The following is a 72,089-nucleotide window of genomic DNA, read 5'->3' as shown; positions in this document are numbered from 1 at the left end:
GACAAAATTTTGTACGACGTCAACAAAAGTGATATTCCTCGAAAGTTACCACAGTTGGTTTTGTCCCCCTTCTTAAAAATAGGTACAATTATGGACTCCTTCCATTGTTTTGGTACAATTTCCTTTTCTCAAATAGCAAGTACAAGTTTATAAATTTCGCTATATAATGCACTTCCACCCTCTTGTATTAATTCTGCTGGAATTTGATCGATACCTGGAGACTTGTACTTTTTCAGATTTTCTATCGCAATTTCGACTTCTGAAAGCGTGGGTTCGGGTATAAGTGGCTCAGCAGTTTGTATTTCAATTTCGTCCCGATCATTTCTATTTGGCCTATGTACGTACATTTAGTAGTTGCGCAAAATAGTTTTTCCATCTGCATAGAATTGATGTAGAATCTACAAGCAAGTCACCATTCTCATCCTTGATCACGTTTACCCTTGGCTGATATCCGTTCTTAAATTCCTTTATATCCTTATATAAATCTCGAATGTTTTTATTTTTACTATTTTTTTCTACCTCATTCAGTTTTTCCTTCAAGTAACCTCTCTTTTTATTCCTAAGTGTACGACTTGCTTCCAGTCTTTCATTGAAATAATTATCTCTTTTCTCCTCAACTATCTTAGTTTATTGCTCTTAAGGCGAGATATTTGAGCCTTAGTTCCTTTAATGATATATAATTACAAAAAATAAGGCACTGTTTTGTATGATGTGACATGACATGGAGTAACAGATCTGACAGGTAACAGACATGACAAAGCAAACATAAGCAAGTACTAACTTAACTACTGCACACGTGTACTATTATGTCTTCTTGATCTTGAACTTATATGTTGTTATTTTGTGGAAAACACAACACAAACAGATCTGACAGAGTAAAAATGTATGCTTAGACTAAAACACAAAACGAGAGCAGGATACTCAAACTCGCTAAGTCAAAATGGGTGAACATAACAGTACAATCAAGGTGGCTTTTTGTACATTATCTTGGCTTGTGCTGTCATTATGGAAATTTGTTTCAACTGTGTATCCATAGTAACAGAATGGTGTAATAATACATTGTATTGTTTTTGTATTTTCATTGAATCTTTGTTATGTTTCATTTAGTACAAAATATTTATAGGAAACCGCCCCCGAACACGAGTTTGCTCAAACGGGTGTGCGCTACATCCATAATATGTATTTATTTTCTATTGTATGTAGCAATAAATACTAAATAATGGTAAATAATATGATTGTGTGCATTTTGAAACCTGAAGAAACCAAAAATTTAGAAATAAGTACATGGCGCCGTTAGAAACTCATTGGTACACGTTATAAAAAGCTTGTATTATTTTAACATGTTCAAAAATGTATACTTTTCACCCGCTATAACTATTGCATAAAGAGTTTCTTCATTAAATTAAAAATAGGAAATATACAATGGTGTTCCATTTTTTTTTCCTTACCTTGCGTTAGCCTATATCATAACACCTTGAAGTTTTAAGGATCACCCACAAGCTGCCTTCACGAAAAGTAAGTGGGTGCACAGGGCGGAAGTGACTTGACTTCAACTGATATAAACTGTTTATTCGCCATCGGTCCGATAAACATATTACATATTTAATATTTTAGCTGTCGCATAAAAATTCCTACTCTAAAGTATAAATAGGTGTCGAAATTCCGTTTAAAAGCTGCAATAACATAAACACTATATTATAATTTAACATTGTACTCATTCTCTTTGACTGCCAGACGGGAAAAAAACTTCCATTACGTAACTGTAACCTTAAAAATTAGATTCATTGTCACTTCTTTCCGTACTCTCATTTAATTGTATTGCATTTAGAGAGGGAGCATTACAGCCCAACACTGCGATCTATAAAATCTATTGCGCTACCTCCAAGTTAGGCACATTACCAACTCACACCGCCCGGCTATAATGAGATTCAACATATTGGCTGTCCGGTATCACCGAAATTCATGTAGCCCACTACCCTCTAACAACACACATATGAGCTATTTCATGTCAAATCACAAAATTGTGCAAATTTTGACCTACACATTTCTGATTGCGTTTATATTTTTTACCAACTCTATGGGTCTAATTAACTAACAAATGTACTGTTATTTTCACTAAGTTCACATGTTTTTAAATATTGCATGTTAAAATTCGTTAAAAATGTCGCACAATGTAACATTTCAAGCGTCATATTTCTGAGAATATTGATGTTAAAATGTTTTGAAAAATGCATTTAAAAGCTTGAAATATTGTCTTTTGTTAAATATTTACTGATTTTAATATAATTATTACAAATATTTTTTATGATTCATTTTTTAAAAGTTTGATATCAATGTGAAATAGCCGTATTAAAAGTGTAAAAAAATGCCTACTAAGTGCACTGAAACATTCTTAATAATTCCAGAAAAAACCACAATGAGATCTTTAATAGTTTAATGGAAATTTAATTATTTACAAAGCAATGTGTAGCAGACCGATGCAGCAGCAGTGGACGGGAAACGTTGACTGCGCGCTGGGAGATTTATCGGCACCGTGTGATCCAATGAAAATGCAACATCACACCCACAGTATGGATCAAGTCACTCGAGAAAACACTACTAACTTACACTTGTATTCACCTATTATGACATCTTCAAATATTTATATATTTTGCATTTTAAACGTCTGTTTTCATTCACACTACACTTTAAATTTTCACTCACCTACCTTCTTTCTGGAAACAAAATTGACAACGGAATTAAAGAATGTAATTTTAATATACCAGTTATTGGTTTTAGATTGTGATACCTGGCCTGCAAATTTTTTGCTTATTCAGATGACAAAATATAAATGACACGTTAGAAATAGTTTTTTTTGTCCAATCAAACAGTTTTTTTTTTCTTTTTTTTTTTTTTTGGTATTGTTTATATAGGATCTTGATCGGGTTGTAGACTGGCTCTCTTAGCAAGTCTTTTAACAGTTCGGCTGGTATTAGACTATCAAAGTTCTTTGACAGAGATCTGTTATAAAATATGTGACAGTGTAATGGGTTTTCTTTTATTAAAGCTTCTTTGATAAAAGATCTTTTATAAAATGTAAGTACGTCTTTTTACATTTAATAGACGATTTCTATACCTTGAAACATATATGGCGGAGCTCAAATATAACTGGACTGTTGCTACCACAAAAATTATGATAACGAAGTGTGAAGGAAATTAAATGTTGTAAATAAATAATTTGTATAATATAATAATAATAATAATAATAATAATAATAATAATAATAATAATAATATTTTACAATAATTTGTATGACTTTCCAAGTCCTCGCATTGTAGTTCTTTCAATGAGTTCTGATGGATACCACTCTTATCATGTTTTGCATTCCACGGTTTAATCCACAGGCATTTCTTTTTCTGTTTCTTTTTCAGTAAAATGCTTATGTAATAATTGAACTAATTGTAGCTAAACAGTCAAATACTATTCTTCATTTATGGTGTTATAAACTTAATGCGTAAATATTAGTATCAACAAATCATAAACTTAACGCGTAAATATTAGTATCAACAAATCATAAATTTAACGCGTAAATATTAGTATCAACAAATCCTCCGAACACGTGTTAACTGTTGTGGAACAAGTGTTAGGTGAGCTTTTGTTCCTAATTTTAGGTTATCTTTGAAAAATATTTTATAAAAGATTTTATGTAGTGTAATATACCCCAAATCTATCTTTTATCAAAGATCGTTGATAAAATATTTTATCATATTCTTTGTCAAAAAGCTTTGATACCAGCCTTCCTCCAATGCCATAACATGGACCTTTACCATGCAACATTGCAAAGAAGTGCCATTCAGCGCTAGTTCCATAATCGTCTTCATGTAACCTGATACTTTTTAAATTCTTTTTGTTTTTGTATTGTGAACTTGATCCATTGGAAAAGTAGATAATCGTTGAATTCTTGCTTTAAGAAATTGATTGCTTCGGATTGAAAAAAGTGAAAGGAATCGGTGTCATTTTGCATGCTTTCTGAGATGACAACAATACTTTTGTGACCAATTTCTCTACCTTCTTTGAAATATACTAGAAAAGGATGTATTGTGGCCAGGCAGTTTTTCCAATGCACACCTTGTACTGAATCTTGCATTACGAAAGAATAACTTTCAGAAAAATCTGCAATAACTATGTAATTTTCAGGTTGTACATTTTCTTTGCATTTCGTAAAACTTTCCGCGCGCAGCATTCTGGCATACGTTTAGGCCTACGGCTGCAAACGGTTCATTAGCTGGGGATCGCGAGCGCGTCCATGTCTCCGGAAAATAAATTGTTGCAAATGCATATGCAGATCCCACATTTTAATGCAGTAGTTCACAGATAATACATCAGGGAACAAGTCTATATTTTTTCAGATTTTTAACTCGGCTATTTAATGTAGTAATGTTGCTTGGAAAAATAAATTATTAAAAAATTAGGCCAAATTTTAAATTTATTTGTGATAGGCCTAAAGTAATAAAAAGTATTGCATTTAGTCTTTCAAATTTGCCAAACCTCAAATCGCAACTATATGTAGACACAGAGTTCCAAATAACAGTGTGCACATAATTTGCATAATTTTAAATAGTCATAACTACACAAATAATTAATAATTGTTAAAATAAAACAATACGTGTCTCCTTATTTAATTTATGTCTGAAATTCATAAGAAAAATTCTACCATTTACGAGAAGATCGTGTTTCGTTGTGCGATTTGACGTGGAATGACTCATACAGTATATACAGTATGTACACGCGTACATGTAAATGAAATTGAACATTTCACGTACGAACTATAAGCTGATATTTTGTCGGAAAATTTTGTTAAACAATTATGTCACTCACTGCCTATATTTTCATTATGATCCTTTACCCATTTAATACAAATGTGTTTCGGGAATCAAGATATGCTGTTCTCAATACCCAATCTACAGCCTTCTTTATAGCAATTAGCTCATTAAGTCGCTAACACATTTCAACCATTTCATTACTTCACCAGTTCGTTGCATAGCAGTTGCATTTTCTTAGTCGTTCAGTAACAACTGGCTACGTCTTTCCTCAAAGATTTTCACGTTATGCTGAATGTGATTATCTGAACATGTGACTCCTTATCAGTTACTATCTTATAGTGCTTACTTACTTACTTACTTACAAATGGCTTTTAAGGAACCCGAAGGTTCATTGCCGCCCTCACATAAGCCCGCCATCGGTCCCTATCCTGTGCAAGATTAAGCCAGTCTCTATCATCATATCCCACCTCCCTCAAATCCATTTTAATATTATCCTCCCATCTACTTCTCGGCCTCCCTAAAGGTCTTTTTCCCTCCGGTCTCCCAACTAACACTCTATATGCATTTCTGGATTCGCCCATACGTGCTACATGCCCTGCCCATCTCAAACGTCTGGATTTCAAGTTCCTAATTATGTCAGGTGAAGAATACAATGTGTGCAGTTCTGTGTTGTGTAACTTTCTCCATTCTCCTGTAACTTCATCCCGCTTAGCCCCAAATATTTTCCTAAGCACCTTATTCTCAAACACCCTTAACCAATGTTCCTCTCTCAGAGTGAGAGTCCAAGTTTCACAGCCATATAGAAGAACCGGTAATATAACTGTTTTATAAATTCTAACTTTCAGATTTTTGGAGAGCAGACTGGATGATAAGAGCTTCTCAACCGAATAATAACACGCATTTCCCATATTTATTCTGCGTTTAATTTCCTCCCGAGTGTCATTTATATTTGTTACTGTTGCTCCAAGATATTTGAATTTTTCCACCTCTTCGAAGGATAAATCTCCAATATTTATATTTCCATTTCGTACAATATTCCCGTCACGAGACATAATCATATACTTTGTCTTTTCGGGATTTACTTCCAAACCGATCGCTTTACTTGCTTCAAGTAAAATTTCCGTGTTTTCCCTAATCGTTTGTGTATTTTCTCCTAACATATTCACGTCATCCGCATAGACAAGAAGCTGATGTAGCCCGTTCAATTCCAAACCCTGCCTGTTATCCTGAACTTTCCTAATGGCATATTCTATAGCGAAGTTAAAAAGTAAAGGTGATAGTGCATCTCCTTGCTTTAGCCCGCAGTGAATTGGAAAAGGATCAGATAGAAACTGACCTATACGGACTCTGCTGTATGTTTCACTGAGACACATTTTAATTAATCGAACTAGTTTCTTGGGAATACCAAATTCAATAAGAATATCATATAATACTTCCCTCTTAACCGAGTCATATGCCTTTTTGAAATCTATGAATAACTGATGTACTGTACCCTTATACTCCCATTTTTTCTCCATTATCTGCCGAATACAAAAAATCTGATCAATAGTCGATCTATTACGCCGAAAACCGCACTGATGATCCCCAATAATTTCATCTACGTACGGAGTTAGTCTCCTCAAAAGAATATTGGACAAAATTTTGTACGACGTCAACAGAAGTGATATTCCTCGAAAGTTACCACAGTTGGTTTTGTCCCCCTTTTTAAAAATAGGTACAATTATGGACTCCTTCCATTGATCTGGTACAATTTCCTTTTCCCAAATAGCAAGTACAAGTTTATAAATTTCGCTATATAATGCACTTCCACCCTCTTGTATTAATTCTGCTGGAATCTGATCGATACCTGGAGACTTGTACTTTTTCAGATTTTCTATCGCAATTTCGACTTCTGAAAGCGTGGGTTCGGGTATAAATGGCTCAGCAGTTTGTATTTCAATTTCGTCCCGATCATTTCTATTTGGCCTATGTACATTTAGTAGTTGCGCAAAATAGTTTTTCCATCTGTTTAGGATTGATGGAGAGTCTGCAAGCAAGTCACCATTCTCATCCTTGATCACGTTTACCCTTGGCTGATATCCGTTCTTAAATTCCTTTATACCCTTATATAAATCTCGAATGTTTAATATTGACAATTCTTTTTCCGTTTTTAAAGTTATCTGAAGATTTAATCACGTTATTCTGTTTAAGCCTTTTCTTAATATGTAACATGTTATACTGGATCCGGGCTAGAAGTATAAAAAGATAGGCTACACATAACTTAACATCTATGAAGTTTATTAAATTTATTTTTTCCCATATTGTACAGAGTAACTCAAAAAGTGTTTGTGTACGTTGGTATACTTAAATGTGGGCACCATCTTTTGTAAATAAATATATATCAAAACGATACGTACGTACATACATACATACATACATAGATACATACATACATACATACATACATACATACATACATACATACATACATACATACATACATACATAAGTGTTCTGCCCATGGGCAGGTATTTCACTGCAATCCCAGCTTTCTCCAATCTTTCCTTTTTTCTGTCTTCCCCTTAGTCTCCGCATATGATCCACATATCTTAATGTCGTCTAACATCGGATATATTCTTCTGCCACTAACTCTTCTCCCGTTCATCATTCCTTCCAGTGCATCCTTCAGTAAGCAGTTTCTTCTCAGCCAGTAACCCAACCAATTCCTTTTTCTCTTTCTGATCAGTTTCTTCACCCATTCTTTCCAACACTGCTTCATATCTTATTCTGTCTATCCACTTCACACGCTCCATTCTTCTCCATTTCACATTTCAAATTCTTCTATTCGTCTCTCTTCATTTCGTCGTAATGTCCATGTTTCTGCCCAATATAATGCCACACTCCACACAATGCACTTCACTGGTCTCTTCCTTAGTTCTTTTTCCAGAGGTCCGCAGAAGATGCTTCTTTTCTATTAAAAGCTACTTTTGCCTTGCTGTCCTCCTTTGACTTCCTTGCTGCAGCTCATGTTACTGTTTGAAGCTGTTCACTTGCTGTACTGTCTCATTTAGAATTCGCAAATTTACCTTCTTTATTTTTTTTTTGCGACAACCGTGGTCTTCGTCTTGTTTGCATTTATCTTCATCTCATACTGCTCACAGCTGTCATTTAGCTCCTGTAGTATATCCCTTAGTATCGTCTCTTCTGCTAACAACGCCAAATCATCATAGGTTTGGTTACCGTCCATTTTTTCAAATAAGTTAACCATACTTACTATTCTGCAGCGATGCCGTGCAAAGGAGCGAGATAATATCGTTTATACCACAATTTGCTTACATGCCTCCCCTCCCTCAGAGCTAATGAACTCGCCCTTCCCCCTCCATGTCCGTTCACAGTGACAACAATAAGACGAGCAGCTGTGAGCAAGCGGTCACAGAATACAGTCGCAATGTTTTCGAAGGAGGAACAGAGAAACTGGTTAAAAATGCCATGTGCTAGAGGTCGGCAGAACGTTAATGCGGCGTAGATGACATACCAGAGAAATAAATTGTGGTTTGTTTAACGACGCTTGAAACTGCAGTCGTGTGCAGGAATTTTGTCCCGAAGGATTTTTTTTACATGCCAGTAGATCTACTGAAATGAGCCTGTCGCATTTAAACACACTTAAATGCCATCGACTTGGGCCGGGATCGAATCCACAACCCCGAGCATAGAAGGCCAGCGCTATACCAACTCGTTACCGAGGCCGACCATACCAGAGATGGTCGATAAAATCGAATATACGTCTGTTTATATCTTACCAGTTCATTGTTTATTCTCAAGTCTTTTTTTCTCTCAAGCTATGCTCTGTACAAATAATTATAAAGTGAATAATGTTAAAATGAACCGACATTATTTATTCTTGATCCTGTTAGAAGCAGAAGTGAATTTATTCTTGATTTTGAAAAGAAAAACGTTTTGGAACAGTTTATCAACGTGATGTATTTATAGATAATTCAAGAAACAATGCCACAGATAATTAATTCCTTTCTTATTTTTCTTTCCCATGTCATTGTGGTGTAAAATTGCATGAATTTTACTGTCCATTTAAAGAGAAAAATGTTATATAAATTAATATATTCTAAAAAGGAAGAAAGTTCTGTCTTTCCTGATTAAAATGTAAATTAAATGGAATAAAATTAAAAGTGCCACTGTCTTGAAAACATATTTCATTGGTTTGTTGTCATAACATTATGTACGTTACTACAACATTGTATCTCATTCTGCGCTTCTTATTTACAATTATGCCACATGTTTATATGAAAATTGTTGTTGAAATTTAATGCGATCCCTATTTCTCCGGAAAGATGCGCACACAAAAACTGCATTGTGTATTGTCCGTGTTATTGCGAATAAACATAGCCTATTACTCCCTTTGTCAGTATTGATTTATTTTCTTTGCATTATACTTGCTACTTTTACAATTGATATTTACGTTTCCTACCAAATTTTCCGTATCATTTCCTGGACAAGCACTGTCAGTAAAATTAGAGAAAAGCAAGTTTCATGGCAGTCTCACGTTGCAGCAGTAGACAGAATTAAACAGTGAAAATGTTATATAGGTTTTAATGAAGGGATACGTTTGTGACAAAGTTCCGCTATCTGTGGCAGGTAACCTCACTGCCACTGACAAGATTAAGTAGCTATGTAAAGATTAATGTTTTGGTCCTACAGAATACGTTTGTTACGGTAATAATTAATATTAGAGGAGAAAAATTCCCTCCGGCTTGGGGGATCGAACCCGAGTCCTTAGTTTTAAGTACTAAGCGCTCTAACCATTGAGCTACGCCGAAGTTCAATCCACAGCACAGGATCGAATCCTTCTCCTTCAGTGTATTAAAGATTAAGTAGGTTTCGATGGGTCGGTAGTTGCCACGGACTATTACCTTTATTTTAATTCTCATATCTGGAATGGACACATTACTTATGGAAATGTGCCATTTCTATCGGAAATTGAAAGTATTGCTGTTACATGCAATAAAGGCGTGCTGCTTCACCCTAACCGAGAGTGGTAAAATTATTAAAACATGAAATAAAATATGTATTCCTTATTTCATTGCACATGCATTGGTATTCTTCAATTAAAATTCTTTCAGAAGAAGTGATGTGGAAAATTCCTCTTGCAAGAATTCAAGCGTAGATTTACGATATGGCCTGTCGGTACAATCGAAGAAACAAATGATGTAAGAAAAAGATTATTTGATGCAGGAACAACCAAATCCTGATCCCCGCTAGTTTATTACTCGTATTATTAGGGGCGGATTACAGCATTTTCGCATGTTTTATTCCTTAGTTGCAAATCATATGCCACAATTATATAAATGCATTTCAAGTTATTTGAAACCATATGTCAACATTTTATAGTGTATATAAGCATATTGAAGAGGTAAATGCATATTTCAGCTTTTGTTGCATATAAAAGCATATTTTGTTAATTTTTAATCAATCTGGTGCTTAAACCAAAGTTAAGATTACGGAAAATCGAAAAATTGGATTATAGAAGAAACATACACAATTGAAACATATTAGGGCCTACATTAGTTATATAGGCCTATTATTATTTATCGCACTGACAACATGCAGACATGCACTTTAGTCGGCGAATCATTCTGGACAATTCCGCGACAATCAACAAAGCACTCCACAACTAAATGCAATTCTGACTCTGTGCAAATGTATAATATTAGGACTTTATGATGAATGAAAGATGAGATTAAAGTAACAGATAATCAAAACAAGAAGACACCTTATCTTCTACTTCACACATGCATTAGATTTTGACAGTTGTCACAAGAACGCTACAATAGGCTATAATCGGCGGGAAAATTAGCCTATAGGAAGTGTTTGTAGAATTCTTTTCGCTCGCTGAATTCGAATTTCACCGTCTGTCAGCAACAGGCCTAATTTAGACACGATAATACAATTTTCTGATTTCTACTTGTCGACGTGGCAAATGATATATACAGTGCTATTTATCGAGAAGTCTCTCCACAGTGCTTGTGTAGCCACAGTGCAGCCGAGAATCCACTAGGAACAAAATTCAAGTGGCAGAACTGGCCGCTAAGCGAATGATGGACTGGGAATGCGAGGTTGTCAAACCGGAAAGAATGGGGAAGTGCCAACTTTCTACAGGATTACGTGCCAGCTTTCTACAGTATTACTAGAACTAATGGAGCTGCGGAGGAACTTTTCGATCGTTTAATATTCAATTTTAATAGTGGATAAATCATTGAGAAATACTTCACAACAAGACAAATTAGTTCACTTACAATATGAGAGCGGCATCAAACGCTGGGGTGAAGACATAACTGATAGATCTTTTGGAAACACGTGTTTAAAAAATACGGGGCATAATTTCAGGTATCTATTTCCCACATGTAGACAATCAAAATAGTTCATTACAACATGTGTCCGGAAATGCTTTATTTCCGAGTTATGGCCTTCACAACATTGAAATTCACCGGAACGTTTTTCTTTCCGCAGGTCGTTGCCGTCAAAGGAGACATTAAGAGGGCACTCTGACAGTTCATTCCGAGGCGATGGTTACATTCAATGTTGTGTAGGCGTAAGACTGTGCGACATGTATTCAAATCAAGAGCTGGCAGAGATACACTTCATGTACGGTAAGGCGGACGGCAGTGCTGCGCTGGCTCGTCGTTTGTACCAGGAGAGGTACCCACAGCGACAATGTCCAGATCGGAAGACATTTGTACGTCTCCATTACCGTCTGTGCGAGTATGGAAAATTTAACTCTCCTGGTTTGGGAAGGGAAGGGGACGACCAAGATCTACAACTCCAGAAGTACAGGAGGAGATTCTGGAGGCTGTGAACATGACTCCTTCTATCAGCACACGAAGGGTAGCGTTGCAAGTCAATGTTCCTCATACGACTGTCTGGAGACTGTTAAAAGAGTATCAATTATTGTATCCTTATCATTTGCAACGTGTACAGACCCTGTCACCAGCAGATTACCCTGCACGAGTTAGGTTCTGTCAATGGTTCTTGCAGCAGTGTGGTGTAAATCCGAACTTTCCTGCCTTAGTATTATTTACAGATGAAGCACAGTTCACACGAGATGGCATAACAAATTTCCACAATCAGCATCTATGGGCGCATGAAAACTCACGTGCAACTGTTCCATCTCATCACCAGGTGCGGTTCTCCCTCAACATGTGGGCCGGTATCATTGGTGATCGATTAGTTGGACCCCATGTACGTACTTGTAAACAGACTTACGCGGCAGGCGTACACAAACTTCCTGGAAAACACCATACCTCATGTTTTAGAAGACACTCCACTGATCAATCGTCAACACATTCACTTCTTGCATGATGGCGCTCCTGCACACTTCAGTCGTACGGCTCGCCGGTACTTGGATCGAAGGTTTCCTGTTCGATGGATAGGTAGAGGTGGCCCAATTGCTTGGCCTCCACGCTCACGCTCACCTGATCTGAACCCTCTCGATTTCTACTTGTGGGGCCATTTAAAATCATTGGTTTATTCGTCTCCGGTGCCTGATTTGGAATCCCTTCGGAATCGAATTGTGGCATATTCTGAGGACATACGCAATACTCCTGGAGTTTGGGATCGTGTCTATTCAATCATTCACGCTTAAAATCTGATGAATTTTCGCTGGAATGCCATTTCACCACTCGATAGCATATAACACAGCCTCGAACTCTCTGCTCTAATCATAGCATTTTATCACGCCCCACCGTTTAGGCCAAGTACTTTAAAACTATTTTGACGATGATGATGATGATGATGATGACGACGACGAAAATTAGAATGGAGAGTGTCGGGAAAATAATGGAGGCGATTGAGAGAAACCCGAGAATATTCTTTAGGATCCTTCGTATTTGCTACCGCAAATACGATTTCGCCATTATCGGGATTCGAACACGGATCCACCGTCATCGTAACCGCCAACTGAGCTACAATGGTAAACAACCCCATTTCTATTAACACCTCACATGTCATATTTATTAATCTTTGTTATAAATGAATCGCTAATTTCACAAAGATCATGAGTCATAAAAGTATTTTTTTTTTCTGTACTACGTTGGTGTTTGTCAAAAATGTTATCAATAAACATAGTTGATGGGAAGTTTTCATATTTTTCAATGTAGATATATTAGTTTATGAGATAAAACTTATAAAAAAAGTTTGACACCACCTTTCTGCAATGAATATTATTTTTGACAAAATAAATAGGAAAATTAAAAAGAGAGAATTACATAATATTATGTTATATTTTAGGCATTTTTGTGTATGATAGTGGCTCATCAGTTTCGGATGTAATTATCATACGAAATTATTATTATCGTACAACCTACCCACACCTGTGGAGTAACGGTTAGCGCGTCTAGCCGCGAAACCAGGTGGCCCGGGTTGGATTCCCGATCGGAGCAAGTTACTTCATTGAGGGTTTTTCCTCAACCCAATATGAACCAATGCTGGGTAACTTTCGGTGCTGGACCCCGGACTCATTTCACCGGCATTATCACCTGCATCTCATTCAGAAGCTAAATAACCTAAGATGTTGATAAAGCGTCGTAAAATAACCTACTAAAAATCGTACAACCTGGTAAATTTGCTTGGAACTAATACGATTGTCACGATTTGAAAAGAGGTTAAAATAAAAATAAACATAATTAAAGGCGGGAACATCAGTTCTGTTTCATCACTGATACATCCATTCACTGCAGATAGGACACGAAACACATGACTTTTCTGTAAGAGCTGGAAGTTAACAAGCCGTAAAACACTGGATATAAATTCGTGACTGAACCCCTTTTTCTGCAGAATGATAAATTATAAGTTTCAATTAAAATATATCTTAGCAAAAAAAATTGACTCCTGCCCTTTCTGCAATGACCGATTTAAATGTGAGATATATTTTTATAAAGTAAAATGCCTTTATATATCTCATATATAAACATTTTTGTTTAATTTAATTAAATGTCAAGAAAAATAAAATATGGCATAAAGTAACAAACTATAAATTACAAATATGATATTAAATATTGAAATCACAGTTTATAACACATTGTAATATATTTATATTAGCAATACCTAATACACATACAGATTATAAGGTATCACTAGTACCTTTCAGTTATTTTTGATCTGCCTGCTGTAATTTCTACGCCTTCCTCATCGCTTTTGACATCACTATCAAGTTCATGTAGAATTGATTCCAAGCTTCTGTTCTTTGTTTCTGGTACCTTAAAAATAGTAAACACCGCACATCCTATACAGAAAAATGCAAACAACCAATAGCATCCATGCAAGCCCAGTAAGTCAATAATATTAACATAAAGTTTTGTAGATATAAAAGCCGTTAGCCATACTGTTATAGTTGTCACTGTGGTAGCAATTCCTCTTGCCTCTGCTTTGAACATTTCTGACATTACAACATATCCCACAGTTCCCAATCCTACAGACAAGAGGAACACGAACAGACCCACAAATAATATTGGAAGGAAACCCACAGATATCAGGTCGTAATTTTGTTGTTGAAGGAAAAAATAAATGCCTAGTCCTGCCAGACAAATGCACATTATTGTCTGTGTTACAATTATCAAGAGTCTTCTTCCAGCAATGTCCAATAAGAATAAAGCTACTAAAGAACCAATCATTTGTACAATTGCAATAATTAGTGTGGCCGTATTTGGATCAACAGAGCCACCAGTCTGTTCAAAAATACTGACGGCATAGTTTAGAACAGGATATATACCAGACAGTTGTATCGAGGCTCCAAGAACAATACATATTACTAGAGCACGTCTTGTACCTCGGGATGAAAGTAAACTTTTGATGGACGTGTTTACACTTTTATTTTTCTTCACAAGTGCTGTTAACTTCATCATCTCCACCTCCGCAGCTTGCGCATCTCCTCCACGTAACCATAACAGCGATTCCATGGCCTCCTGCGATCTTCCATTTTTCATCAAATATAACGGCGATTCAGGCATCCAGTAATAACCGAATGCGAAAACGATTGGTATAAATACGCAGATTATAGCCATGTTTTTTATGGATATTAGTGGCCCAACTGCGTACATGATAATGAAAGCTATATCTACTAATGCCGAGCGAAATGTTCCAAGAGCACCTCTGATGCTGTCTTCAGCAATTTCTCCCACATACATTGGGCAGAAAACGAGAACTCCACCGCAACACAAGCCCAGGGAGAATCTTGAGATGTAGAAGAGATACAGGGACTCCGATAACACAATGAACAACCAGCTGACGATGAAAGGAATGACGATTGAGTATCCTGCGATCTTTCTTCCATATTTCTGAGACACGTAGCTGGAGATAGGAGAAGACACGAGGGCTCCAAAAAATACCAGTGACCCCAGCCAGGTTTCTTCTTCCACCGAAATGATTCTTCCATCAAGAAGTGGTTTCCCGGTCTTGAGGAGTGGCAGTGATGGAGTTGGCCAGGACATCGCCATTCCATAAGCTACTGATGATAAATTTGCTGGAATTAACAAGAACACACTATGAAGGAAAATAATATTTACTCTATTTATGTCATTTGTTAAGAGAATGGCAGAAAATAGGAAAGACTGAAGAAAGCTGGGTTTGCAGTGAAAGACCTGCCCTGGGCAGAATATTATGAATGAATGAATGTAATTTGTATTACATTAACGAGAAGTTCCAGCAAAATGTGTGCTTGCCGTTCCCAGTTCATTGTAAATCCACTAGAAACCAAAGCTTGGAAAGTTCATAACGGAAAGTAATTACTGATTCCCGATGCGCCACGGACGTGTTTACATGTGGTGAACATCTACGCTTAAATTACGTTCTTTTGAGTGTAAAAATACTTAATATACCCAGAGCATTATGTACACTACAGTGCATGAAGAAAATAGCATCATTTTCAAATAGTGGAATGCGAAATTACTGACAACTTTGTCACATGTAGCTCATTAAAACCCATATTTAATCCATAAACACAAAATTCTTGTACATTGTCTCAGAAACTGCAAAGAACTCACTATGTTTTTTGCGGTCGAGTGACTACAAATTTTGTCACTGGAGGAGGCACATTGCGCACAATGACCCTTTCGAATTGCTACATTGTGCACACGGTCATTTTAAACATAGGGATCGCACAGTTATATTGCGCACACTGCCATCACAAGGTATACTTGTCGCACTCTGGCATGCCCAGCGCAGCAGCAGTAGTGCGTGGTATTATTCATCCTTATACACAGTGCAACAGCTGTAGTATGTCATTTGTATTACATTAACGAGCACTGCCGTGCAAACGAGAAGTACCAGAAAAATATGTGCTTCTCAATGTTAAATGAAAGAGGACATAAATTATTGGTTTTGCAACTGTTTTAAATTTCAATATACAATATTATTGGGAAAGGAAAACAGTGGAGGTGTAAGATAAGGAACTGTATTGCATGCATGTTTACTGACGAGCATGATGAGTTTTTAGAATCTGTCGTGATTAACGATAATAGTGAACATTTGCCTAGACAAGTTTTATCGATTAATGTTAAACGCAAGGCCATCATGATATCTCTGCTAGACCTTCAAAGCTCGCGAGAAATGAAATTCTTAATATCCCTGATGAAATTTGTAGTAAACTGACAAAAGACGATATCGTTTTTGCACGAAAATCAGTTGGTAAAACTAGGAGAAGTGTCCTTCCTCCATTACCTAAAATCCGAAATGAAGTACACGCCGCGATCAGTGAAATTTCTATTGTGGCGAACAGTTTTTATTGGTGAACGATTGCACAAATAATGTTATAAACATAATATTTGACTGTGAAACAAATGTAAGATATTTAGTGAAGCAAAAGTATTTTTTATGGATGGAACATTTTAATTTTGTTCCAGAAATTTTTTACAGCTATTCACAATTCCAGGGATTGAGAATGATATAATTTTATTACACATCGCTGATATTTTGTTTATTGCCCGACAAAAACAAATAACTTACGAGATTTCTTTGCGTCATGTAATAGGGATATCCTGAACTAGCACCAACAGATAGCGCGCATGTACTTCGAGGGGTGCGCTTTGCGTGTGCATTTGTTTTCCAGTATATAAACATTAAGGATTTACGTAATGTATTAGCACAGTCTAGTATATTCTGTCACGAAGCTCAATATGTAGGGAATATGCATCCCTAGATAGTTTCTAACCCCTAGGATCGCTACTATCGTCTTATCACAGACAATGCGAAATAGTACCTGCACAGTCTGTTGTTTCTAGTACTCTCAACAACTCAAGCTTCGTGACAAGACTGTGGTATTAGTATATTAAATCGGCTACTCTTAAAAACAACTCAAAATGTCAAATTTGTGTAGTGTTCGTATATGTAAAAACCAAGGAAATTTTTTGCCTTCAATCAGGACCCGAAAGATTCTGAATATATGTTTCCTACCTTACAAAATATAACTAATTAAATTGCGCCTCAAAAGTTCTAGCTATTAAACAAAAAGAACTACTTCAAGTAAGGAATTGCTGGCTACAGTTTCATTTAGAAGATGGCAAAGAAAAATTGTAAAAAAACATATGCAACCTCCACAGCAAGCTATGTTAGCTTAGATTATATTCAGTACTTGTAGGAATCTCCGAAGTTTACGCCTGCATTTTACAATGGGACGATACCAGGCCTATAGTAAATTCTCGATTAACTGGAATGTTTATTATCCAGGACGATCCGTAGTGGAAAAAATGTACCTATAAATAATACAGTCTATGTAGAAAGTAGGGTAACCTTAACTCCAAAAATTCATTTCGTGAATATGTCTTTAATGTAGACTAATCTTCATCATCGTTCACGAATTAGGTCTCTGTAGACCTGTTTCGGCCCCATCTAGCAGTCTTCTAAAAGGTCTTCCTGGTCGACGATGTCCTCTAGGTTTATACTGCATTATAATTTTCGGGATTCTTGAATTTTCCATTCTTCTTACATGATCTAGCCAATTTAATTTGTATCTGTTGATTTTTATGTAGACTAATTTATTATTAAAACCGTGTTTTACTTTCAAATTTTCAAAATCATCCTACTTAACATCCTGGTTCTTGATACATGTTTATGATATAAGATGTATCTGCAGAGACCCGAAGTATAGTATAATATACCTGCATTTGTGCCCTAACTTTAACCTGCAGAATTTTTCAGCATTTTTCCTCATGTCAGTGACTTTTTTCAATTGTAGAATTATATTGAACTTTAAAAATAAAACAACAAATGTCTCAGGACTCAGGAGGATATTCAAAACTGCATATCCTTAACCTACAAAATCCACAAATAATCGTGATACTACTTCGATCATATTATATCATCCTATTAAAAATTGCATTTGATTTTTCTGCAATTACAGAAAAAATGCGAGGAATTCAAGCCCCACAGTCCCTTCCATATAAAAAAACATATTGGTGGCTGCATATCCTGTTTTCCTCATACGGTACTTACAATACTAATGATAAAAGTGGTAATGTTCACCTTCGACAAAGTTTCTGTTTTTTTTTATTCTTGTACCTCATTCTCAAAGTTCTCGTTTAAGTTCATGAACATTCAATTTACTCGTCTCTAATCTTCTGCATACTGTAGATTTCCCTATCCATCTCTTGAGGGCAATCGCTCAGTATTATAACTTTATTCTATTATTTATTGTAAATTTAATTAAATTATGAGATAAGAAAATGCTGAATTATATTAAATTATACCTACTAGGTTATACAAAATAAACTTATAAATATAATTTTTACACGCACAGAAAACCAACAAGCGGAAGAACGAAGAACGTAATCAACTGTATCATATGACTTAATCTAGCCCTACATGCTGTGCCGCATGGAACACTCCTGCCATCTAACGGTAATATTTTGCATAAGGTATCCCTATTTGTAAGTGTGCCCTTGCTGGCGAAACAAAAAGTCCTGGAAGGGTGTGGTTGATTTTGAAATAACCGTGCACAGTGCAGTGAAACAAACTTGGATAAACGCGACCATCGTGGCGTGCAGGTTTCATTTAACCCAGTGGTCGTCAGCACTCGCTGAAATGTGCAATGGGTACGCGATATCGTCCCGTCGTGCAACAGGGAGAGATACAGAGCATACCCGCTAGCAGCTACGAGAGCACTATAGTGCACTGCGTTTTCCGCGGGTAAGGGAGGCTAGCCCCAGCGTGCTCTGTGCTGACGACCCTTGATTTAACCCAAGTTTGGTGGAGGCGCATACAGCATATCGGGTTAGCTTCGAATTACAAGGACAAAGATTCAGAATGCGGAAAATAGCTGCATTTATATTTCAGGTTGTGTTAGTTGCATCCCAGCGAGGCACAAGATGTATTTACAGAAGACTAGACGTCAGAGCTACCACTCGCCGATTATTTAGTGGAAAATTATATCGACACCGAAGAGCGTTTTCCACCGACCATATGGGCAAAACAAAACTAATTATTATCAGAGCTAGGAACTCGTACCGATTTCGTTATTCAGGGAGCGAGCAGCCAGGAAATGGGCTCCTGCGTGACCAACGGCCCCTTGGAGTGCATCATGTTCATGTTAACAACCCTTACTGCATGCAACAGGGCCACATCGGTAGTATGGAAGACGTTTTGAGTAACAACATATTGTTCTACTGCAAATGTGAGCGAGATTCATTCCCGGTATAAATAAACACAGTAAGTTTCCTAACACTGTATGTAGGGGAGAGTCGGGTAGTATCGGACATCGGGTAATATCGGACAGTGAGTTTCTTTCATCTACCAGACGATGATAGTACCTGATTGACATGGTTACGTTTCTGTGATGTCGCACAGAGAAATGTAACCATGTCATTCAGGTACTACCATATGGTGGTAGATGAAAGAAACGCACTGTCCGATACTACCCGATGTCCGATACTACCCGACTCTCCCCTATGTATGTATGTATGTATGTATGTATGTATTTTACTTGGTTATTTAATGACGCTGTATCAGCTACGAGGTTATTTAGCGTCGATGGGATTAGTGATAGCGAGATGATACTTGGCGAGATGAGGCCGAGGATTCGACACAGATTACCTGACATTTGCCTTATGGTTGGGGAAAACCTCGGAAAAAACCAACCAGGTAATCAGCGCAAGCGGGAATCGAACCCGCACCCGAACGCAACTCCGGATCGGCAGGCATACGCCTTAGCCGACTGAGCTACGCCGGTGGCTGTGTATGTGTGTATGTATGTAGACTATGTATGTATGTATGTATTAATGTATGTATGTATTTTTGTATGTTGTACAGTTTATTTCCTTCTTTGGTTCTTATTTAGTGAACATGTCAAGTTATTTACGAAATGTGTTCTTATATTATTAACCTATTGTTTTGCATCATTTCAGTAAATGTTACACCCTGTGTTATGTTTTATAGGTGTAAATGATGTAAATATATAAAGAGCAATATTTTATCAGTGTCAATCTATATATATGTAACAATTTGTATAGTTGTACATAAACATGATTATGTAACTAGCTGTGCATTTGCTAATATCTCTATTCTGATGAGAATATTGCCTTGAGACGAGTTTGTTTTCCTTTCTACTGTACCTTCCTATTGCTATGAATAACTGTGTTTTGACGTGTTGATGACGTCGCACCTGGCTGGTCGTACCCTGTGTAGGGCGATTGGGATCGGTATGAAGTTCCTAGCTCTGCTTGTCATCAGATCGGATAACAAACGCCTGCGAAGCTTTCCACATTACATTAGATAAGCAGCTTAATAATTCACATCCAAATATTTTTTTTATTGACGTTTTAAAAAGCATCCAAACAGGCCTATATACGAGTATATCAATCAACAATCAACCAGAGGTCCCGGGATCGATACCCGGCCCCGGAACAATTTTTCCCTTGAAATTATTCAAATCTGCTTTACAGGGAGCATTGCCTGAAAGACTAGATTTGCATAATATATACGTTACTGTGTACGTTAACAGAAAACCACAATTCCAAGTCACACAGAGATTGTGTGCACTCGATGAGGGTCTCTGGCGTTTCGTCAGCCCACGCGAGTTGTGTGGATATAAAGGGAAAAGTTGAGACGGTGTCGGGTGGAGTTCCCGGGTAGCTCAGTTGGTAAGAGCGCTGGTACGTTCAACCAGAGCTCCCGGGATCGATACCCGGCCCCGGAACAATTTTTCCCTTGAAATTATTCAAATCTGCTTTACAGTGAGCATTATCTGAAAGACTAGATTTGAATAAAAAATAGTTAACACCTCAATGACGTAACATTGTTTGTAATTTAATTTACTTTAATACAATACGTAAGAAATTTCTAAACCGCCGAAGTAATATGAAAACACGCTAGCGATATATTCTGATAGGCCTATTATTTCGCTAGTCCTAAGCCTAGAAATCTGAAAATGTGAACGGAAATTGCATTTAGTTATTTCAGTGAACTTGAGTATAAAAACTCTAAGTGTACGCTATGTTTACAGTTACCACAGGTAAAGGTGAGCCGTTGAGAGCAGAAGTGGTTTAAGTCAAAAATGGGTAATGTGAGTTAAAGTAAACATTCTGTAAAATACAACGCAAAGTAGCAATTAATATTGAATTCAGTTAAACTATTAGTAGTCAGTGGATAGCACGAAGGACATATTAATTGCTACTTTGCGCTGTATTTTACAGAATTTTTACTTTAAACCTCATTACCCAATTTTGACTTACACTACTTCTGCTCTGAACGGCTCAAATATTTCACATGTGCTCAATGTCCTTTCTACCGTCCTTTTCCCCCTGTGCTCAATATACAGTATGTAACCATCTTGATTGTACAGTAATATTGTTATTAAAAATAGATAATTTTGTTAACGAAATTATAATTTATTTTAATGGGTTAAATTAAAATAAGAAAATACAATATCTTCTTTTCAGGATATAAAATAAGCTACATCAAATTTTTCAAATCAATATAAATAAATATACAAAATCATAAAAATGTGCACATTTTATGCAACTTTTCTGTTCGTACATCTAATCATTTTGTACTTTTCAAAGTCTTAATTGCTAACTATTACACAAAATTAATATCTTGTAACACATCCTTTGGCTTTAATAACTTCCTCACATCTTCTTTTCATTGTAGAGACAAGTTTCTTGCAAACCTCTGGGGTGATATCCTGTCATTCTTCTGCCACTATTCTTCTGAGCTCCGGAATGGATGTTACTTTGCTATTTCGAACCCTCCTTTTCAAAATTGGCCACAAATGTTCGATAGGATTTAAATTCGCTGATTGAGATGGCGTTATGAGTTGATGGGGAACGTTCCAAATGAGCCAGGTCTTGACGAATCCGGGGTGTGTTTAGGGTCGTTATCATGTTGAAATATATAACTGCCGTGGAAGCCCATTTTTTTAGCACTTTCTTTCAAATTTGTCATAAGAATATTCTTGTACCTACATAATTTTATCCACAATTCCATCAATGAAGTGTGTTTCCGACTTCAGAGGAAGATATACAGGCCCATATCATGATGGAACCACCTCCTTGTTTTACAGTAGGAACAGTATTTTATTTCCTGAAGGCAGAGTTTGCCTTCCTCCACACTTTGTTGCAACCATCTGAGCCGAAAAGATTTATCTTCGTCTCGTCGGACCATATTACACGATCCCAATAGTCCTCCTCTTTAGAAACGTGTTTGTTTGCAAATAGAAATCTTTCTATTCTATTTGAATCACTAATAAAAGGTTTCCTACGTGGAACCCTGCCATTATAACCGTGTTTCCACAATACACGACGAATGGTCTGGTTAGACATGTCTTTTCCTGTAGTTCTTGCGAAGCAGTTTTTGAACACTTAACCTAGGGTCACGTCGAATTTGTTGCACAATGTATCTTTCGTCCCTTTCATTTAATTTTCTTTCTTTTGGTTTTCGCCTCAAATTCTTCCAAGACCCTTCATATTTAAATTTGTTTACAATATGCTAAACTGTTGAATGTGTATGTCCGACAATTTTACTTATTTTCCTTAAAAACTTACCTTTAAGGGCAAGTTGAACAATCACGTTTTTCAGGTCTTCTGAAAGCTGCTTTCGCTTCGCCATCCGTAATGTCATACTTGCAAGGTAAAAATGTAAACAAGGGAAGCCACCACTCAGCAGTAGCAAGCACAAACCGGTTAGCGTATTTTGAAACAATGAGATAGGGCAAGTGTACGAACAGAAAAGTTGCATATCGAACACAAGAGAATAATGTAGATTTCTTTTTAAAATAACAAATGTTTTAAATATACATTATAATTAAATATAATAGTGAATATTACGAATAAACTGCACACGATTATATACGTGAAGAAGGAAATAAAATGTTTAACTTATTTTACGGTTAAAACGTACATTATCACAAAAATAGGGGCTGTACGAACAAGACTGTTATATACTCTAGGTCTTCGCTTTAGCACTGGATCCGAGAATCGCGGCTTGAAATACAGTTGAGGTTACAAATGAATGTCCGTTACTTTCACTTTATACATTTTCAGTGCCATCTATGTTTCAGACCATGAACGTTTGAAATGTACAACGTATGGATGTGTAGTCTATCCATATCTACCTATTTACCTATACTACCTACAGTATCTATCTAATCTGACTACGTGACTGTCTAATATAGTTACTATTTAATCTACCTGTTTAACCCTGTCTGTATCCCTGTCCTTAGGTCTTTCTATCCTTCCGTCCGTCCATCTGTCTGTCCATTTGTCTGTCTATATATATATATATATATATATATATATATATATATATATGTATATATACTAGGGCATTCGATAAGTAATGGCAACAATGTTGTAAATCAGTTCTCCTAGCGGTGATCATTGAAGTTTTGTACTATGAAGCAGTGGTTGTTTCATAAATTTGCAATATTGAAAGTCTCGAAGTAGCTATATTTTGTAAATACAGTGCCTCTTTCTGATCTGTAATAAACAATAGAGCCCTAAGGATACGAACAAAGACGCTTCATAAAATTCCAAGTTGCAAGAGAAAAACATGCAACTATACATTTAAATTAATTCAATTTGCAATACAACTGATTTTATTCGTTTGATGTATTTAAGCTAATTATATAGAGTCTGCCTAAACTTTTAATTTTGTTACATTTTTGCTAGACTATGAAATTTTCTTTGAATTATCGATAAAGTCTAGAAAAATAATGTTACATTATAGATTGATCTATACAGAAAAATTCATAATACAGTGTTTAAATCCTATGAATAATAAATCAACTCCCAAACATAATAAAGAATAAAGGTACTGCATAATATCTACTATATACTATGGTATTATCGTTTTTATTTCAATACAACCCAATAGGAGGCGACGTTGCATATAGGTTGGACAGGGTCTTGAAAATTTAATACCGGTAAGGAATTTTAAAAGTAACTTTATTAAAACTAGCAAAAATTATGTTTTTCTAATTTTTTGACATTCCGGAACAAATATAATTCAATCCAGGACACAGGACATACCATTAAAATCCAGAACAATCCTGAGAAATCCAGAACGTCTGGCAACCCAGGACAGAGGCTAGGTATCAACTTCACTTTACGACAATAAATTTGAACTGCTTAAAGCAGATTTATCTAGTAAGTTTGGATGTGATTTGTGTTGAACAAAGGTAATGATTTTATTGTGTAAGTCAATTCACTCTGAGATTATTAACTGGTCTATGAAATGCTAAAATTAACCGTCACACGCAAGCCCATGCAGGGCCAAACCGGCCGATTGACAGTGGCATCATCCCGTTCACGTATATCAACAGAGAAGTACGACCATGTAAGCAGTATGAAGCTAATATGTAGTTAGCACGACTATGTTCAAGCCTTTAGTCGGCCTGGTTGACGCAGTTGGTATAGCGCTGGCCTTCTATGCCAGAAGTTGCGGGTTCGATCCCGGGCGAGATGAATGACATTTATGGCTCATGTCAGTAGATTTACTGGCATGTAAAAGAACTCCTGCGGGACAAAATTCCGTCACACCGGCGACGCTGATATAACCTCGGCAGTTACAAGCGTCGTTAAATTAAACATAACACCATTCAACTCCTTATAGCTGGCTTACGAAACTGGATTTCGCTACTCAATTTAGCACCCCATATTCATCATTATAGTAGGTTAACACCGATCCCATACACTATTGCACATAAATAAATTAGTTTGAAGTGTTTTAATTTCATTTCCTCCATAGATTTTATGTACGAACCTATATTATATTTTATTTAACTGATATTAAACAGTCATATGTCGGTATGTCATCAGTCGTGACCAGACAGAGGATTTTCGGTCCCTACACAGCGACAAGACATCATCTTTCTTGTCTTACAGAGGGAGCATAGTAATGAGTTCAATGACCTCCCTGAAACTCACGTACACCTAACGTTCAGAATCGGGACCGAAAATCCGCTGACTGGTCATGACATTCACAACTAATTTTCCCTTACGGTATTCCAATAGACGACTGATAATTCAATGAAATATAAAAATCCATCGGATATAATACATTGTATACAATTTTAAGGAACTTAAAAGGACATAATAAACAATGCATATATATTGCTTTTATGTACTGCTCTGCCTTACCTACACTCGCAGCAATGATCTGTCTCAGTTTGCTCTTCCATTTCTTTTTGCGTAATTCTCTGGCGTCGTTCTGTGTGTCGATGTTGCTCATGTTTCGTAGACGATACGTAATGAGCAACTTTGGATCTCAAGTGATATAATATACCTCAGTCGCCAACTCTACATGCAGTTACATGACGTAATTAATTCAACTTTGTACCTCCAGTAATCCAACCCGTCGACCTTACTTCATAATCACACAGGAATATTACACATGATTCTGCTTATTTTCCACTCTGTGTGACACAGAATTTGAAGTAAACAATTGTAATTTTAAAAATCGATATCATTAACCGTTTATTTAATTTTAGACTTTAGAAGTTTGTACAGGATGGGCATGAAGTCTCGTTAACAATACCAGCATTTCCCATAATTATTGTCCTGGAACACAACTATGGTCCACGATACACCCATTTAAAGAACATTGTAGAAGTAACATAGACCGTTCATAGATAGCTGCAGTGACTTGACTGCAAAATGCAGTACAACAAAAATATAGATAAACGAGGTACTACGTTATGGAGTACAAAATTTGAATGGTTGTATTGTGGACCATAGTTGTGTTTCAGGACCATAATTATGGGAAATGACGGTACCTCAGATATACACACTATTTATGTAATGCAGACATACATCCAGTTTACACTAACTGTGTGTTCTAAGTGTCCAAAGGCAATAATGCTCTGATGAAAACCCACAGCGCATTGTCACAGGTTGTGAGGTCAGGGCTGCGAGGTGGCCAGTCGAGAGGATGGGTGACTCACGGCCCATCCAGCGTTGTGGAAACCTGTGACATTGCGCTGTGGGGTTTCATCAACAGCATTGTTTCACAGGAACAGTACTACAACATTGATGAATTGAAGGACGCCGGACCACGTGCTTTCCAACAGATTACACCAGCAATGCTAAGGTGAATGTCACAACGAACCTGGCGATGCATTATTTTGTGTGAAGAGAATGGTGGGGAACACACTGACTCTTTGCACACTTAGGGCATACCGTTAGTGTAAAGTGGATGTATGTCTGCATTATGACCGGAATTACATAAATAGTGTGAGTATTTGAGGTATTCATAGGGGTAACGAGATTTTGTGCCGACTCTGTAAAAATTACTTTAAAATTTTGTTCTACACCCCTACTCAAGTAGTGATGATTGAAATCATCATTCATCATTTGTACAGGGACATCATTTTATTTTTACTAACATTTTTTAATATTAATCTGGCTATACCTTTGTATTAACGATTGAAACAGGAAACACAGTTTGCTACCCCTTCCATGACTTTAGTAGGTATAGGGGGGAAGAAAAATAGTTCATCCATTTACGTAAACTAGGAAATATCGCAATTTTGAGTTTGATAATTTTCATTACGATTTTTGTTTAATCAAAATATAGTACAGTATTAACACTTAGTATTTTTACTCACGAATTGAGCTATCCATGCGAACGTATTCATTATGCAGTGTATATTATACTGTCTACAGCACATTAGCGTACAATATAGAGAACGAAGTTAAATTGAAAAATAATCATAATATGGATATTTAAACACATTTTTGAAAATGGTGGCCGTTCATTTCGATACAGGCTTCAGTTCTTTTGTGCATATTATCACACTATAGATTATTGTACCTAATTCCAATTACCAGTTTCGTCCTTCGTACGAGTAACTCATGTTGAAATAATTCTATACCTACTCTGTAAAAGAGTACCTTACGTACTGTAAATTCAATCTTCACTTCTGCCCGATCCGAAAAGATAAAATTACTCAGAAATGCTATCTACTGTCCGTTCAAGTGGTTTTGTCGCAGGGTCGTAGAAAGGGGGGAGGGAATCACGTGACAGTTAATTACTTAACGAGACCCTTTTATTTAAGTTATTTTAAATACTTGTGTAATATTACGTAGACGTCCAATTCCTAACAGAAATTAATGTTTTCAGAAAAGATCTAAGACAGCCCAGCTACTAGACTTTACAGAGGAGCGAACAGAAGCAGGTGGGGGAAACCGGGATGCGACGTATGCAAACGGACGACAGTACCTGTGCGAAAATATGATTCGATATTGAAAGCTCTTTCGTCACTGGAAAACGCGAACATATTTCTGGAACGTACTGTACTCACTCAGTACTGCTTATTCGCCCTCGGCTCTGTATTGTGAACGGTTGGAAGTTTACTAGTAGAAGGGGTGGGAGTGAAGTACATTCAAAAACTCAGGTACAATAAAAATTGAAGTAAAAATAAAATGATGTCCCTGTATATCAAGTTTTAGAACTAATGCAGCGGTCATCAGTACAGTGCACCCTCGGGCTAGCGTCTCATCCGCAAATAAGAGAATGCACTATCGTGCATTCGTGGCTGCTGGCGGGTATGCTTTCTCCCTCTACCTTTTGTAGAACGATGCATATTGCAATACACTCCTTAACCGTTTCCCATTTCAGCGAATGCTGACGACCACTGCCCGGGTGGATCCTTTACGGTCTCCAGCCAATGCTTCATAGAACGTCCCAAATGTGATAATTGGACCACATGTTAAAAAAAATCCAGGTTTTAGTTTTCAGTAGTAAAATGTAGGTTTAGTTTCCTTCAACGAGAACAGAGTGTGACTCATTTGTCTTTCTGGTAGCAGCGACTTTTCGAGTATAGCATGCTTTCTACAGGATCAGGAAATCCAGATGCGTTCAGAAGCTTTGAATTGATTAATTTTTTCATGGGACAGACGATATCAATTTAAGTACATTATGTGGCAATTTTGTTCATGTACCTATTCAAAAATGCATTGTAAGAATTCATCGCATTCCAATCAGAACCACCTACCACTGTAATATTGTCGATTATACAGTAGGTCTATATATACAGTATATATATATACATAACGACTCGTCAGATATACAAAACATTTTAAGAAAGATTTTTTAAAAGTTATCTTTATCAACATTCAATTAATTTCTCTGTTTGCTGTGAACATGGGCGTAGTAAACGTTTCTGCTTTCAGTGAACTCGGGACTGAGAACAAATCTAATGCGTGCAAATGTGCTCATATCTCCCACTCCCGCTGTTGCAGATGTGCATCCGCCCTTTTTTAATTTAATTGAGATCGGTAGAAGTGTATTTGAATTATGTAATTCTAGTTGACAAAAGTCAACGAGTTTTATTCAGCTTGAAATTTTAATCTAATAATGGGGAATAAAACTTTACTGCTAATAAAATTAAATTTTTCCTCAGTAGTCTCCTCTTGTGTCTTTCTTCTCGTGCTTGTGATTTTATATAAAATTAGTTTTTACAACAAAATAAAACCGTTATGATGGCTCACAGGCGGCAGCATTTAAAGCTACCGCAAAGAACTTGGCCCGAGGTGATTATGTCATATGTTCTGCCGATAATCATATTTGTGAATAACTGTGGTTTTTACCAGGACAGATATCAAAATAATTTCTTCGGGCAAGTCTCTTTTGTTTCCGACCGTCAATAATACGGTAATAATTTTGCTGTCATCCAAACTCAGTCTTCAGTCAGCCTTCGTTCAAGATTATTTAATGAGAGTGTTTATCTCTTAATATTTAATTATGGATGCGTGGCTTAAATCGGGAACATAAAAAAGAGAAGTACACTCGAGTGATACTGACAATCCCGGGTGTGATAGTGAATAAAGTTTCCCTGCTTCGAGATCTGATATAAGTGCGGCTAGTTCGGCGATTGACGCGAAAAGAAAGAAGTAATATCATCGTAAATATGACGCGAACTGTTTGAGGATGGGATTTACGTGGTGTGGTGATAAAGACGAATACAAACCATAGTATGTATTATGTTACGAAGTTCTCTCAAATGCTTCCATGAAACCAGATAAATTACGAAGGCACTTAGAAACAAAACATTCAGATGTTAAAAATAAAAGTAAGAATATTCTGCATTAATGCGATTTCAGCGATTATTCTGCATTCAGTTTTGAAGTCTCCTTTGCATTTCGATTCGATTGATGCATAATAGCAAAGATTCAAGGGTTTTCAATTTATAATGGTATATCAAGATAATTTGACGAAATTAGTTGCTTTAAAATCCCCAAAAATTCAAATGTGCAAAATTAGCTATCAATGAATTTGATTGATATTGAAATGGAACAATAATCTACAACATTGGCCAAGGAGCTTTGGGAAGTTAGGTAATTCCAGGGACGATATCATGATAATCTCGCAACTGCTTAGGATGTTGTCGTTAATGGCCGTCAATTAGCCTATTTCCCAATATAATTGCATATTGAAGTTAATACCTGTCATTTTTATCTTTAAGTGTAAATTGTAAGATGAAATTAAGAGAGTTGATTCGATTAAATTTGTAACGTTAAGTTGCCAAACCCTTGCAGTCAGAGATAATGATGATGAAAATTGTATGACTACAATAAACCAGCTAATTGTTTCCCCGCCATGTGTCCAAGCCTAAACAATGGACTGAGCATGTAAACATGAATAATGTTGGCTTAGGTATGTCCAATTAATATGTGATATACCATTAAATAAAGACACTAGTATCAACATTATGTTGATTAATTATAGAATCTGTAATCGTAACACTCTCTGTTATTGATTGCATTGTGTAACAAAATCATACCGAGATTCTCATTTTAAATATCTTTCTGTGCTACAAAGTATTATCATTAATTTATTATTACTAATGGATAGCCAACATTCAGAAACTGTGTTTTACAACAGTATCCAAGAGTTCATTTATAAAAATTGAGACATCCTATAAACGTAGTAACTATTGGTAACATAATCTACACAATGAACATTTCATAAATAAATGCCTTAAATGCTCACACAATTATGCTAATGTATAGAGTCCTCCATATAATGATTCCACTGAACGTGCAGTCACTTTGCCTCTCACATTACATCTGTCATACGCATCAAAGTTCAATGGAGTTTGCCCGGCTTTGCATGCATAAAATTCACCTCAGTCCGTTGTGAGTTATAAAAAGGAGTACTTATTCTACGCAATGTAGTGCAATGTGTGTTTTCTCTAATTAATTGAGAACATCGAAGAAATTACTCACTCATATGTAATGTGCTGTTTGTAATTGTTTAAAAATGGTTATAGTATATTGTAGCAAGTCTTTATAATTAATTTTTAAGTCCGTAACGTAAAAAGTGAAATAAAATATACGACAATTAATTTCGAACATTTCGCAAAAAGAGATTAGTCGAATATTTCGGAACAATCTTCGGAGATGTCAAAAATGTATTCAAGCAAAAGGAGGACACGATGAACATCTCTTCTGACACATGTACTGTAAGGTAGCGATATATTTGTATTCATACACAAACCCCATGGCCGACCAATCTGATGGTTTCCCTCAGTCCCAAACACAAATGTGGGATTGGAAATTTACATACCACGATTCATCACAGTCTTAATCACTATTATCATAATCCATATTTATTCTATTTACTCTAATATGAAGAGAGTGTGTTTGTACGAGTGTATGCGGTGTATTTTAAGCTGTTTATAAATATTTTCTCCGCCAAACAGGTTTTAAAAAGTGAAGTTACTACAGTAGAAAGGAAGGGTGATTTCGTGGTGACTGCACGAGGCGCATAACAGAAAATGTCACTAAACTTGCGATGTGAGAGAAGTTTCATAACTATATTGAATACCGCGTATCTGTATTTATTCTATGTTTAAATTTATAGGCGAACATTCAATATATAAAACATTTTAACTTGAAATCGAGCGCAGCGCGTAATGGTACGGACCTAAGTTCTAGGACAGTCATGTCAATTGATGCCCATAGGCGCAAATGCGCGCTTTAGAGCTTAAGAGAGCCTGAGCGCTTTGCAACGAAAAGGAAAGAGACAGACGAAAGAGGAATTATATTCCGCTTGGTCGAGCTATATGCAGGGATGGCCAGCACTGAATCAATAGATAAAGGGAAGAGAACTTATTAAAACTGTACCCATGTTAATTTATATATTTGTCTGAGAAGTATAAGTCCATTATAGAAATGTAAGTTTTAATTTCAATGCTCATTTTTCAGAAGTGTGTTTTTTTATTCAAAAGGAATATTTTCTCAACTATTTTTATAGAAAAGTGAAATTTTCAGATATGTTATTTAGTAGCCTTACAGGTGCTGAAGCGATATTTTCGTAAATCTAATATAAGTATAGTAAATACGTATTACTGAAGATAGTGTATTGAAAATTTTGAAAATATTCGCATGGAAAATGTTTCTAAGGAAATGAATAAAACTAAGCAACTACTGTAACGTCATAAACAAAAGATATGTGTCCATGTAGAAGCGTCAGCTCTATAGCTTCAGAAGATTTCGAGATAATAATTTAATATTCTGATGATATGAAGTTACGCACCAATATCAACTTAAAAGCATAATGCGATAAGATAATATTAGTTACAGTTAAAACATATGCCTAGGTAACTTTGCTTTGTACTATAGCATTGTTTTGATTAGTTTATTGACTACATTCATAAGGCTAAAGATATCATCGATATACATTCCAGCTTATCATGTCATACTCAATCTCTTTTTTTGGGATGTATCTTTCTTTATGAATGATGTGTTTCATTCACATAGCACCCTACAGTATAGTTGTACTACTACGGAATGTATGTGAATATTCCTTCTTAACTCTTTATTATGTTATTAACATTTAAAACGCAACTGCAATATTAAGAAATTGGTGTTAGTACTTTTTTCAGACAATATACATAATATCAAACAGAAAGAAGCCATATAAAAATAACGACATAAAATTTCACGTTCCGTTTGAAGTTTGTCCACCACTTTTTTTTTTTAATCCAACAGGCTGCTTTTTCATATACATAACCCTTCCTCATTCCATACCTAGCGCCTGATGCCAGCGCACGACGTCAAGGTCAGAAAAATGCGCTTGCTTTGACATCACTATTCTAGGATATGGCAGCACTCTATGACCGTGTTTGATGAGTTAGTCTAGCGGCAACATCGGTAACGTCAATCTAGTTGAGTGTTAAAGATTAAAGATTATGTTTTATTTAACGAGCGTCGCCGCCGGTGTGCCGGAATTTTGTCCAGTAGGAGTTCTTTTATATGCCAGTACATGAGCCTGTCCCACTTAAGCACACTTCAATGACATCGACCTGGGCCGGGATCGAACCAGCAACCTCGGGCACAGAAGGCTAACACTCAATCTTCTGCGCCACCCAGGACGACAGTCAAGTGTTAGCGCTGTACTGTTGATTCAAGCGCTTCCAGTGTGTCAGTCGATTTGTTTGCAGTTTTCTTATAATTTTGTGGCTTTATTGTGTTTCAGATAAACAATGTGCATCTGACTGATTTGGAATTTAATGTGTCCTAAAAATACAACTAATTGCCTGGTAACTTGAGTATGAAGATGACGTGTTACTTTATTACTTTCGAAACCATATAGAGCTAAAACATTCTAATGGCGACAGTTGGGGTATTCGCACGCGGTTGTTCTTTCCAATACTCCTCCTGGGTTCCAACATTCAATCAGAAGGAAATTATTCTAACAGTAAGTGCCTGTTTTGTGTTGAGTTCGGTAAAGACAATGAACTCTGATATTGTTGTGCCTGTGTTGAGAATGGGTTCACTTAGATTGCATTGCTGCTGATATTCCTCTAGGGTAATGGCACGTTTTACAACTTTTTCATATATCGTCAATAGAAAAGAATATTGTTTAGAAATACATTTTGTAACTTGTAAATATTGTTATAACCTAACTGTTTTATTATCTCCGACAGTTTCAGTGTTACATTAAAATTATCTTGGAATTTATAAGAAAGGAAATTAAATGCGTGCAATTTACCCCCTCTCCCTTCCCATTTGCTGTGTTGATTTTGAAGCGTTGGAAGATGGAACAAAACTCCACATTACCAGACAAAAACTGAATAATGAGACAGTGTGGAATAAAAGTTTATAACTGGCTCTGTCAAAAACTGTCGAAAAATAAAATTATATTTTAAGAGACATATATTATCACTTAGTGTTCTTTGTTCGATCCACGATTAAATCATTTCTGCCTCCAATACTATTGATATATATTCGAAATTGGACACTTCACGTACGAGTGATAAAGTTCTTGTGGCTGATTACATGGCTGAACAATCCCGTCTTTGACAATCGACATCTAATTTCATCAAAGTTTTAAAATTATGAGACAAAGTAGGATTTTTATTTTAACCATTTTCTATATTGTATACGTTTTGCTATTTACAAGAATATTTTGGTGGGAAACTGTTTTCTTTACGAAACTCACCTTCAAGATTTCAAATTCCGCTTGGTTTTTCATCCAAATTTCAATGATTTTAAGGCTAGTATTTTCTTCTCTTCTATCATAATATAAGTACACTCTTCCACGTTCTGCTTTCTGCAAAGCCCTGAGTTATACAACATAATTGGTAACTTTGTACTAAGACACGACTTAGGCCCATATACGTTTTAAATACTAGCAGAACGAGTCATTCCATGTCAAATCGAACACCTACGAAACATGACAACTTAATATTTGCTCCAATTTTTTTATATATATTCTATTGACGAAATTAAATAACCCATGTGTAATTTTTTCGGACTGACACAATTATTTAGTCTTTTATTAAACATTACTTTTTCCCTAAATTAGGATGCAACGTATTATGAATATGGTTATACCGAAGATTCTATAAATCGCAGAAATTTCGTATTTATATCATTTTAAAGTGCAATAATTGCAGTATTATATACTAATTTTTTGTGTTCAATCAAGATATAAAATGGGCCCCTTTTAGGGGGTTATATTTTTAAAATACGTTTTCATATATCAGGGACGTACTTCTAAAAAGGGGGAAAAAATATAATTATATTCTTTGAAATGTTTTACGTAGAACTGCGTTGGTTTTAGAACGCTATTCGAATAAGAAGTCGCTGTGCAAATAATTTACTGATGGTGTGTTCGGGTCGGAAGGCTCGGATTGAGTGAGACCGCGCGCCGGAGCATGCAGCTGCGATAGCCGCAGCGAGAGTGAGTAATACATTATCAGTGATGCGGTGTTACTTTAAGTAAATAAACAGATAACCTTTAGTTCTAAAAGCACGTAATGTCCCTTCAACACTTAGCAGTTTCCCTTTAATTTATCTAACAATAATTCCTAAGTCTTTCGGAGTAGGTATCGTGTTGTGTTGTGTTGTGTTTTGTGCATGTCAAATCAAACACCTGTGTACGAAACGTGACCATTTAGTATTTGCATAAATCTTCTAAAATATGTTGTGCAGATCAAAATAAGAGGTCTGTAATTTTTTCTGGGATCATACTTTAATATTTTACTATTTATACTCTTTTAATTATATGACAAATTCATGCACGACGCAGTATGAAAATGCTCATTGTTAAGATTCTATGCATCATAGACGTTGAGTAATGGTGTCATTTGAAATGGGAAAAAATGGAATATTATATTAATTGATTTATTGATGGGGTTGTTTTAGAGGGTCACTTTTTAAACAATTATTTTTATAACAGCTTATCGGTACTTTAAAAATGTAAAAATAAAGTATAATCTATTATATTTTACATAGAATTACGCTGATTTCAGGTTGCCTTCGAGTAAGAAATAACTTTAAAAATAATATATTGAAGATGTGTGCGAGCTTAGTGATGATTGAGAATCGCCAATAAAGAAGACAAAGTTATCTAAAAAAATATCCAAAACAAAAAAAAAATGCAGAAAGTTACAGATAGGGCAGAGTCGGGTAGTATCGGACATCGGGTAATATCGGACAGTGCGTTTCTTTCATCTGCCACCATATGGTAGTACCTGAATGACATGGTTACGTTTCTCTATGCGACATCACAGAAACGTAACCATGTCAATCAGGTACTATCATCGTGTGGTAGATGAAAGAAACTCACTGTCCGATATTACCCGATGTCCGATACTACCCGACTCTCTCCTACACTTAAACATAAAATATTTCATATCACAGAAGACACAACTTCAGTTGAAAATTCAAATAATTCCGATATAATGCAGAAATTTATAAACTTCTTTCATGAAACAGACGACAGAAATCTCAAAATACATATATTAACAATTTTTTAAAGTTGGTCCTACAGTAAAATTCAACAACATTTTAATATCACCACTCACATGATATGAATTTTTGAACAAGTAGGAGCAGAAAAGGGGATTTTGGTTACTCCTAATCCTAAATCGGGAAAAATTTTGGGAACATTTGTAGTAGAGAAGGTTGTTCAACTTTATAATTCTGATGATGTGAGGAGGGTTATGGCTGGCAAAAAGAATTGTGTTTCAGTTAAGGAAGATGGAAAGAGAGTTCACAAAGAGAAAAGATTAATACTATGTAATCACAAGAAAACTTAACAGTGTTTCAAAGAGCAATATCCGTATATCAAAATAGGATTTTCAAAAATTTTCAAACTCAGACCAAAGGAATGTGTACTCCCTGGAACAAGTGGCATGCACTCAGTTTGTGTCTATGTTCATCATGAAAATGTTAAATTAATGCTTGATGGAATTAATAATGTCATTTATAATATTCCATTTAAATTTTTAACATTAGCGAATACAAATAACTTAGCTATATTTTCTACTCAAGGTACTAACAAGCAAAAGTGGTACGAGGTATCTTACAACTTCATTCTTTTGTTCCACTGACACAATCTCAGGCCATAATAAAGAACTATTCACTTCAAAGTGAGAGTAAAGTGGTGGACATTAAATAGAATTGGTTGTAGGTGATTAATTTTAAAAGTGCAGTGTTGTGTAAACTGTAGTTATCATTCTTACAAGTGTATATTTTACAAAAACAATATTTAAATACAGAACTATATTACATAAATTACGCGAAAGAGTGATATTCTGACCATAGAACAGTGTAAATTGGTCACACGACTCTCATCCAGAGCTGCACTTGCACATAATCTTGCAACAGTACTTATGCAGCCCGCGCACTCAAGACGCGCAGCTTGGTGAATCATTTAATTATTCTTCAACGGTTGAGAGTAGCGTTCTGATTTTTTTAAGGGTGGTTACAACAATTTCAAGGTATTTAAGGATTTCTTTTCTGTAATTTTAAAGTAAGTCGCTGCCATTAAAACATATTTTTATGTGATTAAATGTTTTTTAAAACAAAGTTAACAAACATATTTTTCTATTATTATGCGAACAACAAAGTATGTAATATCACCTTCAAATTGAGACAAAGAGCAAATCTCTGTGATGATTATTAGTGGAGATAATCACGTTTAACAATAATGATGTGCGAACTATTTCAGAATTTTTGATAACACATATCTTACTTACTTACTTACTTATTTACTTACTTACTTACTTACTTACTTACTTACTTACTTACTGGCTTTTAAGGAACCTGGAGGTTCATTGCCGCCCTCACATAAGCCCGCAATTGGTCCCTATCCTGAGCAAGATTAATCCATTCTCTATCATCATATCCCACCTCCCTCAAATCCATTTTAATATTATCCTCCCATCTACGTCTCGGCCTTCCCAAAGGTCTTTTTCCCTCCGGCCTCCCAAATAATACTCTATATGCATTTCTGGATTCGCCCATACGTGCTACATGCCCTGCCCATCTCAAACGTCTGGATTTAATGTTCCTAATTATATCAGGTGAAGAATACAACGCGTGCAGTTCTGTGTTATGTAACTTTCTCCATTCTCCTGTAACTTCATCCCTCTTAGCCCCAAATATTTTCCTAAAAACCTTATTCTCAAACACCCTTAACCTATGTCCCTCTCTCAAAGTGAGAGCCGAAGTTTCACAACCATAAAAAAACAACCGGTAATATAACTGTTTTATAAATCCTAACTTTCAGATTTTTTGACAGCAGACTGGATGATAAAAGCTTCTCAACCGAATAATAACAGGCATTTCCCATATTTATTCTGTGTTTAATTTCCTCCCTAATATCATTTATATATGTTACTGTTGCTTCAAGATATTTGAACTTCTCCACCTCTTCAAAAGATAAATTTCCAATTTTTATATTTCCATTTCGTACAATATTCTCGTCACGAGACATAATCATATACTTTGTCTTTTCGGGATTTACTTCCAAACCTATCTCTTTACTTGCTTCCAGTAAAATTCCCGTGTTTTCCCTAATTGTTTGTGGATTTTCTCCTAACATATTCACGTCATGCGCATAGACAAGCAGCTGATGTATCCCGTTCAATTCTAAGCCCTCTCTGTTATCCTGGACTTTCCTAATGGCATGCTCTAGAGCAAAGTTAAAAAGTAAAGGTGATAGTGCATCTCCTTGCTTTAGCCCACAGTGAATTGGAAACGCATCTGACAGAAACTGACCTATACGAACTCTGCTGTACGTTTCACGGAGACACATTTTAATTAATCGAACTAGTTTCTTGGGAATACCAAATTCAATAAGAATATCATATAAAACTTCTCTCTTAACCGAGTCATATGCCTTTTTGAAATCTATGAGTAACTGATGCACTGTACCCTTATACTTCCATTTTTTCTCCATTATCTGTCGAATTCAAAATATCTGGTCAATAGTTGATCTATTACGCCTAAAACCACACTGATGATCACCAATAATTTCATCTACATATGGAGTTAATCTTCTCAAAAGAATATTGGACAAAATTTTGTAGGACGTCAACAAAAGTGATATTCCTCGAAAGTTACTACAGTTAGTCTTGTCCCCCCTTCTTAAAGATAGGTAATAATAATAATAATAATGTTTTATTTTCGCTGGCAGAGTTAAGGCCATAAGGCCTTCTCTTCCACTCAACCAGCCTTAATCAATACAATACATAAATTTAAATTACAAATATTTTCACTACATTTAAAAGGTTCTCCAGCAATAATCTTCACTACACATTTATTTAAATTTAGATAAATCTATAAGGTAAAGTAGTAACTTAATTTATGAGCTAATTTAATTCAATGAATTATAATTAATTTAATATTTGAGATAGCTAGTAAAATGATGAAAATTAATTTAATATAAGCTTACTAGGACTATGTTACAGGGAGAATATATATATTTCTATTTCTATAATGAGAATATTAATGTAATTGTCATTAGAGGTTTTGTAAATCTATTTAGAGAAATTAAAGATAATAATAATAAGAATGGACAGATGTTAGTTTCATTATAAGTAACAAATATTAATCAGCAATTCATCTGTTAAGTAAGAATTTATGTAATTTTGACCTAAATGAAGCTATTGTCCAACAACCCCTTATATCACTCGGAAGCGAGTTCCAATTTCTAGCAACTGAAACTGTATAGGATGAAGAATATAAAGATGTCTTGTGGTAGGGTATAATGAGTAAATTGTTATAATGAGATCTTGTACTTAGCTGATGATATGCGGATAAATTTTGAAAACGAGAAGCCAAATATATTGGGGTAGCGGTGCGCAGAATTTGAAACAAGAGAACAAGGGAATGCAGAGCTCGTCGATCGCTTAGCCTTAGCCAAGACAGAGTTTGGAAAGACGGGGAAACATGATCATACTTACGAATATTACAAATATAACGGACGCACGCATTATGCACACGTTGTAGCCTGTTGCTCAAATTTGCATTTAGGTTACTTAATATAATATCGCAGTAGTCAAAGTGTGGCATCACGAGTGTTTGTACAAGGATTAATTTTAATTTATCAGGAAGAAAGTTCTTCAGTCGCTTTAATGAGTGAATAATGGAAAATATTTTTTTGGAAGTGTGATTCACTTGTTCATTCCATTCCAGGTGACAATCCATATAAATACCAAGGTTCTTCACGGTCGTACTGTATGGAATAGTAGTATTATTTACAATTATCGGTACGATTATGGACTCCTTCCATTGATCTGGTACAATTTCCTTTTCCCAAATAGCAAGTACAAGCTTATAAATTTCTTTAGATAATGCGCTTCCACCCTCTTGTATTAATTCTGCTGGAGTTTGATCGATACCTGGATACTTATATCTACTACAATAATCGATATAGACAACAATAATAAAACACGTATTTACTTTTTCAATCTTTAGAATGTGCAAATATTTGTTTTATCTAAATCAGAGACATGAAAGTCAATTCGAGCTTAAATTTGTGCGATTTGACGAGGAATGACTTAGTTGTATGATTTTTTCTTTGCTTATCATTTTATAATGCATTAATGATATATTGTAATGTTTTCTTAGCACAAATTTTACTTCAAAATAATGTTTGTACTAAGTAATTCTGACCAAGTAATGTGAGTGACTTACATACTTACTTACTGGCTTTTAAGGAACCTGGAGGTTCATTGCCGCCCTCACATAAGCCCGCCATTAGTCCCTATCCTGAGCTAGATTAATCCATTCTCTATCATCATATCCCACCTCCCTCAAATCCATTTTAATATTATCTTCCCATCTACGTCTCGGCCTCCCGAAAGGTCTTTTTCCCTCCGGCCTCCCAACCAACACTCTACATGCATTTCTGGATTCGCCCATATGTGCTACATGCCCAGCCCATCTCAAACGTCTGGGTCTAATGTTCCTAATTATGTCAGGTGAAGAATACAATGCGTGCAGTTCTGTGTTGTGCAACTTTCTCCATTCTCCTTAGCCCCAAATATTTTCCTACACCTTATTCTCAAACACCCTCAACCTTAATGGGAGTGACACAGAACTATAATGTGACTGACAGAAGAATAGCAGATTTTTTATAATTTAAATATACAGGTTCCCAAAAGTCATGATGGTGTTTCAAAGGATTGTATTTTTTGAATAAATGGAGGTAGAAATGTAATATTGGTGCCTGATGCAAATAAAACAGCGTATAAGGAATTATAAGCATGGGCATTGCGTGTCGGTACCTCTCATGTAGTAGCGCCTCATTTCAGTGACCTTCAGACCAGTTCTATCTGCATTAGCGGGAAGTTCTGCCTTTTTCCCTAGAGTTGGTGCTGATATCGCACCATCAGTCGACAGCATAAATACTTTTCAGCAGACTTTCCAGCGAATCTGGATTGCTGTTCCACCGTTTGCGGATCCCAGAGTTCGTGAATGTAGTAGAGTAGCGCAATCACCGGTCTGTCGCCATTGTTATTCCTTTTCAACACGCGTGGGATAGGAATATTTAAAGTAAAACTCAGATATTTCTAATTTGAATAACAGAAACTTTAAAAGGATCTTCATATATTTTAGATCATTAAGTTATTGTCAGTCAACATACTAATGTACCAGAACTTTATTTAATAATAAAATTATTACAGCATAAATATACATTTATATGTTCGATACATTTCTTCGTACTCATCACAATAATAGGTATTACAGCAACATAAACTTAATAAATTATAATAAATGAAAACAACAATGTTGCAAATTAAAGAGAAATAATAAATAATCTAAACATCTCCATCTGTATTCCCCGTGCCCACTTTTCGGCTTCCGCATTCAATACATGCTTGGTTTTAAAGGGAGAAGATGGTGAAATTTGACATTTTTCCTAATTGATACATAAATCTAATTATTTTATCTAGAAATAAAATATAATTGCTGCAATAACTTAAATTTTAGATAAGTTTTAGAAACACACTTTGGAACTCAAATTTTGAAAAAGGAAATACCAAGGTAGTCATTCATTAATCTCACATTTAAACTTTGCTTGCTTAGATAGTGAAACGTTCCTTTTCATATTTATAATCAATTCCTTATTTTGTCCATCTTGTGACAGAGAAAACAAATGTGCGCCTTTCTCATTTCTTTGTAAACATTTCGGAACACAAGAGCATGATATTTTTTCGCACTTATACATTCGTTTCTTATAAAACTCTAAGTTTTTCGTCTGTAAGTCTTGAACAAAAGACGGTAACAATCGAACAAATGCATTAACTTTCATTGTTACAGTTAATAATTATGCAAGATGAATGTCCAAAATAAAAGTACAATGTGTTTTGTGGCTGGCAAAATTTGAATCTGTGACTCGTGTACGACGACAATTTCGTCGCGTATTTAACGAAGAACCACCACACGAGAAACTCATACCTTTTCTGATAATCATTTGGATGAAGTGCATATAACAATTAAAGTTTATAAGGAATCAGATGTATGAACTGTTGTCTTCGGAAGTCCTAATTGTCGAGCACATTATTTTATGAACTGATTTCTTTGGACTCTAAACAAAGGCTCTTCGGATGGCTTTCACCGTTTCATCATTTTTTGTTAATGGTTTTCAAGTACGTTTTTCTCCAATAGGCTTCCAATCTCTTTAAACTGTCTATCGAGTCTATTCTAACGACGAATGTTATTCGTGTATGGTGGTTCTTCGTTGAATACACGACGAAATTCACGTCGCAATGTTTCAGAATGTCATAATTATGCATCATACAAGTTCCAACTTGGTGCACGAATTTGACTGTATCAGTGATTTTCGTACCATATGAAGCTACTCGCATTAAAATATTTCGATTTCCTTCTACCATTCTTACTCAGTCGCTGACGCATTTCAAAAATATCATTACTTCACCAGTTCTTTGCACAGCAACTGCTTTGCGATGGTCCTTCAGAAGCAATCGCATACATCATTCCTCTTAAACCTTTGTTTTTCTGAACCGACGACGCATGGAGGTGCGAGGCCCGCCTCGCACAAATCCGGACTACACGAAAGATAGTGAGTGGTTTCTATAACTGCGAGGTGCGAGGTCTGCGTACCTCGCAGTTATAGAAACCACTCACTATCTCTCGCATAGTCCGGATTTGTGCGAAGGAGGCCTCGCACGTCCATGCGTCGGTTCAGAAAAACCAAGTCTTTAACGAATCTAAACTTTACACGATATACTACATATATGATTACCGGTATCTTACCAGCTACCATCTTATAGTTCTAATATTTACAATTCCTTTGTCGTTTTTCAAATTATCTGAAGTTTGTTAGTCACATGATTTGATTTAAGCCTATTTTCAATATGTACGAAGTGCTACACTGAAAGTCTGCTTTAGAAGTAGTCACATATGAAAAGTCAACTGGAAAAAGGGGGAATGTCGTAAATTTTTGAAAGTTCAGTACTATAGATCAAAGAGAGTAGAATATAATACACTTTGTTGCACTGCAAGAAAGATGATAGTTCGAGATCTATATCGTGTTGAAGAATTCGTATACCACACAACGAGTGGGAATGTCAAAGTTTAAATTGCAAATCCTACAAAATGCAATGCATTCGATATTCCCCCTTTTTGCAGTGGACTCTTCATATATATTTACACATACATTTTAACATCCATAATTTTTAGTACATTAATTTTCTTATATTGTACAGAGTAGGCCTATGGTAACTCAGAAAGCTTTTAAGTACTTTGATGCACTTCAATGTGGGTATTATTTTGTAGCTCGATAGATACCAAAAAGTCCTTATCAAGTGTTTACCAGCATTTGAAGCGTTATTAAAACAACAGCTTCAACGATACGCACTTTCAAATCGTGAAACATTCGAACTTTTCTCTTGTACACTAAGTAAATCCATGGCGCTACAGCTCATGAAGGGCCAAGGCCGACCAGCCGTCTGCTGGCCTCGCGGCCACATGCCGAATCACAGGTGGACGATCATCCAACCAGAATGACGGTATCGTGTGGTTAGCACGATGATCCACCCAGCCGTCATAGTTGGTTTGCGAAACCGGATTTTCGCTACCTATCGTAGCTCCCCTATTGCACTGCGATGCTGGGTGGGCACCAGTCCCATACACTGGCCGAAATTGCATAAGAAAATTTCTTTCCCCATGAGGACTCGAACTTGCGAGCATTCCATAACGCGAGTCCTAGGTATGATGCCTTAGACCGCGACGCCACGGCGCGGGACTCCTCTTGTACACTGCATCTTTAAAAAGCCATAAGTTAAATGCAGAATGTTCACTGGTGTCATATTCTGGTTTCTAGGCGGCCAGGCATTTTGGCTCCCCTTTCTCGATCCAATATTTCGGAAAAGTCTTATCAACCGCACCAATGACTTTAAAATTATAACAAAACAAATCTGGGATATATTTTGCACCTTCTCAGCATTGCATTCAAAAATATAATAAAAATGTTCCCTTTTAAAACTATTGTATATGTATATCTCTAGTCCGGATACAGTGTACTATTCTGACATTTAATAACATTTCATACATCATGTCATAACAGTACTACGTCGTTTGCTTGTTGTAATACATTATGCCATTTTACTTTGATTACATTCTATTAATGTCTTTCTTTAAAGAGCATACTAGAGTCGTCCAATGTGATTAGTCATAAAAATTAAAAAAAAAAAAAATGTATGGCGTGAGATACTACGAAGATCATGAAGTGGCATAGCTTTTATGATCCTCGTAATGGAATTGTGAATGACCTCATGTCGAAACCTCCCCTCAAAACTACGGCCGTTATTAGATATCCATAATATATTAGTTTTACGAATTACTACTTCTTGTGATTACAATTCTCACTCTTCTTTATCCATCTGTAAGTAATTCGGGATTTCTTTCTCCGTGATTCCCTGTCGATCACTTTTCCATTGTCTTCCTTGTCCTTTACTCCCCTTTAGTGTTCATATTAAACGTATTATTTTGGGAAGTCTCATATCATACATTCTTTCAATTAAGTAAATTATTGTTTTCCGTAGTAGATATTCAAATACAAAAAAGGTAATTGCCATACTGACTCTAAAGATGCGAAATTAAAAATTAAGAGATTATCGAAAAATTGTGTAGTCTTTGTTTATAGTGTAGTGACTCAGTGTAATAGCCAGTCTCTCGCTCTCTCTCTATCTCAATCCCTCTCTTCATCTCTGTGTCTCTTTCTGTCTGTCTGTCTGTCTCTCTCTCTAAGTATACTACACTTAATTGTTTCTTAATCCAACATTCCAAATTAGTTTTCAAACTACTATACTTAGCACGGACAACTGATTTCTTATATAAATAATTTTAATGTAAATAGTAAAAAAATAACATTCGCAATTCAATATGCACACACACTTTCACTAATACCGTTCAGTTACTCTTCAACTATTTGCTGTCCTTTCTGTACATTCCTCATCACTTTTAACATCTTCACCATTAAGTTCACGTAGAATTGATTCCAGACTTCTGTTCTTTGTTTCTGGTATCTTGAAAAAAGTAAACACCGCACATGCTACACAGACAAATGCAAACAACCAATAGCATCCATGCAAGCCCAGCAAGTCAACAATATTAACATAAAATTTAGTGGGAAGAAAAGCCGATAGCCACACCGTTATAGTTGTAACTGTGGTGGCAATTCCTCTTGCTTCTGGACTGAACATTTCTGACATTACAACATATGTCACAGATCCTAATCCTACCGCTAAAAAGAATACGGGTAGACCCACAAATAATATTGGAAGAAAAGCCACAGATGTCAAGTCGTAATTTTCTTTTTGAAGGAAAAAATAAATGCCGAGTCCTCCCAAACAAATACACATTATCGTTTGAGAAGCAATAATCAGGAGTCTTCTTCCAGCAACGTCTAATAACAATAAAGATGCCAAAGAACCAATCAACTGCACAACAGCAAGAATAACTGTGGCAGTGTTTGGCTCTACAGAGCCACCAGTCAGTTCAAAAATACTGACGGCATAATTTAGAATAGCGTATATTCCAGAAAGTTGCATGGAACCTCCAAGAACAATACATATCACTAGAGCACGTCTTGTACCTCGTGACGAAAGTAAACTTTTGATGGAAGTGTTTACATTTTCACTTTTCTTCACAACTGCTGTTAACTTCATCATCTCCATCTCAGCGGCTTGCACGTCTCCTCCACGTAACCATAACAGAGATTCCATGGCCTCCTGCGATCTTCCATTTTTCATCAAATATAACGGCGATTCAGGCATCCAGTAATACGCGAGTGCGAAAATTATTGGTATAAATACGCAGATTGTAGCCATGTCTTTGATGGATATTAGTGGTCCAACTGCGTACATGATGATGAATGCTATGTTTCCTAATGTCGAGCGAAATGTTCCAAGAGCACCTCTGATGCTGTCTTCAGAAATTTCACCCACATACATTGGGCAGAAGACGAGAACTCCACCGCAACACAAGCCCAAGGAGAATCTTGAGATGTAGAAAAGATGAAGAGATTCTAATAACACCATAAACAACCAGCTGACGATGAAAGGTATGACGATTGAGTATCCTGCGATCTTTCTTCCGTATCTCTGAGACACGTAGCTGGAGATAGGAGAAGAGACAAGGGCACCGAAAAACGCCAGTGATCCCAGCCAAGCTTCTTCTTCCACAGAAATTATTCTTCCATCTAGAAGTGGCTTCCCTGACTTGAGAAGTGGTAGTGATGGAGTTGGCCAGGCCATCGCCATTCCATAAGCTACTGATGATAAATTTGCTGGAACAGAGAAGAACACATGATTATAACGTAATATTTTCGTCACTTATGTTATTTATATTACTTTAACTATCACTGCCGTGCAAACAAGAGGTTCCTTAACAGCATGTGCTTGCAAAGAGAGCTTGCTAATAATTTGTCAGAAACAGCTCCTTAGAGACTGACCCCATTTAATGTACGAGGCGTGTTCTTAAAGTAAGTTCCGTTTTCTATTATAGCCATCACATCGCTGCAATCGTTATTTTGCGCACGCATATTTTCTTCTTCAATCTTCAGACAAGCTGTGCATGCAGTTTCAGAGCTTCAGTCCGTGTGTGGGGTTAGTTATGATCAGTTGAAATTTTTAAAGTGATCGAGCACCCCGCCGACTGTGAGATGCGCTCTGTTATCAATTTCTTGAATGCGAGAAACATCAAACCAGCTGACATTCATCGTCAACTTTGTGAGGTGTATGGTGATGATGCCATTAGTGATGGAATGGTCAGGAGATGGGTTAGGAAGTTCAAAGAGTGCCGCGTCTCTGTGCATGACGAGCAGCATACCGGTCGGCCATCTTTGGTCAATGACAATTTGGTGCGTGCTGTTGATGAAAAAAATCATGAGGACAGGAACAAATAGACCATCCCTCCTTCAGCCCGGATTTGGTTCTGAGTGACTTTCATCTCTTCCAACACCTCAAGAAGTTCCTCGGTGGTCAACGTTTTGATGGTGACGACACCCAAAATTCCGTCTCGAAATTTGGCTGGGAACAAATTGACCATCCCCCCTACAGCCCGGATTTGGTTCCGAGTGACTTTCATCTCCTTCTGCACCTCAAGAAGTTCCTCGGTGGTCAACGTTTTGATGGCGACGACACCCAAAATCTCATCTCGAAATTTGGCTCGGAACAAATTGACCATCCCCCCTACAGCCCGGATTTGGCTCCGAGTGACTTTCATCTCTTCCTGTACCTCAAGAAGTTCCTCTGTGGTCAACGTTTTGATGGCGACGAAGTGAAAATAGCAGTGCGGGAGTGGTTCGCATTGCAGGCGGGCGAATTCTACAATGAGGGGATAGAAAGACTTGTGCCACGACTCGATAAATGCCTCAATAATGGTGGAGATTATGTTGAGAAGTAATTGAAGTGTGGGGAATACAATGTAACAAAAATAGTTTGTAAATATCTTCCCGTTTACTTAATACACCCTTTTGGAACTTACTTTAAGAACACGCCTCATACTACTACACCATACAAATAAAATTCTGGTACTCTATCTCAGAAAATGCACAGAGCTCAATATTTGCATACTTTAAAAGTAAACATAGGGTAAGCTTGGCAAATATGGGCATAAAAACTTTAAAATGAAAGTAAAACACACTAAAACACAATCTGTTTTCCTCAAATTATGACATTTGAAACTTGTGACTATGATCCTACTATTGGCGCATGAACAAACATCTAATGATTCTAAGTATGGGTATAAAGCACCTTCGCAGGAGATGCTGCAACTGCCCATATTTGACTAATAACTTAGGGAATATGAGCACAATTCCCGACAATATGGGCAGGATGCTTTAAAAGAAAAATAAGAAAAACTGACGTCTTTGTATCTATCTTTTCCAATCACAGATACACTTTAACACAAATTACTTGTTTGGCAAATGATAATTAGTACAATGAAACAGTTGCAATTGAACTAATTGTATCACACGAAAAAAGTGTCCTGTTTTCCTTAAAAAAAGTCAAAACCATTTGACTGGTGAGCATCAGATAAACTGTTAAATTTACACAAATTAGAACTAATGAAAAAGTAACAAATAATGAGGATTTGGACATGGTTCATTCTCTACACTCATTACAATAGAAGGAATTATCTTCCAACTCGACACACTCCTCATGGAACCAAGATGAACATGAGCCACAACACTGCACCCACTTCTGTCCTTGATTTTCGTCATAGTAGTTACAGCCACAAACAGGACAAAGGCAGGATACGTTGGAATTGCCGGCACTTTTTGTTGCTCTGCGTTTTGCCCCAACACCTACATTAGAACTTCATTTGGCAGCTCTCTTCTTTGCAGAAGCCAGACTTTCTGCGCTTGTCAGTTCTCTTGCTATGTTCTTGCGTTTCCCGCGATTACTGCAGGTTGTTTTCAATGTTGGAACTGGACTTAGCTCCTTCAAAAGCGATGCTGTTGACCGCGAGGATTCAGAAATGACGGAAGATGAGGCATTTGATGCTGTAACTTTGCTTATGTTGCATGTAACAGGTTCATGGAAGGAAGATGAACTGAAATGTGGTGTAGGACGAGAGGATGGTCCTGGAATAGTGTCATCAGCTGAATGAGTTGTTGGATTCTGGTCAGGGTTAGCTATCGAGTCCCCAATCTAAGCGCAATCAGGGATTTCGCCCATGTTTGTAGGCCAAATGCCTGTCGCTCTGAAGCCGTTCACAGCATTTCCGGCTGTAGCTGATTTCAGTCAGGCCTTGCACATGATGGAACAGAATTCTATTTTCGTAAATGAGCGACCATGGTTTCTCACAAAAGCAGCTGCTTCTTTGTAATAATATTTTTTTTCAATGGCTTGAAGAACGACTTGTCTGTGGGTTGCAACAAATGTGTTGTGTGTGGAGGCAAACATAGCAGGGTTAGGCCGTTGTCAACACAGTGTTCAAGCATGTCAATATTTCTACTATGTGAATCATGGCCATCAACCACAAGTACTGCAGGATCAGCACGACTTATTTTGAAAAAAAGTGATGAACTCTTTGATGAAATTGAAAAATATCTCCGAATTGATGTAACCACTGTCACTTGTGTAAATGTGACTTCCTGGAGGAAGCTGCACCTGATATTCAACCTGAATCCCTTTTCCTTTAAAATTATACTGGGTGGTATGAAATTTCCACTGGCATTGCAGCATGCCAACACAGTAACAGTTTCCCCCTTTTCTTTTGGACTAATGGACTGTACATTCTTCTTTCCTTTCTGACACAGAACATGACTACCCCTTGTATTCATTTGCAGTCCGGATTCATCGGCGTTGAAAACTCTATCCGGCTTGTTTCGCAGATTTAGCTCCGTCATTTTATTTTCGAGTATTTCGAAAAACTTCCTCACGCTATTTCTGTTCATGCCTAGAGCTCTATTTATCGACAAGTTCTCTTCTTTCCGAACAGTCAGACAGGGATGTCGTTTTAAGAATGAGTACATCCACTCCCATCCTGCCATTTTATTGACCTTACTAAACCTGTGATCATCTCCTAGCTTCTCCATGAAGTCAAATGCCAGACACCTTAGCTCGGTCCGTGTGAGTCCGAACCCAAATTCCTGACGCAAAATTAGGTATCTTTCTAGGTCAATTCCTGCTTCCACCCCCATTTCTGGTTTTCGTCCAAGTTTCGGCACCTTCAATTCATCCTTCAATAAATAACGTTGCAAAGTTTGGCGTGGCACATTATAAACTTTAGAAGCTTGTGATTGGCTGCAATCGCCATTTCTAACTGATATAACTGCCCTAGACATATTAACTACGTCCCATTTCTGGCGGGTAGTCCCTCCTCCTGCACATTTTTTCTGCGTGATCTGAAAAAAAAATATATTTCACTTATTTCGAAGCAGTATAACGCAATAATTCAACGGTATAAATAACGTAATGATTAGTGTAAGACAATGAAATAATAAACTACACTCTAACTGCCTCACGAAAAGAAAATATCGCATCATTTCGATACTGCCTATATTACCTTTAATACCCCTGCCTAGTGCTCTAGTGACAATTTTCAGTAGTTGGTATTACTGCTGTTGAACCGAGAAAGAACGAGATCGCCCCATAGACTTACTAAATAACAGCTAGACCGCTCACTGGCGCTAGTGTTATGTTCCCAAATTGAACAGTCTACGAGCGGCCATTTGCTTGGTAGAGTTGAATAAGTATGGTTCTTTCGTGTGCTGCTTTTTATTGCAGCATTGCACAAGGATGTAACGGTAAAGAAGGAAGGAATGATATTTCGCTGATTAGTTAATCCCTAATTTCTACGACGATTTTTTCTCCATATTATGTTACAGAAGACAAACTATTGTACTTGCCATGTGACTCTTTATGCTTCAAGTTTCCTCTGAGTAAAGATTCCCTTAACCGAAAGTGGATAGGTGCAATCCGCAGAGAGAATTTCTACCCTACACTGAATCATTCAGTGTGTTCAACTCATTTCTAAGATAGTAATTACCTTTCAATCTACGTTATTATACACTGTTATTGTCCTTACTCTATATCATTCATTTTCTTCAAACAGCTGTTGTTTCAGTGCATACATGAATAATAAAATTATTTACCGAACTTAAACATACATAAACTGTATAAATTATAAATATATATATATATATATTATATAACTGATTGAAATTAATTCCTGTCTTAGTTACGGATTAATTAAACATTTTCTTATGCTATTGCTGCTGCTACTGCTATTAAGTTATTACTACTACTATTCCTGCTACTGCTGCTACTACTTTTTTGACTTCATACATCAGTTTAACCTACAGATTGAATTAAAAAGTTGACATATTAATTCTTTTATTAACCGTGGTTATGAATGTTCAGATTCAGAGTTCCCATGAAAATGATGCAAGTCTGAACACAGTACCTATGTCTGACAGCCAGGGTTGTCGGGTATCCCAATTTAGGCGGGGTTTTCCCAATTTCCTGGTTGAGTCCCGATTAAAGGGAGTCGGGATTGACAAAAATCCCGATTTTACAGATATTAGCCTTGAACATACTTAAACAAATTAGTCTGTATTTCCTATTATCCGATATTTTTATTTATATATTGACTCAAATGGTAACATTGTAAACACAGAGATAACCTGCGGATATTTAGTAAGTCTATGGGGTAGCCCAGCTGATTGCCGTAAGGCAACTAAATTCGCAAAATAATACTTCTTCTAGTTCTACCGCATTGTTGATTATTCCGTTCCGGTCCCTAGTCGCTGTTCTCGCAATTTGTAAACATTGTGTATCTCAAGTGCGTTGACTGGCAAGAAAGATAGGATTTTGATATCGTACTTTACATTAATAACAGAAACATACAATTTCTGCGTTTTATAGTTTAGTGAACTATGTTTAAACATGGATTCATCGTCAGATAGTGAAACTGTTGCAGTACCGGTTCCAAAATTAATTTATTAGCAAATTGTTAAAACGTAGGCTATTCGCGGTTAGTAAAAGAAAAAATTATTGTAGTGTTCACTGTACTGTGTGTCCTTCGTATTCTAGTGTTTCTCACGGAGGCGAATAGGCCTATTACATTAAAAAGCACGCGAACACTGCAGAAAACTGCTATAAATCTTATGATAGGTTAAACTGTTGACAAGTCTAATGTCTTAGGTTAGCTTCTGATATCCCGACTTCCCTCGCAGAAAACCTAGCAACTCTGCTGACAGTAGAGACACGGTATTAAAGGTATCGCAAAAAAAAAGTATTCTTCCTTTAAACAAAACCATTTAGCTTTCGGATACGCAATACGACACGTATTCAAATAGCGGTTTCGAAATCCCGCGCGTTTTCTACCTACAAATGGCGGCTTTCTGCTGCTTAAATTTGGGAACATATTTCTCAGTTCTCCGCTACGGCGTGGTAGGGGCTCGGATCGCCCCTCCCGCCGACGGACTCTACACTGATATAAGATTTCAATCACTTGTAAGCTTAAGGTAAAATTGATTAATTCTGCTTGTTAAATCTTATGTGAGATAACTAAAATATAGCAGCAATCCTAATTTTAAGTTGTAAATAGTTGTACTTCCGTTATATTTGGTCTGTTTGCTCTTCCGATGGCACCGTACAACAACACAAGCATCTCAGACACTCGCCATGATGCTGTACTTGAGCATTGCCAACGACGCGGTGCGGATGTTCTAATTCACTACCTTTTCCTGAAATATGGGGATTTGCTTAAATGTGCCCATATTACCTTAGTGTCCATATTTGCCAAGCTTACCCTATTTGTTATTCTGGATCGAGTGAATAAAGTATTTGATTCGAAATACGTTGGTTGGAATTGGAATGAGTCTACAAATGAATATCCATTATAGTCGGAGGCACCGATTTTGGCAGATGACCTCAATGACATTTCCAGTAGGCGAGCCAATGTTTTGTGAGAACTTCAAGAATGAACTGCGATAAGGCTGTTTGTCGTTGTTTATATGTTCACACTCGCCTCTTGTATCGTTATTATTAAATAATAGACACACCACAGTACAGTCCGATTCATGAGAGTGTCTTGAATGACTTTCGTTCGCCTCCTGCATTTTCTAAATTAAAAGGAAAAAAGCATTGCATAACCAGAACCAAGAAATTATTGCAAATGTTCATTACTTCATGAAGCGACAGGCGAAAAATAGATATGAGTTGTGTCGAATTGTCTTCATTAATAACAAACATTCATGAAGTACAAGAATAAATTGCGGAAGCGACAGGAATCGACACGTTGGATAAATAACCGAAAGAATAGGTATGCTGAAATAAGGAAATACGTAATTCGATAATCTACGAGATTCGATCCGATACTGTGGATTGAGTCTCGGCGTAGCTCAGTGGTTAGAGATCCTAGTGCGTGTAACTGGGAGTCAAGAGTTCGATCCCGGCCCCGGAGCGAATTTTTCTCAATTAATAACCTATGGTAATTCAATAAACCAAACAAGAAACCTTCTTTTTAATGAATTTTCCTCAAAAGTATGGTGAAAAATTTGTTTAAATATCTCTAATACTTTTCGAGATATGACCTAAAACGTGAGAATGCGTAAATTGACTTGGCCATTTAAATATGGACAGACCTTCTCATCTTCATACGTTTGTCGCTCATTTCCGTATAACTTAAATTTTCCAAATCTGTTTCCCTCATAACTTCGACATGTTTCAAGATAATACATTTATGACATTTTACATGCAAGTGCATGTCGTACTAGAGCACAAGCCCTGTCTTTGGCATTGTTTTACCATTTTAAGTTATTTTTAATTAGTATTTTTTTACGTAAAGCAATAAAGTTTGCAATTACTCGTGGCAAAAGAAAAATATTTCTTATTTATATATTTATCTGGTAACAGCAGAATTTCTTAACTCACACTGTGACGAAAACAGAGAAGAAAGCATTTAAAAATATTCAAAATCGAAAAAAAAAAATATATATATATATCGGAGAAATCAATTTTCCCTTCACAGATACCAATTATATTTTTGGATTTTGGTAAATTCATACTGTGGAAATGTGTTACATTTACATACCTCTTTAAATGCTTATGTTAATTGTGTTTTGTCTGCGTTACTCGATGCTTTTTTAATACAATTCAGAGTACTGAATCTGCCTTAGCCTGTTGAATTCGAACAAATTTTATTATCCGTAATTTTCGTCTTAAGAACACTTCTGATATCAAATTTAATTTCTCGCCCATTTTTGTCCAACTCTACCATTTGAGGGATAAATTCGGACAAAATAATAACATATTCGTATTCTGTGATCCCAAAGATCCCCTGATATCAACTTTCGTCGAGATCAGACGACTTGAGATTTTTCATTCCCTTCTGCCTTTTCACTATTCCTTAGATGGTATTTAAAAAATCGGAAAATGTTTAATCAAAATTGTTGAGAATAACCTTAATTTTAAATGTTAAGTCTCTACATCGGCTAGTTCAAAATACTTGAGTGAAATTTTTAAACTGTCATCTCCTGTCTCTCTCCTCTCTGCTCTTTGGGGAATAAAAAAATCCTCAAAAGTTATCTGGATGTATTACATGAAGTTAAATTTTTTTTTTTTTACATTCCTTATACATTTTAGAAACAATTCTGAGAGATGAGATGAACAGTGTAAGTCAATTTTATAAAGGAGTCTTTGTTTTAAATTTAAGGGCTGAAAGGCCGCTGGTTCAAAAAATAAACCAGTATATTTTGATCATTATTACCTCCTATTTTACATCCCTTAATGTTCGTATTTCGTAAAACTCCGTCTTATCTTTTTACTAAGGACTAACAGAAACCTACACACAGGGTTTAAGGAGATTTAAGATGATTAGTCAGTCCGTTGATTATAGAATAGTTTATATATAGTTTATATATATATATATGTGTGTGTGTGTGTGTGTGTGTGTGTGTGTGTGTGTGTGTGTGTGTACTGTATGTAGATTGTCTTTATAATTCATAGTAACGAGGAAAAGATTATGCAGCGGCAACTGGAATTATCTCGAAAACAATGTACCGGGGACTTCTCTTTTCATACGCATGCACACATACTGTATAGATTACTGCAGTTGTATAAAAGTGGTTATATGTGCATTGTTTTTGGAGATGACTGTCCATCCGAGTTCACTAGGATAATCAGGAATGTATGTTTACACCTTTGTCTCACCCATCCCAGCTGCAGTTTGCTTGCGACGAAGATAACAATCGACCTTGCAGCTAAGAGTAACTCGCTCTGGAGTTGTTTAATAAAATCCATCTGCCTAAATCGATGGCGTCAACTTTACTTGTATCTTATAACATTATCTACCTTTCTCTTCCTATCCATTGCTTTTAAATAGCCTACGGTATATTAGTAAAAGATGACGTAAGAATTTCGATTTGGCACAGTAATTTACTTTTCACATAGCTGTAACTACGTTGCTGAAGCACATTGAGCTCATTATGTCTCACGTTTTATTGTATTGGAACAGGCGACTAACTACACTGGTATAACAACATTGGTGAACTTTTTATTTATTTATTTATTTATTTATTTATTTATTTATTTATTTATTTATTTATTTATTTGTATTGTCTTCAACATTTATAGCAGTTATGGTGTACCACCACATTTCGACATTGCTGATTATGCCTCACGTTTTATTTTATTTGGAACAGACAACTAACTACACTGCTGTAACGACATTGCTGAACCACACAAAGCTCATTATAGCTTACGTTTTTGCATTCGAATAGGCAACTGCATTGCTGAACTGGAAAGATCTCATTATGCCTCACGTTTTATTGTACTGGAAGAGGAAACTAAGTACACTGCTGTAACTATATTCTTGAACCACGCAGAGCTCATTATGTCTCATGCTTTATTGTATTTTGAACAGACAACTAACTACACTATTGTAACTATATTCCTGAATCACACAGAGTTCATTATGCCTCATGCTTTATTGTATTTTGAACAGACAACTAACTACACTGTTGTAACTACATTACTGAACCACAGAGAGCTTATTATGCCTCAAGGTTTTGCATTCGAATAGGTAATTACAATGCTGAACTGGATCGATCTCATTATGCCTCACGTTTTATTGCATTGGAAGAGGCAAGCTGTAACTATATTTCTGAACTACACAGAGCTCATTATGCCTCAAGTTCTTTGCATTAGAATAGGAACTACATTGCTGAACAAGCATAATAAGAAATATCTTCACAGAAGTTATCAAATAAATTTAAGGTGTGCGGTTGCATATTGTCATCCGAGAAAACATAGGTCACGTACAGTACCAATAAGGGAAACAAGCTATTTCGTTACACGAAGAACTTAGAAATCTTTTACTTAGGAGATATTGAAGAGATACTCCCAGATTTGTTTCTCACCAAATTACGTTCCCATTCCTTTATTTATGTTATTTATTTTAGTTTCTACTTTTAATAAATCGTAATTTGTTGAATTTCTTCAAAACAACATTCTGAGTTGTCTCCGATTTGTCAGAACAGTTCGGTACAGTGCTGTCAGATGGCGGGAAAAATTCCCCAGACGGGAATTTCAGATACTTGGCGGGATGGCAGTAGTTTTCTTACAAATAATGAATGAATTCTAGATTTTTTAAAGTATTGTAAGCTTCTTTATTATTATTTGTATTTTACCACTTTTAATATAGGGTAAACATTGGTAATTTCGTGGCAGTGGTTATTTCGTGATACTTTGCCCTTTGCTCTTTCGTGAACTAACCAATGGTGTTACGAGATCCAAATTTCCGCCAAGGAATTACATATGTTGTCCAGTCTCCTGAAACATACAGCTACGCTTTGTGTGACTATTGTAGTTGCTTCAGTGAGGAGTTATGTTTGGAGAGAGCAAGTTAGCATCGACTTTTCAGGCGTACAAATTTTGTGGATGTTTGTAATTACATTACAGAATTATTACTAAAGGTAAGTATATGATATTTGGTACAAAGATTTATTATATCTTAATGAAATTTTAGGAAATGTTTTTGGAATTTTAGATACAGCTGTAGTCGCCATATAGGCTTAACTTTTCTGACGGAAATCTTAGCTGTTTGAGGCGAAATTTTGTTGATTATTAAATGTTACATTTTATACAATTTTAAAAATTGTATTACAATACGAATTTTAGAAATCTGAAGATAAGATGTGATAGCAAAAAAGAAAAGGGAGACACAATGGGTTCAGTGTAGTTTCTGTTTCATTTGTTATCATGCTAAGTGTCTATGATAAGTACTAGATGATTTACTTGCAAGAATTGAGACAGAGGATGAAACATGGCTCCACCATTTTGGACCGGAGACAGAGGCAGACAATGGAGTGGCATCATGCAAATTCACCAAAAAGATATAAATTCAAAAGTGCACCTTCGGCAGGAAAAGATATGGCTATTGTGCTTTTCGATTCAGAAGGACTCTTGCTTATGGACATCATGCCACACGGAACCACCATTAATTCTGACGCGTGTGTGGCAACTCTCAAGAAACTTCATGCTCGACTGAGTCGTGTTCGACGACATCGGGAGAAGCGGGATGTTCTGCTATTGCACGACAACGCACAGCCATATGTCAGTCACAAGACCACAGACCTGATCAGAAAATTCGGATAGACAACTCTGAAACATCCGCCTTACAGTCCTGAACTGGCACCGTGCGATTACCATCTCTTTGGTAAACTGAAGGATCCCTTCGCGGAACGAGGTTAGAAGATGAATCCCTTGTGCACGCTGCTCAAGAGTGGCTCAGACGTGTTGGTCCAGACTTTTACCGTGCTGGTCTACAGGCCCTCGTTCCTAGATTACGTAAGGCAGTTGAAAGGGACGGGGATCATATGGAAAAGTGAAGGATGTATCTACATTCTGTGAAAATAGCACAGCGTAATAAACACGCCACAGTACAGTCCGATTCATGGGAGTGCCGTAAATGACTTTCGTTCGCCTCCTGCATTTTCTAAATTAAAAGGAAAAAAGCCATGCATAACCATAAACAAGAAATTATTGTAAATGTTCATTACTTCATGAAGCGACAGGCGAAAAATAGATATGAGTTGTGTCGAATTGTCTTCATTAATAACAAACATTCATGAAGTACGAGAATAAGTTGCGGAAGCGACAGGAATCGACACGTTGGATAAATAACCGAAAGAAAAGGTATGCTGAAATAAGAAAATACGTAATTCGATAATCTATGAGATTCGATCCGATACTGTGGATTGAGTCTCGACGTAGCTCAGTGGTTAGAGATCCTAGTGTGTGGAACTGGGAGTCACGAGTTCGATACCCGGCCCCGGAGCGAATTTTTCTCAATTAATAATCTGTGGTAATTCGATAAAGTAAGCAAGAAATCTCATGATCCAAAAGTATTATTGGAAGCAGATGAATATGAGAGCTTAATTTAATGATTTAAATCACGCGTAGCATGTGTTTACAAGGAAGGTCACGAGAAAAGCAGTCGATTCGTTTCTTGTGTTTTTTAGTCTGATCTTGATAGTTGTCGAGTTTGAGGGATGAATTTTTTATACCGTAATAATTCGTACACCTGTCGCATCCGCTGTTAACCGATTTAAATCTTTATTTATTAAGACGCTCCCATTATCAACTACGTAACGCAAAAAATGTTTAATTTTTTTACTATCTTCATAGTATGTGTCAGCAATTTCGCTTCTTCTCCAATAACAAACAGGGTCCTTTTTCTTTGTGGCCGTCTTCTGAAAAGAAGGGCCAGGATTTAAATTATCCTTTTCGTTTTTTGACTCGTAGACTTCAGCACTACAAGGAAAGGGATGGATGAAAATTTGGTAATTTTTGGGGGAATTTTTTTTAAGGAAATGAATCTATGCTGACTACTTAGACTTTGCACTTAGACGAAGTTTTAGAATCCTACGGCGGTTGTGTCATTAAATTTTACTATCTGAAAAGACAGCGACCATGAAGTTTAAAATACATGCAGACTTTTAAACTATTTTCCCATACTTTTTTCCCTACTTCTCTGCATTCATGTTGCTAAGAATTTCGCAAATTTTACGCTAGGAAGCTGACATTTTTACTGCATGTTCTTTAAAGTATGCTTAACAAAGTTATGTTCACACTTTTGTCTGTTTGTATTATGTAAATTGTATAAATTTGAATATCCAAAGCTTTAGTTTTTTCTCCCACTTTAACAAGGTAAAACTAAAAATGTGAGAACATAGCAAAGATAGCTGTAAAAATATCAGACAATGCTTAAAATTTGGAAGTGGTCGAGAAATTTTGAAGAAATTCAAATTATTATTATTATTATTATTATTATTATTATTATTACTATTATTACTACTATTACTATTATCATTTTAATTGCTTTAGCTTATTTACCAGACGTCAAGATCTTAATTAATTACTTTTTTATTGTAAAGTCATTGTGAATCTTTCCTAAGCAATATCAGTCTTCGTATTCCAGCTAAGAGTTTAAGATTTCATATTTTTTTTATAATATGAATTCTAAATCTCTCTCTCCGGTCTGCAGATGTATAAAATATGCTCATTTGCATAGATTTGGACCTATTTAATGCGTAGTATATACTTTTTCAGTTTTATGTCAGTTATTATTTTATGCCTTTTATTTAGATGGTATTTAAAAAATAGGAAAATTTTTAATTGAAATTCTAGAGAGTAACCTTCATTTTAAATGTTACGTCTCTACATCGGCTAGTTGAAAATACTTCAGTGAATTTTTTAAACCGTCAACTCCTTTCTCTCTCCTCTCTACTCCTTTGGAGGATAAAAAAATCCTCAAAAATTATTTGAATGTAGTACCTGAAGTTGAATTTTTTTACATTCCTTAGGCCTATATATTTTAGAAAAAATTCTAAGAGAAGAGATAAATAGTCTAACTCAATTTCATAAAGGAGCTCTTGTTTCAAATTTAAGGGCTGAATGTATGCTGGTTCAAAAAATAAACCAGTATATTTTGATCATTATCACCTCCCATTTTACATCCCTTAATGTTCATATTTCGTAAAACTCCGTCTTATCTTTTGACTAAGGATTAACAGAAACCTACACACAGGGTTGAAGGAGATTTAAGATGATTAGTCATTCAGTTGATTATAGAACAGTTTTATATATATATATATATATATAGATTTTCTTTATTACTTTATAGTAACGAGGAAAATATTATGCAACATCAACTGGAATTATCTCGAAAACTGTGTGCTGGGAATTGGTCCCTTTTATTAGCATGCACACGTATACTGTATAGACTACTGCAGTTGTATAAAAGTGGTTATATGTGCATTGTTTTTGGAGGTGACTGTCCATCCGAGTCCACTAGGATAATCGGGAATGTATGTTTACTCTTATATCTCACCCATTCCAGCTGGAGTTTGCTTGTGACGGAGATAACAACCGACCTTGCTGCTATGAGTAACTCGCTCTGGAGTTCTGATTAACAAAATCCATCTGCCTAAATCGATGGCGCCCACTATACCATAATTCAATGGAAACATATAGGAAGTAATATAAAATATACACATTAAAACTAAATGATATATCAATCTTCATTAAACTATGCTATTCACTTAATTTTAACCCTTGCTTTCTCCGTTTTTAATAAATGGCGCTTGGCCCACTATGGCTCTGAACCCTTCATATGTTTTATATTCTTTTAAGGGGAACTTAAATGGACATAATAAGAAATGTATTACACTGCCTTACCTACACTCGCAGCAGTGATCTGTCTCAGTTTGCTCTTCCATTTCTTTTTCCGTGTGTCTCCGACTTCGTTTCGTGTATCGATGTTGTTCATGTTTAGTAGAAAATGCACAATGAGCGAGTTAAGTTCAAGTGATATAATATACCTCGAGTCGCCAAGTCTCACTGTACTTAACATTACGTCATTACTTCAACTTTATACCCCGAGTCATCTAATACGTCAACCTGACTTCGTAATGACACAGCAGTATTGCACGTCATTCTACTTATTTTTCACTCAGTAAGAGATAAAATCTGAAGTAATGTAATGTATTTGTCATAAAGTAATTCCTTCGGCGAGGTGGTACTTCACAATATTTTGCATAGAGAAAATCTGAAATAAACAACTGCCTGTTTTAAAACTACTGCTGGTGACAAAGCCTGTATACGTTGCAAATGATAAGGATACAATTGATACTCTTTCAACAGTCTCCAGACAGTCTTATGAGGAACATTGACTTGCAACGCTACCCTTCGTGTGCTGATAGAAGGAGTCATGTTCACAGCCTCCAGAATCTCCTCCTGTACTTCTGGATTTGTAGATCTTGGTCGTCCCCTTCCCTTCCCAAACCAGGAGATTTAATTTTCCATACTCGCACAGACGGTAATGGAGATGTACAAATGTCTTCCGATCTGGACATTGTCGCTGTGGGTACCTCTCCTGGTACAAACGACGAGCCAGCGTGGCATTGCCGTCCGCCTTACCGTACATGAAGTGTATCTCTGCCAGCTCTTGATTTGAATATATGTCGCACAGTCTTACGCCTACATAGCACTGAATGTAACCTTCGCCTCGGAATGAACTGCCAGAATGTCCTCTTAATGTCTCCTTTGACGGCAACGACCTGCGGAAAGAAAAACATTCCGGTGAATTTCAATGTTGTGAAGGCCATAACTCGGGAATAAAGCTTTTCCGGACACATGTTGTAATGAACTATTTTGATTATCTACATGTGGGAAATACATACCTGAAATTATGCCCCGTATTTTTTTAACACCCTGTGTATATATATATATATATATATATATATATATATATATATATATATATATATAATAGCCGTCCAAATCTTGGATTTTAAATATCGGCATCCTAATTAATTCAAATGAAAAAGAACGTAAATTAATGTTAAAAAATACATAATGAAACTTCATGGAATGTCTATTGAGGCCATTAAGTCTGGATGTCTGACAGTAAATTATATTTGATTGAATTTATTAGAATTTCATAATAGCATAAGTATTACTTGATGTGTCACATGATGCTCCAGTAACGTTCAGTAACTGCACAATTTGTACCATAACGGTGAATTTTTCTAATCAATATATGTTCCTTTTGTAATCATTTTTATCGCATCTTAGTACTAGTTGCTCAATTTACTTAATTCTTCGTAACATATACATATATAATTATATAATATAAAATGTATACTGTATATACAATACATATACAGAGTGATTCACGAGGATTTACCGCCACGTACAGAGCTTATTACCGAAGACATTCTGAGCAAAAACTATCTTATGAACATGTGTCCTAAGCTCAATATTTTCAGAGTTGCATTAATTTGAAGTTGTTTGTAAAATACCATTATTTTTTTAGTTTTAAAACTAGAAGAGTAGCCTATTACGGATAAAGACTGTACTATTCAGGAGTATCATTCCTTTAATTAGCTAGTATTCTGAAGCTAAAATTGTGCTGTGAATTCCACAATTGCTTCATACAGATTTTTTTTTTTTTGATTTTTAACTACGAAATTACATTTTTCTTACGAATTTGTCACAACAATTGTTACAAATCACGCAACTCTTATATATTCTTCAAGACTGTACATTTTTTTTATTTACGTGCTATTTTACAACCTGTGTTTTGCCATAGGCATATCACAAGATATTTACATTAGTGGCGACTACAATTTTATTGTTTAGAGTCTATTCTTGAAGTGTGCGGAAGATGTTGATGATGAAGTTTGTGACAGCGACAGTGTTGATGTGGAACTTCAGTATCTGGGGCAGCGTTTGGGTTGTTAGAACACGAGGCCGGTCTCTTGAGTACAAGGAGCATTCTGTCAGAAGGTGTCTTGCTGTCTGAAGTGACTTTTCTGGGCAGTTACATAGGGGAGATGGTGCCTTGTTGATCCTGTGAAGATATGTACGGAAACAACCGTGGTTGGTCAGGAATTGGGTGATAATGTAATTAGGCCATAGGGATAGAGAGAGCCTGTTGGATAGAGGGGATAAACTGCTTGGTGTGATGTGGTACCTCGGAGTTGATGTAAGTTGCATTCCAAATGTTTATATAGTAATTTTCCAGAAGTTGCTTAGCTCGAGACATAGGGATGGAGTTGTAGGCTATAGTACTTTTATAACTGGCAGCTATCTTTGCTAGATAGTCGGCTCGTTCATTGCCTCTGATTCCTGTATGTCCTCTGACCCAGTTTAATGAGATATGAGTTGACTTCTTGAGAGTGATAATTTTCTTTCTAATGTAGACAGCTATTGGTTGTGTAGTTGTTTTGTTTGCGATGGCAAAGAGTGCTGCTTGCGAGTCTACATGTATTGCATATGAGATTTTATCTTTACTTTGCTGTTGAATCCAGTCTACTGCCATTTGTATGCCTAGAAGTTCTGCTTGGAATACCGAGCATTCGTTGTCCAGTCTACGTGCCTCGGTGTAGATCTCCATTGAATTTTCTTCTGCGACCATGCCTGCTCCGACGTGTTTTTCAGTTTTTGACCCGTCTGTGAAGATCTGTATATTGGCTGGGATGACTGTACCACTGTTGCCTATTGTTACGCTGTTGTCTTTAGGGTGGATTCCTCCGTATCTTGTTGGTAGTTCAGTATTCTTGAATTTGGGCAGAACTGCATTGGTGGGTAAGCCTCTTCTAACCGCCTTCATATCTTTATTCAGATGCAGGGCTTGCTCTATAGGCATAATCCCTGCTATTGCTTGCATTGCAACGTTGGACACAGTTTTGTAGGATTTCATCGTAAACTTTAGGAATGATCTTTGGATCTCCGTTAGTTTGATGGAGGCTCTTCTGGATATTGTCTGGCACCAGGCCTCCGCAGCATACGAGACGACTGGAAAGATGGCGTGGTTATACATGGTGAGAAGGTGGTAGTACGATATGCCCCAGGATGCTTTGGAACATCGCATTAAGTTATTTCGAAGCCTTAGTATTTTTTTCTCTAGAAACTGCGCGTGAGGAAACCAATCCATCTTGCAGTCGAGCATAACTCCCAAGTATTTCATTTTTGAAATTTAATGACTGTCGGGTGGGTATTGTACTCTGTCCTTTTTCGAAAGTACATTGGCATAAGTGCTGTTTTGTCCTGTGCTATTTCCAGTTTTTGTGTTTTATACCATTCCTCTATATTTTGTAGAGCAGTTTGGAGAGTGTCGAGGATGTGTGAGTGAGAGTGACCTTTGAGCATGATAATTATGTCATCCGCGTACACTATTATATCCAGGTCTGGTATGTTAGAAAGCTGTTCAATTAGACCACTGATGATAATATTCCATAGGGTGGGACCAGCAACGATCCTTGGGGGCATCCTTTGGTGACTTGTTTGGAGATGGTCACGTTGCCTAGTTTATAGGAGGCGGTACGATTTCGAAGGAAATCTTGGATGGTGCAAAAAATATTCGGAGGATACTCAAGGTTCCATTGTCTCTCAAGTAGGCCTGGATGCCAGGCGTTGTCGAATGCTCCAGGGATGTCTAGTGTGAGGAGGCAGCATTTTAGCCCTTGCTGTCTGTTGTGGTGGACATAATCCGTGACGGCTTTTATAGCGTCTGCGGTGGATTTTCCTGCTGTAAAGCCGTATTGTTGCCGTGGTCTCCGTCCGGTGGATTCCAAGTGGAAGTTGAGTCTGTCCATTATTAGTTTTTCCAGACATTTTCCAGGAATTGACAACAGGCTGATACCCCGAAACCCTGTTATGAGGTGGTGTTAACTCTTGTCCGCTTTAGGAATTGCTATTATCGTGGCGTTTTTCCAGGTCGACGGGAAGCAGCCTAATCTCAGACATTTGTTAAATAATATTTTCCAGAAGGTTGGTAAAATCATATGTATACTTTTGACGATCGTGCCTTCGATGCCTTCGGGTCCTGGGCATTTATGGTTATTTAGGTGTGTTATAGTATCTTCGACTTCATGATGAGTGAACTCCGGTTCTGGCTGATTGACTGGCGCACCTCTTGCTTCTACTTGGATTCTGACAGTATTTTGTGCTTCATTGTCCAGGGCGGGCACATCGTCTGGGAAGAATTTGTTAATCAGGGCTGTAGCTGTGTCCTCTGCGTTCAGGGTTGAGACTCCATCTTGGAGAATTAATGTTGAAGGTGCTTGCTTCCTTTCGAACTCTCTTTTGCAGGCCTTGTAAATTTTCCAGGGCAAGTCTTTAGAGCTTTCAGTACAAAACTTTTTCCATAATTTCTGCGTCGCCTTGAGGAGTTCGGTCTTGTAATTTCTTGTGATGGCATTGAGTTTTTCTTTGTAGATTTCTTTTAGCGTTTGATTTTTACATCGCTTGAACCTGCGTTTTGCTGCATTAGTTTGTTTTCTGAGTACGTTTAGTTCGGTGGACCACCAAGGCACGAATTTGTTTGTAGGGATGAATGGAGGGAAGCAGCTACTGTTTATTTCTTCCAGATCGCGCCATATCTTATTAATTGAATTCTCTAGGTGTTCTTTGGTGTTTGATTTGTGTCTCAGATTCATCCATTTGTTTCCAATGTGCTGGAGTTTCTGTTGGTACAGGTTCCACTTCCCCACTTAGGTTGCGAACTTCCTGGTAGAGTGGCTTACTTGTCGGGTTATGTTGACATATGAGCGTTGAATAATTATGTCGTAGATTATTAGGTTGTGATCAGATAGTGTCTCTTCTTTACTGATATGCCAGTTCTGGATATTGTGTGCCGCGCTGGTTGTTGTAGCAGTGATGTCGTTCCAGCTGTTTCCCTTGGCTCCGGAGAAAGTGGGGCCGTCCTTTTCATTTACGGTGATCAAGCTCTGTGCTGTTAAGAATTCAGTCATCTTCCTTCCCCTGGGGTCGTTGATCGGGCTATGCCACATGCTATGCTTGCTGTTTGCGTCCAGCCCCCAGACAAAATTAGTAGGTTTTGTGGATGTTAGAAGGGACTCGATAGTACTGAGGTCCTGTTCAAGAGTGTCATAAGGAGGGAGATAGGAACTAACGAGGTACAGGGGGGAATTAGTTGAAGTTGAAGCTATTATTATGTTATCAGGAGTGGAGTGATCATGAGTATGGATCATGATAAAATTGTGGACTATATCATTCTTAATGAGAAGACAGGCCCTCGGGTCTAGGCCTGTATCTGATTTTGCATAGAATTATAGTTGGTAGGGATGAGGCGTGGTGTTCCGTTTTAGCAGTACGGTTCTTGGTTAAACAGTATGTCCACTTTGTTGTAAGTTAAACTTAATGCTAGTTGTGCCATGGCTGTTTTACAATGGTGAGTATTTAGCTGAGCGCAAGAAAGTTTTTCCATCTTCAGTATTCGGTCTTGCTTATTATTATGGACTCTATTCTTTTCAGTCTGGGACAATCTTTGCTTAAGGCGGTGTGTCTTGTATCCAGCTTTCTATCATTGTTAGTAATGAAAGTGTTGGCTTTTAAACAGTTGAAACAGCATAAGTTGTGTTCATTTCTACAGTCTTTCCAGCTGTGTTCTTCTGCGCAGTATGAACATGTTTGTTTATTGTTACAATATTTACTTGTGTGACCGTATCCTAGACATTTTAAACATCTGGTAATGATAGTGAAGTCCTCTACTCTGCACATGCTCCACTTTAATTTTATTCTCTGTAGGGCCAGCAGCTCTCTCCGTATATTAGGGCTGACTTGCACTACTAGATGTCTGGAGTCCTCAAACTTAGCCTTGGTGAACTTTATGTCTATTACTGGATTCTCTAAGTGTGTCAGGTTATTTTGCTGCAGTATTACGTCTTTGACTTCAGCGTCGTCTATATACCGTGGGACGAATTTCAGTAGAATAGCGGGGAGTTTTTTCTTGGGGCGTTCTATGGAGAGTGCATTTCTTATGGTTAGTTCCTTCTCCAAAGTGTCGCGGTCGGTGCTATTATTGCATTCTACGAATAAGGTATTGTTGCTTAGTTTCTTCATTTTATTTACTCCGACTTTCAGTGCTTTAGGGTCTACGGTTTCTCTAATGAGTTGTTTCATATTGTCCGGATTCATTGTGGGGTCGGTCGGCTTGACAATGAGACTGGCCGTATTAGGCTGGCCGCCGCTAGGTAGCAGGAGGGGGTGAGCTGGTGTTTGGTAGTTCGCAGTGGCGCTAGTAGATGCCGCTAGTTGTTCACTATAAAAACGTGGGGTTGCCTCAACAGTCGTTAATGCCTTTTTCAAAGTATTTTCGAGACCCAGGAACATGCCACTAAGTCTGTTTAACAGGTTGTTTATTTCACTCACCGAGATTATGGCCTCTTCCTTAAGAGTTTTATCCGTGTTGTTTCTCGGTTTGAGAGCTTGTTGCACTTTATTTAGGTGGTCGAATATGACCGTCACTATTTCACTTTCAGCTTCTTCCGCCATAGGATACATAATTAAACTGTAAAGAATCAAGTTCCTAAAGTAGTATGATTTGTAACAATTTTTGTGATAGGCTAATTGCGTACGAATACTGTAATTTGTAGTTAAAAATTGAAAAACAAAACCTGTATAAACCAATTAACAACACATTTTAAGATGAAAGATGAGTGGAACGAAGAAAAATTCTCTCCGGCACGGGGGTTTTGAACCCGGGTTTTCAGCTCTATGTGCTGATGCTTTATCCACTAAGCCACACCGGATTCCCATCCCGGTGGCAGATCGAATCCTCTCAGTTTAAGTTCCACCTCTTGCGTTTCCTCTAGTGGCCGCCCTCTGCACTAAGTCATAGATGTAGCCTATGAACGTAGGACAATGCCCATATATGTGCGGAGGTGCACCCGGTATGAGTGACTGATTGGCCGGGATCCGACAGAATCACAAAGTGATTTTCGCATATCATATATATTATTTTAATGTACCGAAGTACATATGATGTTTTCATGCAGATATTCTGCGTCATCGTAAGATGATAGATGAGTGAAACGGAGAAAAAAGATATAATAATATATATAACACATTTTCAGCTTCAGAACACTAGCCAATTAAAGAAATGATATTTCTGAATGGTTCATTCTCTATTTGTAATATTTTTTTACCCTTAAAACTAAAGAAAAAATATATATTACTAACAATTAAAAATTAGTGTAACTCTGAAAATATTGTGATTAGAACACATATATATGACATTTTTTGCTCAGAATATCTTCGGAAATAAGCTCCGTAAGTGGCGGTAAATCCTCGTGAATCACTCTGTATACAGAGCGTCCCTTTACAGACCGGTTCCAGGTAATGTTCCGTCAGCTTACCGGCTTAATATGACACTAGTGTAGAGCGCCGGTCCCGAGGAAATTAAGTTGTAGAGGAATCGATCTGCATAGGGAAGCGTGTAGACCTATCTGTACGCTGGCGTGTGACCACTCGCGAACAGATTTTGTTAGGTAGGCTATATGTTGTTGTTGTTGTTGTTTAGTCAAAAGTCCGAAAACAGGTTTGAAATTCATAAATGACACCATAAGTATCGCTCATGATGCAGTATATATGCATATTGAAAGGAACGTTAGGGTGCACTTAAATGAATAGAAAACCTATATTACATTTTGTGATTAAATGCACGGTTAATTAGGTAAATTAAGTTGGAAGTTTCAGCAGTGTGGCAACATCGCAGCTAGCACATTGTTATTTCTTCTCAGGTCTGTCTCCTTAGGTCAACTACCTCCCTACTCTCTCTGTGGATACGACGTTGCAATCTGCTAGCATTGTTCAGTGGTTTGAAATCAATGATTTTTTTAAATTAAATTAGACGAAAACCGTCAAAGTTATGGAAATATGCCAGAAAGATAAATGATTCAATATCATATTTTCTATCCCTATGGACGAAAATCACGACCCTACTCGCAATAATAAACATTTGAAGAAAGAAAAAACTTTTTTCCGAGAAAACTATGATCTTTCCATAAATATGGTACCTGTTACACTTTTTGTTACATACAACATGAACTATTCGCTCTGAAAATTTTCAGGTTTATTTACTTCTATCCTGTATATTTGTGTGTGTGTGTGCGTGCGTGCGTGCGTGCGTGTGTGTGTGTGATACAAATGTATTGCAGTCTAAGATATATGAAAAAGTTTGTATCTAATGAAAAGTTAATTTTTCCTGGACATAGACCTGTCTAAAAATATGAAGAATGAAATGAGCTTATGAACATGAATAATTGTTACCATAAAATATGTCCAATTAATATACGTTTACGGACAAACAATCGTACTAGTATTAATATCATGTTAGATAATTAGTTGTAGGATTTGTAAACGATATATTTTCGCCATTGAGGTTGTTTTTATTTATTTTTGTTTAAACTCCTTTTCTGGGTCTTACAGCTCGACGTAGGACAACCTCGTAAAGATAACACGGACAAAACATTCAGGGTAAATAGAACGTAAATTACAATCTAGTTATTCGCCTTTGCGAGTGCAGAAAACCCCGAAAAAAACCCATACTCAGATTTACCGACCTCGGAATTTGAACCCGGGCCTGCTGAATACGAGTCGGAGACGATACCGCCTCGATCACCGTGCTCGATGTCATTTCATCATTGCAGTGTATAACGGAAGTCATTCTCAGATTCTCATTTTGAAATCTCCAGTATGTTGCAGAGGACTCATTATTGTTAAGTCAACTGTCCGATGACAGGTTCGAAATACATTGAACAAGTCTTTGCCACTAGATGTTACCGATATCCACACATTATTGAACCGAAATAGCATGAGACTGACATATTTACGTGACAATCAGATAATCAAATGATTGTGTCTAAGCCCTTGCACACTGGCTTTCCATCTGACCGGGTGAACAAAGTAGGTATTGCAAAAGGTTTTTCTGGGGATTCTCTCATTTCTTTCTTTCATTTCATCAAGTCTTTCTATCTTCTTCCCACACTTCCATTTCATTTATAATCTGCAACAGTCAAAAATAGCTAGGATGAACTTTTTGGGGTAGTACGGGTACTTGAAGCTGATATGGGATTTTGAACTTGGGATTTCGGGCACTGGTATTTATTTCATCTGAGTATGGGACCTGGTTCTGTCAGGGCTGAGGGATGATGACTTGCCTGTAAACATAGGATTCACGAATGTCCCCCAGGCACCCTCTGGAACAATTACCGAATATAGTCTGTGGCGCAAAATCGGCAAATGTGAGACTAACTGCTGGATCCAGTTCTGCTCCGGCCATCGGAAAACGAGCCACATTGTTGTTTTTGGAATATTCATTACCATATAATAAAATGCCGCTTACTTAATTAAATGTAACTTCTAAAAGTGGAACTATGAGCAAAAGTACTCATTTTCTTCACAAAATGAGATAAGTATGGATAATGTTTTCCAACCTATAAATCCATTATATGTCACATCAAATACATGTATAACTGTGAGGTAACAAGCTTTCTCTAATAATACTATGAATCGCTCTGAAAATTTCTGGAAAAGTGATAGGTATGGCAACAAATTATTTCTCCTTTCGAGTTTATTGCTTCTCAAATTGTTTCCCTTAAATCTCATACTCTTGTCCATTCCATGAAAGAACTTTTCTTGAGACACTTCAGACACCAGCTCGTTGAAGGCCTCAGTCGCAGCTTCAGCGGTATTAAAGAACAATCCGCTAAAATGTTCTTCTTGATGGTTGAAAACAAGGAAAAGTCGCATGATGCCAGATCAAGACTGAAGGACGGTTGAATAATTAATTTCACACCTGAAATGATAACATGCCCGCTGTCTGTTCAGCATTGTGGGAGGATGCATTATCTTGGTAGAGGATATGTCTTCGAAATCGTTCTGTATCAATTTTTCCAAGACGATCGGTAAGTAAATGATAGTATATCACCCGGCATTAACCATACGACGACCATTCAGTGAAAAAGAGATGGCATGATCAAAACAACGAAAAAAAGAGGCAACCATCTCCTTGCCAGTTCTTCGGCTTCTTTTGAATTTTGTTGGCTTATCTTCGTCTTGGAAGATCTATTGTGCCGATTGCCGTTTATTTTCTACTTCGCCACCTGTTATGATGTTAGTAACACAATTTGACCAGACTGATTTGTTTCTCAGCTTCCTCACAGCAAGATGATTATAGGGTATTTTTGTATTGCACTCCACCTATCCCCAAAGAATCTCGGAGTAGGTGATTCCATTGTCTTCTTTAATCATTTGACCCTCACTGCCGATATTTCTCTCACTAGACCTTGTAGACTGAAAGTTAGAATTTATAAAACAGTTATACTACCGGTTGTTCTGTATGGTTGTGAAACTTAGACTCTCACTTTGAGAGAGGGACAGAGATTAAGTGTCTTTGAGAATAAGATTCTTAGGAAAATATTTGGGGCTAAGAGGGATGAAGTTACAGGAGAATGGAGAAAGTTACACAACGCAGAACTGCACGCATTGTATTCTTCACCTGACATAATTAGGAACATTAAATCCAGACGTTTGAGATGAGCAGGGCATGTAGAACGCATGGGCGAATCAAGAAATGCATATAGAGTGTTAGTTGGGAGGCCGGAGTGAAAAAGACCCTTGAGGAGGCCGAAACGTAGATGGGAGGATAATATTAAAATAGATTTGAGGGAGGTGGGATATGATGATAGAGACTGGATTAATCTTGCACAGGATAGGGACCGATGGCGGGCTTATGTGAGGGCGACAATGAACCTCCGGGTTCCTTAAAAGTCATTTGTAAGTAAGATCCCGTAGCAAGTCTACTCTCGTGGAAATCGTCACTGATGTAAGTACGTATTTCACGTTTGAATTATCCGTACTGTTGGTGCTTCATCTCTAAAAGAATTCTTGAGTTGTTGGATGCATTCTTTTGATATAAGTGACTTTAAAAGTCATAAAATGGCATAGTCCAAAAAGTATTGTTGACTTAAATAAATTAATCTGATAGACTATTAACTTAAAAAGAATAACCTGCAGCTAAACCAGGAAAAAACTGTGAAATATAATTTGGATTTGGATGTGTAAACAGCAGTTGTTCTTGTAAAGTGATTTGCATCAGAAAAAAAAAATAACCTGGTTTATTCCTGTACTATATCAGTTTTCACATAAATTTTCAGCGTGACCCTAATAATAATAATAATAATAATAATAATAATAATAATAATAATCTAGTGATGGTGGTGGTTGTAGTTTAATATACAATATTCAGTAACTCTTATTTTACAGAAGTGTATAGAATTGTATTCATAAAAATTGAAACATCACAGGCCAATACACTAACATCGTAACTACATGAATTACAGACGGAACGGGACTCTTTGTAAATAAATACCTTAAACCTCTTATAATAGCATTTTTTTTGGAACAGCGGTGCTAATGCAGTGATGTCAACGAGAGCACAAACGTACTCACGGCCCGTATGCGCTGATTAGAGCACGTAAGGCACGCAGGTACAACTCACTGGTGAACACAAGGGTTGTACATTACACATTGACGAAGTCGTTCAGTAAGTTTCAGGCTGACTAGACTCTTGACTTCTTATGTAAGTGAAAGATGAGGTGATGCTATTTGTTGGTTTGTGGAAATTATTTAGTTACAAAGGCAAGCAGTGTCGAATGCCTGAAATTATTAGTTCATCTATAGATTAATATAATATTCAAATTATTTTATTTTTAGTTACATTAAGTAGTAGTAAATGTATGTGAAGATGTCTTGTAGAGCTTCTTCCTCACGGCATTGTATTTATGTTTACAGAATAAAGTACAAACAGAAGTGTGTGCTGCTAATGGAATAGACTCGTTACATGTCAGCTACGAGTTATGTCTATAAATTGTCCAGATTTTCGTACATAAATTCTCAGTTTGACGATGTTTCTTACCATTACGACATCCTTTGGTAAGCCAGAAAAAGTTCTGTCCAGGTATTTTGAATTTCGTGAATATTTATCAGAATTCGTAATAGAAAAATAGAGACAATCCAGAACTAGTTGACTCTACATGGATCGAGGAACTTAACTTTGTCAGGAATATATTCGAGCATCTGAACGTTTTGAATTGGAGATCGCAAGGAAAGAATTAATTTGTGTCGACAGATATTCTTAAAAGCTTTCAGATGAAGATTTCATTGTGGATGTCACAGATCTCACAGCACACAATTTTTATAATTCCAATGCATTC

General features: G+C 36.7%; 3 protein-coding genes across 3 annotated transcripts; all 3 read right to left on the bottom strand.

Moving 5' to 3' along the window:
• Positions 1-13,738: 13,738 nt before the first annotated feature.
• On the bottom strand, positions 13,739-25,531 carry LOC138705133 (facilitated trehalose transporter Tret1-like). Its single transcript, XM_069833785.1, has 2 exons — positions 25,415-25,531; positions 13,739-15,309 (listed from the first exon to the last, which is right to left on the bottom strand). Exons 1-2 carry the CDS (start codon positions 25,503-25,505, stop codon positions 13,925-13,927), a joined length of 1,476 nt encoding a protein of 491 aa, XP_069689886.1. The 5' UTR covers positions 25,506-25,531; the 3' UTR covers positions 13,739-13,924.
• Positions 25,532-42,154: 16,623 nt separating this feature from the next.
• On the bottom strand, positions 42,155-59,871 carry LOC138705132 (facilitated trehalose transporter Tret1-like). The gene is made up of 2 exons (XM_069833784.1): positions 59,743-59,871; positions 42,155-45,833 (listed from the first exon to the last, which is right to left on the bottom strand). The coding sequence occupies exons 1-2, from the start codon at positions 59,831-59,833 to the stop codon at positions 44,467-44,469; spliced, it is 1,458 nt and encodes a 485-aa protein (XP_069689885.1). The 5' UTR covers positions 59,834-59,871; the 3' UTR covers positions 42,155-44,466.
• A 5,298-nt stretch (positions 59,872-65,169) lies between these two features.
• Positions 65,170-66,366, bottom strand: LOC138704342 (uncharacterized). The gene has a single exon (XM_069832186.1). The coding sequence runs from the start codon at positions 66,364-66,366 to the stop codon at positions 65,302-65,304; it is 1,065 nt and encodes a 354-aa protein (XP_069688287.1). The 3' UTR covers positions 65,170-65,301.
• Positions 66,367-72,089: the final 5,723 nt, after the last annotated feature.

The sequence above is a fragment of the Periplaneta americana genome, chromosome 8 (genome assembly GCF_040183065.1).
Source record: "Periplaneta americana isolate PAMFEO1 chromosome 8, P.americana_PAMFEO1_priV1, whole genome shotgun sequence".
NCBI classification, from domain to species: domain Eukaryota; kingdom Metazoa; phylum Arthropoda; class Insecta; order Blattodea; family Blattidae; genus Periplaneta; species Periplaneta americana.
This window is presented reverse-complemented; position numbering and strand designations above follow the sequence as displayed.

Excerpts from the sequence above, each read along its gene's own strand:
- LOC138705133 (XM_069833785.1), bottom strand. The coding sequence starts at position 25,505 with ATGAGCAACATCGACACACAGAACGACGCCAGAGAATTACGCAAAAAG. Across the intron at positions 15,310-25,414 it reads GATCATTGCTGCGAGTGTAG|CAAATTTATCATCAGTAGCT; the intron begins GTAAGGCAGAGC and ends TGTTAATTCCAG.
- LOC138705132 (XM_069833784.1), bottom strand. The coding sequence starts at position 59,833 with ATGAACAACATCGATACACGAAACGAAGTCGGAGACACACGGAAAAAG. Across the intron at positions 45,834-59,742 it reads GATCACTGCTGCGAGTGTAG|CAAATTTATCATCAGTAGCT; the intron begins GTAAGGCAGTGT and ends TCTCTGTTCCAG.
- LOC138704342 (XM_069832186.1), bottom strand. The coding sequence starts at position 66,366 with ATGGCGGAAGAAGCTGAAAGTGAAATAGTGACGGTCATATTCGACCAC.